We start from the raw sequence: 72,089 nt of genomic DNA on the forward strand, positions 1-72,089 counted from the left end.
TTTATCTGTTCCCTGCTAAGACCTTGTTAACATGTGCAAAGCTACTGCATTTTAGGAAAGGTTAGGGGTTATGTGTTTCTTGGAACTCTTTGTCGATTTCCTCTGTTGGAGTCTCTTCATGTTAGTGAAGAACGCTAGAGATTAAACATATGTAGTTATGGGTTTACTAAAAGCTTCACTGCCTTGTAATTTTTGTGGAAACCGGGCATGTTTACTTGTTACTGTGATTTCTTTTGATGTGACAGTTTTATGGGGTATGTTTGAGGTGATCTGCTCTGAGGAAGCAATTAGCCATCTTTTCCTCCTTTAGAAGTGGGAAGACGCCACTTGTCAACTTTTGAATTAATGACTTTGATGGGCACTTACGGGTTTCAGAATGGTATAGCATGTACAGCATGTTTGCAATATGCTCCCTTTTGTCGCCAAGCAATGTTGCATTATATACAGACAGAACATGCTTTTTCCTTTGCTGGTTGTCAAACAGACTGATAGATACAGGATCAGTGCGTTTTCCCTGGCATAATTTCATTTTTGCTCCTTCTCTTTTGCTTTGAAGTCTGAGATGAAGGGGAGAACAGCTGGGACGTCTGAAGCCAAAGCAAGAGTGTGGGAGGTGGTGTAAAGTGAAAGTTAAGCATTGTGGGTAAGTGTTTGTGTGTGTGACAGGTGTCCACTGTGTCTTGTTGGAAAGGGACAGCAGCTATATTTAGCACCTCTGACAAGTTTCCACCGCTCCTGTCAGGCAACAGCATACCCATAATTACAGCGTATATGTGTGTGTGTGTGTGTGTGTGTGTTTTCAGTTTTACTGTGTTTTAGTCTGGTGTTTAACGTCAGAGATCTGTAAGAAGTATAGTGGGAGTTCTTGTTATTTGTAATTCATCCACCCTCACATTATTTTGATCTATATCTTGATTAACATGCAAACCCTGCAATTCGACTGCTCTGACCTGATTCATTTCAATTTCAGCGTACTGTTTGCACATAATTACTAAAAACACAGTTTCTCCTCAATAACCTTCAGGTGGCTTAGTTCCATTCAGCAACAGAAGCAAATTTCCTGCTGTTTTACTTCCACCTAGTGGATGACTGCTACTAGGCTCCTCGGCATGTTTTGACCATTCTCAAATTTCAGTATTTGTAAGCATTAAACCATCTAATAAGTTTTGATTTATCTGTTCCCTGCTATGCACCTTGTTAACATGTGCAAAGCTACTGCATTTTAGGAAGTTAGTATTATGTGTTTCTTGGAACTCTTTGTTGATTTCCTCTGTTGGAGTCTCTTCATGTTAGTGAAGAACGCTAGAGATTAAACATATGTAGTTATGGGTTTACTAAAAGCTTCACTGCCTTGTAATTTTTATGGAAACCGGGCATGTTTACTTGTTACTGTGATTTCTTTTGATGTGACAGTTTTATGGGGTATGTTTGAGGTGATCTGCTCTGAGGAAGCAATTAGCCATCTTTTCCTCCTTTAGAAGTGGGAAGACGCCACTTGTCAACTTTTGAATTAATGACTTTGATGGGCACTTGGACGGGTTTCAGAATGGTATAGCATGTACAGCATGTTTGCAATATGCTCCTTTGTCGCCAAGCAATGTTGCATTATATACAGACAGAACATGCTTTTTCCTTTGCTGGTTGTCAAACAGACTGATAGATACAGGATCAGTGCGTTTTCCCTGGCATAATTTCATTTTTGCTCCTTCTCTTTTGCTTTGAAGTCTGAGATGAAGGGGAGAACAGCTGGGACGTCTGAAGCCAAAGCAAGAGTGTGGAGAGTGGTGTAGAGTGAAAGTTAAGCATTGTGGGTAAGTGTTTGTGTGTGTGACAGGTGTCCACTGTGTCTTGTTGGAAAGGGACAGCAGCTATATTTAGCACCTCTGACAAGTTTCCACCGCTCCTGTCAGGCAACAGCATACCCATAATTACAGCGTATGTGTGTGTGTGTGTGTGTGTGTGTGTGTTTCAGTTTTACTGTGTTTTAGTCTGGTGTTTAACGTCAGAGATCTGTAAGAAGTATAGTGGGAGTTCTTGTTATTTGTAATTCATCCACCCTCACATTATTTTGATCTATATCTTGATTAACATGCAAACCCTGCAATTCGACTGCTCTGACCTGATTCATTTCAATTTCAGCGTACTGTTTGCACATAATTACTAAAACACAGTTTCTCCTCAATAACCTTCAGGTGGCTTAGTTCCATTCAGCAACAGAAGCAAATGTCCTGCTGTACTTTACTTCCACCTAGTGGATGACTGCACAGCGCATAGGCAGCAGAAGCATATTTTGGCCATTCTCAAATAGAGAATATTTGTAATAGCAATGCATACACTTACTATTCCTACAGTATATACTGTGCACAGAGTGGCTAGTTTCAGTATGCACACAGTTCTGTGGAATACTTATGTTAATGCACACTGGCTCTACACTAAACTGTAGTATAGTGTATCCCACAATGCAATGCGTTGACATTCCTTTTAAAATAAATATATATATATATATATATATATATATATATATATATATATATATATATATATATATATATATATATATATATATTTAGATATATATATGTTACCTGATTGTCTTGACTGTCAAACAGATTAAATATTAATTGACAAAAAGATGTTAGAAAGGTTAAATTATTTCATAATCAATCCTAAGTATACAAATAAAGTAAAAATAATATTTAATGTCGAATTAAACTAAAAATGCTAAATATCCATACTTCCCAGATGATAGAAGTACACACATGTAGTGCAAATCATGTGACATTTATGTTTTGAAACGTACTTTTTTACTTACTGTTTTTTAGAGGACTGTGTAGTAATGAGTGAGCTAGTGTTAACATCAGACTAGGATCTTTGTTCTATGTCAGTTATGATTCTGTTACAGTCTGGCTTCTTTCTCTTGTTCCTGCGAAAAAATAAATAACAAAATTGGATGACAATTCAAATGAGAATGACATTACATAATACTGTTATGAAATATATAAACAAAAAACCTGAAATTTGAAAATGTGGTTATGCAATACCCCTCGAGACAGTGTTTGAAAGCAGCAGAAGTACCTCAGTGTAAAATGACTTACTGAATGTCACATGCTGTGCTTTAAAGTTGCATTATTACGCCACCGAATGCGGTCTAAGAGCTTTTTCAAAACCCGTGAATGCAAACAATGTCATTTCAAATTTGGTGGCAGTGAAATGACTGTGATACGTGTAGGGAAAGCGATTAACTGGCTCTTTGAAAGGAGAGGAGCGATGGGTTTCCCTGTCAACACCATCTTCTCAGTGGCAGATGAGGTCAGACAGGAGGGGGGTTGTTCTAAACTGCCAACAGGATGAAATTTAAGACACTCTCCAAGGCCCCCCTATCTGTGAGTCCTCCAATCCGACTTCACGTTGTTATTCTCGGTGCCCTTTAAGATTTATGCTGGTCACTTACGACTTTCCTTCGCTTTGCGACATTGTGATAGGTAAGACGTTTATGTGTTAGATTTGCATGGACAAATCTGTGCTGCACTTACACCGTAGCTGGATTTGAGATTGATTTGTGTTATCAGCTTCCCATAAAATGGACCATTCACACAATGAATTATAAGTTGCCTGCCTGTTATGCAACTTTTCATGACCTTTGGAAGTTAGATGCATGCGTGGACATGTGCAGTGTTGACAAATGGAAGGTAGTGCAGTAGCCTAACGTTATATGCTTAACTTAAACTAAACTTACTTAATACACACACACACACACACACACACACACACACACACACACACACACACATATACATACATACATATTATTTCATAAAAAATACACGAAATGTTATACATGTTAAACACCACCTAACTTAAAGTAGATCTGGGTTTGAATTAACTGCTAACAAGCAGTCTTTTTTGATCGAATCATGTAGGTGAATGAATCATATTGGTTCGAATAAATCCTTTTGAAGCACGTGACTTCCTACGGCGATTAGAGAATGGCTAGATTTAGCAATAAATACTGTTAAAATATATTTATTATTTCTGAATGATAAGCGTAGTATTTAATTTTCAATTCAGCCTAACTATGAACTTTTGAACATCGTTTTTTAAAGTTGGGAAGACGCTTAAATCCTACACGTGTCGTTTCAGTGTTTGAATCGGTTAAATGATTCGAATCACTCACCATTACAAAGTAAAACACACTCGTCGCTACCTGCTGGCATAAATATATGTAAATATTTGTAGTAAATGGAGCTCTAGGTACTTAATAAAAATATTCGCTGTTTACTGAGGAGAGAGGCACGCATGCGTAGATTTAATTAAAGCCGCTTTAAATAGTACAGTAGACGTTTCAAAGAAAACAGTGATAAAAATGCACCTCAAACTAATTTGTAAACATTAAAACCTTAACGTAAGTGAACAGTGTGTGAAAGTTTTAAAACAACAGGCAGTGATAGTTTTTTTTTTTTTTTTTTTTTTTTTAGTGCTACATTATGGCATACATACATTGAATGAATACATCATAGTTCGTCTTCTGTCGAATTACTGCACAAAATCACGAATCTGTTCGTGAATACTAATTTAGGCACGCAGGCGCTGCTTCTTAACCTACCAGGCGCGTCCCCTCACGTGACTAATAAATATTCATGAGCTAAGCGTTCTCCGTAGTACTATTGGTGAATTCGCGTCTTATCTAGGAAGTTAAACATTTCGAGTAGCGATTCAACGCGCTTAAGCATTTGCAGAGATCAATATCGTTATCGATAGCCAAGTCTCACATAATGTGATGAATATAAACACAAAAGAAGGGCTAATTTGAGACGGTAGGCTGTTCTTTACGTGACTTTCTATTGCTGATGTGGAGCACAAGCCATCATGATCCGTGTGTAACCCATCATTGTTTTCGGCGTCTGTCCTTCTCATCAGTAACATTTCGTTTCGATGCACAAACGTATGGACGTACATTTATTTGCTAGAGAAACGGTTGTTGTGAGATTTGTCAGAGATATCTATGGGAATGTGCGACTTGATATTGCTATGGCAACGTGTCATCAGCGCTATATGGACCAAAACATGAATATCCTCGATGTGATGAGAGATCGAAGTGAAACCTTTTAGAGCATATCGTTTAGATCATTATGTTTGTATATTTTTATCATTATGTTTCTATTTAAAAGTAGCTCGAAAGAGCCGACTTACAAAGTACAAATGCAAATATCTGTGTACTGATTATCATACCTCAATACATTAAGAGGGTTGCAGTAATACTGGTGCAGCTTCACTGTTTACAAATGCTTCATGTTCAAAATGTTGCAAGGAAGTATGCATGTTTACTTTATTTGTAGATTGCTGAAAAAAATGCTACCACACTGCAAGTTTGGAATCGGGAATGTAAATGAATTGTGCAATAAACAATGTAATTTTAATATCATTAATGGTTTGAATCAGTTTTTATTTTTCAATTTCAGTGTCATTTCTTTTTTAATCTTCATTTTAGAATAAAATGAGAAATGTAGCTGAATTAAAATTTAGTTTTTTTATATTTTATTTTATTAAATGTTGATGTTTAGTTAAAGTAATGGTAATGTGTGAGTTTGTTTTGAATGGCTTTTAGTTGCGGTTTTAGTGAGCTATAATAATCTTGGTAAATAAATAGGAAATTGTAGAATTTACAAAAAGCCAACCTAGTAGTACATGTGTTGATTTTTAACAGTTAAGATAAAGAAATTACATTTTTATTTTACTATGTATTTTTATATTAGTAGAATGTTGTATGTAGAATGTTATTGTAGCCATATATAATTTTTATAATTGTATTCAATATTTTTCTGGACTAAAATGCAAATAATAATAACAATAAAGAACATAGAACATAGAAAATAGTGTCATTTACTAGAATTATAAAACTAAATATTTGTGTTTGTTGTGTAGCTTGTCATTATTTATTATTAGAAAAAAGCAAAAAAGGAGCATCTGTGTCTCAGATTTATCAGCCCCAGCCCTATGTTTAAGCGTAAATTAAGTGTCTTTTGGTTTGTACCTGCATCGATGTTGAAGAGCTGTTATTAACTGACTTTCTGTTGCTCAGAGGGAGCGGACCGGAGACTCCACCATGGCAGGAGATGAAGTTCGGCAAAGGAAAGGAGGTGGCCGAAAGAAGTCCAAAAAGGGGAAGGGGAAGGGGCAGGGTGGTTTGGATCGGACAGGCAGTCTAGATGGGCATAATGACTTGCTCTTACCGCCTCCCACCATACCACCCAAAAAGCCTGTGGAGGACAGGACCAAAACAGCCCAGGCTAAGATAGAGGATGAGTCGGCCGTTTCTATCTGCCTGCAGGTGCTGTTCCCCTACCTGCTGGCTGGGATGGGGATGGTGATGGCAGGCATGGTGCTGGACAGTGTACAGGTAAGAACTTTAAAGAACTTTCTGCAACTTTCTGAAACACTTCATAGCCTGACATGACTTTCCAACTGTTTGAGGTTGATGCTATAGCAGCTAATGTGCCCACTTTAATTATCCAGCATGTCAAGTGCTGATATTTATGGTCCTCACTTACAGGAAGCAGAGTGCGAGGGAAATTAATTTGATGATTAAAATTCACTCGGAAGACGAAGGACTGGAAAAACACTCCAATCATTAAGCATTAATGCAGTTGTTCGCCCCAAAAATGATGTAATTTTGAAGTCATTACAAACCTGTATGTTTTGTGGAACACAAATTGATTTGACCGGACTGTGAATGAATGATTTCTGAATAGGTTTTTAGGACAGCCAAGCTCCAGAAACGGACAAAATAAACATAATAAATAGAAACAACTATAGGGTAGCATATAGGACAACTCTTTAAAAATACATAAAAAAGCATCCCTTCTTTGGGCAGGAAAAGTCCAGATTCTACAAATAGAAACGTGGCAAAACATTTATTGAACGAAATATACATTTCATGCTGCAGACGGACCCTTATGTCCACCAGGAGATATAAAATCAGATCTGTCAGGAAATCAGTCAGAATTGTGAGATTAAACTTGGAATTCTAAGGAAAAAATTCAATAAAAAGTTGAGGTATAATACTAGAATTACTAGAAAGAATTTATAGAAAGTCATACAAGATAAACTTGAAACCTGAATCAGAATTGTTAAGAAAAAAAATCAGAATTATGAGATGTTAATTAACAATCGAATTATATAAATTTAAAATTGTGAGAAATAAGGTCAGAATTGCAAGATGTCAACTCGGAACTGCTAAAAGAAAAGTCTTCATTGTGAGATGGTAATGAACAATTACAAGAAATAAAGTCAGCATTCCGAGATGTAAACGTGAAATTGCATATTTGTAAGACAGAAGCTCAAAATTGTGAAAAATAAAACTGTCAGAATTGCGAGATGTTAATTCATAATTGTTATATATAAGTTACAAATTGTGAAAAGAATCATAATTGCGCGATATATACTCAGAATTGAAGAGAAACATCTCACAATTCTGACTTAAAATAGAATTAATATTCACAATTGTGAGAAATTAAGTCAGATTTGTGAGATAAAAAGTCGCAGCTAGCTTTTATATGTATTTTTTTATTCTGTGTCGGTAACAGGTTTCCATATGAGAGTAAATATTGCCAAAATATAAATATTACAGAGAAAAAAAATATTCCTTTAAATATTATATTCAGTCCTAAAATGTGTTGTTATAGAACCAGTTGTCATATAATAGTTGCTGTGTCCTGCCAGTGTTTAATGAATGAGATCAGAGATGCGGGTCTGCATTTGCTGCGTCACTCTGCCATGTTCACGACCGAGCAGTTGTTTTTTTTTTTTCGCTGAATCATGCCTCTCTTTCCGACGTGTCCTCTACGCTCTGGCAAGCGGTAGAGTGGTGAGTAATCGAACAACACTGCTTTTACAACCCCATGGGTTCTCAGTCTGTCTCTTTCTCTTTCGTGCACACAATCTCTATCTATCTTTTCCTCTCCTCTTTTCCTTTTCTTTCCCCCCCTCTCGTCTGTCTGCCAAGCACTCAGCCCATTCACAGCTGATAAGACAGGTTCAGTAATACGTCAGAGGAGACATTAGCAGGGAGCAGGACAGGGGGACAGACGCAGGACGCTGTGCAGATGAAACGCTTGATGGGAAGTAAAAAGGGTTAGACGAGTGACTGTTCGAGGGCCTGATGCACCGGCGAGGAGGGGGCCTGAAGGACTGCCCACAGGAACGAGTGGAAATAAAGCCTCAACATGTGTTTCTGTCACGTTCTGGACCTGTTAGACCAGGCCTGATGACGGAGAGGAGTTGAAATCGATGCTGATACGAACAGGACCGTTTGTCATGTGAGTCACGACTCCTGTGGCGGAGAGAAGCCACGCTCGGGAGAACGTAGCGTTCGCGTACATTGACGTTCCAGCGACCTTGCAAGTGAAAAAAAGAGGCAGCTTAGGAATTAATTGTCGGAGGGGCAGGGACATGGAGGACAACTAGACGCTTCATCTCATCCTCATCAGGCATAAGGCAAGTCGCGAAGTTTTTCGAGAAGTGGATTTCGCCGTTCAGAGAACCAGCTGAGGCTCTGCTTTTTTCAACGTGAAGCTTCCTGTTGGATTTTGGTCGAAAAGCCATGTGGCATTGATAGATGAGCGAAAAACATCTTCAAGAAGAACTGATATATATATACACGCTGCGTTCTTCAGACAACTTTTTGGGCCTTTGTTATCGTGGGACATTTTGAAGATACTAAATCGCCTCATCGTTTAATCTCAAGAACATCCTGTTTTCTGAGTCAGCGTATTATTTTTCTTCTTCCCAATCTGCTTGTCTTCAGCTTCTTATTTAGTTTTAGATATGTTATGAAAGGAACATTTGTCTACCTGGGAGGGTGTTAAAAGCTTCGATCTCAGCCGTGGCCCTCATCGTTGGGGAATGGGGTAACAGAGATGGTGGTCACTCAGTTAGAGCTGGAGCTCTGTTATCAGGGGAAGAAGCTCAGAGGTTTTACCTGCAAGCTCACTCGTTCGGCTCATGGTTTCTTGCCGGAGAGCTCATATATCATCGCTGCGCAGATCCTACTGCCTTATCTGCTGGGCGGACTGGGAATGGTGGCAGCTGGTATCATCATGGACATTGTCCAAGTATGAGCGATTTTATCTAGATTTGGTGTATTTCTTGGTTGTATCTGTTATTGAAACTGGAAATAAGTCTGTTTTTCAGTCGGTATTGATAACCTTAGGTGGTACCATGGTTCAGTGATGAGATCAAATGCTAATTAACGGTCATTTTTACATGTGCCATGATTTTCATTGAAGTACTGTACCTTGGAGTACTATGCAAACACCATTTGAGGACACGATACTATTATATTCATACACCATGGTATGCACACATCACAAAATATTATGGTATTTAAAAATATGGTATTATCTTTTTTTTTAAGTTTTTGTTAGTGTTATATCAGTATTGAATGTTAAAGACATAAACCAGGTTAATCAGAAAAAGAATAAGATGAAAAATACTAGGGAAATCATTGTGATGCACGGCTTTGAATGGTTTAACGCTTTAACTATTACTGTCAAACTATGAATCGCGATTAATATCATCCAAAACACAGTTTTTTGTTTACATCATATATGTGTATATTAAATGGAAAAACATGAATGTATATTTATATTTAAAAAGAAATGTTACATTTATATATTAATTGTCTTTATATAAAATATAAATATATACACGTAAGTATTTTTAAAATATATATACTGTGTGTGTATTTATATATACAAGCATAGTACACATGCATATATTAAGTAGACAAAAACAAAAAGCGATTGAATTAAATTAAATTGAATTGAATTCAACTTTTTCTAGAATATTTTTTAAAAAGTTTTAAAGTTTAAAAGTTCAAATGTGATATTGTTAACCACTCACAAGGCAGTGTTGTCATTTTTAAGTATTATTTTCTTTCATTAAAAAAGTGAACAAAGTAAAGCATGAAATATTAAAAGAGTGTACATTTAATTTTATGTAAAAATGAAATTAAAAATGATAAATGAAATGCACACACACGCATGCAAGCATATAATGTGGCAAAAACCACTACAAAATTACCGAGATTTTAATTAAAATGAAAATGTATAACAGTGCTTATGCTGTATATTACACCTTACGCTAAAATCTAGAATAATACAGATCTAAAGATATTACATTCTAGCACAAAATATTTGGATATTACAATCTGCAGTTAGCATACTCATTTTTCTACAGTTGTCTCAGCACACTTCACAATCACATGCTGGCTTCCAGCAACGGTTCCTTGTGTTCCTGTCCTCTAGATAGACGCGGCTGGCATGGACTGTGTTTTGTGTCTATTAATTGAATTCTCCTGGGGGTGGGTGAGAATGAAAGCTTGTTTCTAGAGAAGAAGTGGGCTAAATCCCAGGACGTGCCTGTGACGTGACACCCCTCAAAACAGCCTGGACTGTGCATGTGGTAAAAATACCGGCCCCCGGCTGGCTGGCTGGCACCGGTCTCTTATCTGTTCATTTAAACATTACGGCTATTTTTAACTTCATGAGTGGGTTTGCAAAGAGAGGAGCCTCTCGACTCGTATACTGACACGTACTAAATATAAATACACACTCGCACACAGCGCAAGAAGCCATTCGTATTTAGTGAGTCACCAACACTTTTGTCAGTTTGCCCGTTATGAGTTGATATTTATGACTTAGCTGATGACTAGTCTGTGTTTTGGCTGGACGTTTCAGGAAAAAAAGCCGAAACTGACACCCAGTTCGAATTAATCTGTACTCTTTCATTCGATTGAAAGCATCTCAGTTTATGGCCTGTACATTAAGACGTCGCTCAGTTTTAAAATATCGACCATGATGGTCACATTAGCAGTGATAGATGTGAAAGCCAATACGCTGTTCTGGAGGTGTGGGGCTTCTGTACCCAGCATGCAACACTGCTCAAATCGAAAATGTACTTTTTACTGTCGTATTATTATGTTTGTTGTCCCTTTGAGTTATGCAGTGTCAATTTTGAGTGCAATTTCACATGTAAATCATTGTGGTTTGCGCTACAAATTAATAGTGGTTATACTAATGTATTTTATTGAGTGGGTTCTTTCGAATGGATTGCGTCAGTGAATTAAATTTAGTTTAAATTAGTTTGCTGTGTTCATAACAAAATAGCATACTCCAAAGTATATATTAAATGGCTGAAAAAAAGGTGTATTTCAATTTTAAAATCAGAATCAGAAGAAACGTTTAGAAAATATATTCAAATATGAATATGTTTATTTATATATTTAAAAAAATTCCATTGTGATATTATTAAAATATTTTTTTAGTAAACATATTCCTTTATATTATTAATTTAATAAAAAAATCCTGTACTACTATAATACAATAACGCTGAATGATTTTTTATTTTAATGATTTATTTCAAATCTGCATAAATTACATTAATCTTAGTAAACACTACATATAGAAAGCATTTTATTTTCATGATGATATTATTATTTTAATAATATCATCATGAAAATAAAATGCTTTCTATATGTAGTGTTTACTAAGATTAATGTAATTAATCTAAAATTAAAATAAAATAATATTTTAATAAGCATATTCCTTAATATCATTAATTTAATTTAAAAATCATGTACTACTATAACAAAATAACCCTGAATGGTTTTAAAATTGATTTCAAATCTGCATAAATTACATGAATCTTAGTAAACACTACCTTGAATTTCTTATAATATTTTGACAATATTGTTGTGTAGTTATGTAATATACAAGTAATCTTTTAATTCTGAATGAGAGATTTTAAGAAGACTGTGTTCATGTCAAACTGTCATTTTAAAATGCCGTGTAAATCTGTTTTTGTTGTTTTCAATTGCTTACATGTTTCTCGTTTCATTTTATAAAAAGTGATTTAGCAGTTCCAGGTCAACCTCCTGCTGTTAACTGTTTCAGGCCGTTTGTCTAAATACACTCTGTATGTGTGTTTCAGCATTGGGATGTGTTTAAAGTGATCACAGAGGTGTTCATCCTGGTACCTGCTCTGGTCGGGCTCAAAGGAAACCTGGAGATGACTCTAGCATCTCGTCTTTCTACCGCCGTATGTAAAAATACTTATCTGGATAATATATGCATTACTGCACTGCATGCATATATTACTTATAATCTATCTCGAGCTGTAATCTTAGTGTTTAATGGGCTTGGGATGAGCAAGTGTGCCTCGTGATTAAATTAAATTGCTTCAAGCGGTTATCTGCTTCACTGCTTCATCTTCCTCAGGCTAACACCGGACAGATGGATGACCCCAAACAGCAGTGGCTGATGGTGACCTGTAATCTTGCTCTCATTCAGGTGGCTCAATCACAAACGTTTTATATTATTGATACTGTACCTAATCCACTGCAAACGGCCTTCGGTTCCCATCGGATATAAATTATTAGACAATAAAAACATGAATTAGCTGAACATACATTCATAAAAGGTTAAATGACTTTAAAAGAATATGAACAATTACTCCGAGACTTCATTCTGCAGGAGTCCTCAGTCTTGAATATCAATGAGTACTCATTATGAAAATACATTTTTAATCAGTTTAATAATGAATGAAGGCATGTGATCTCAGGCTCTGATGAGCAGCTGTGATTGTGGAGCCGCTCTGCTGTCTTCCTCAGGTTCAGGCCACTGTGGTGGGCTTCCTGGCAGCTCTTGCGGCTGTAGGTCTCGGTGCTCTGTCCAGAGGTGGTGTCGAGCTGGACCAGGCGGCTGTGCTGTGTGCTAGCAGCGTTACCACAGCATTTGTGGCAGCTCTGTCCTTAGGTACACTACTCCTTATTACTTCCGAATAACACAAAATCAAAATGTTTTTTCATAATAAATATCACTGCTTTTGATGATTATAGTTGATGGTTATAGCTAATAGTATGATTGATAGTATGATAGTATGATTTATAGAAATAACAGTCTATGTTATGGTAAATGAATATAATTCTTTCACTAGCTAGAAATATTTAGGTATTTATATGATTCAAAAATGATTTTAGTAACATGCTACCAAAACTGCACAGGGGGAAAATATCATCAAAAAACTTTTCAAAATCTACCAGTTTTTTTTTTTCTGTTCAGTATATGCAAAAATAAGTTTAAAAGCAATATATATATATATATATATATATATATATATATATATATATATATATATATATATATATATATATATATATATATATATACACACACACACACACACACATACATACATACAATATGTTATGCCTTATTCAGAATGACACAGTATTGTCATTCCAGTACATATAAACAACATGAATAGCACATGAATGAAAAAAAAAAAAATATGAGTAATTGTTCAAGTCTTATTTCACATGATCCTTTATAATTCATTCTAATAGGCTGATTCATGCTGCTCAATAAAACATTTGCATTCCAAAAAGCAGAAACTTTCTGAATGATGCGCCACAATCTTTTAGTCTTTTTCTTTGCATATTACATGAATCTAACACGATCCTGTCAGTTACTGACTCTTCTGCTTTCATCCGTGTCCAGGTCTGGTGATGATTGGTGTGATCATAGGCTCCAGGAAGGTGGGCATCAACCCTGATAATGTGGCCACACCGATAGCAGCCAGTCTGGGGGATCTCATCACTCTTTCTCTGTTGGCTGGAGTCAGCAGCACACTGTTTCAGTACAGAGGTGTGGGGCCTTTTAGTTATACATTTATTAATAATGGCTGGTCTTAAACCTAAAACCTGTATATTATATATTGTTAAAAAAGGCTGATATTTTTTAATGGCCTTAATTAATGACAATTAGAATAAAGCAGTTATGTGCAATAAAAAAAAAAAAAAAAAAAAAAAAAAAATATATATATATATATATATATATATATATATATATAGAGAGAGAGAGAGAGAGAGAGAGAGAGAGAGAGAGAGATAGAGAGTTTATTAAATATGTAATTCTTAAATTATTTAATTTTATATAGTAAAGTCTTATTATTATTTTTATTATGTATATTAAATAAATTTTATAAAAGTAAATTACAATTAAATCAGTTAAGTTAAGTTAACTTTTTTAGTAGTGCCTCTAAATATTTCTTACTTATTGAGTATGAAATGTTTAAAATGTACCAGAAGATGGCAGTAGAAATTCACTTGCATATTACTTTATTACAAAGATGTGCATTTTAAGGTGACATGGTTTCCATGGTTAAAGATGACATTAAAGATTAGGAATCATCTTTCTGTTTAGAAACACCACACTTGTACACTTTAGTTTTATTGTCCTTAAAATATACATAAAATAAATCCTTAAAAAAGAGAGTACAAATCATAGCACATTATATTAAATATGTATTATGTAACAATTGTCTAACAAGTGTCATCTAAAATGTTTGTGTGTGTCCAGATGTGTGGTACTTGTCCCCGTTGGTGTGCGTCTTCTTCCTGCTGCTCATTCCTCTCTGGGTGCTCATCGCTAGACGGAGTCCACAGATTAAAGAAGTCCTGAAGTCCGGCTGGCAGCCTGTCATAGTGGCCATGTCCATCAGCAGGTGCAGACATGTCTTCTATGAGTTACAATAACATTAAAATGGTTATATACTCATTAATAATGCCTGAGAGGAAGCAATTTATTAATATCAAGACATTTTAAAACTGCTATTTTTTTAAAAGATCAATCAATATTTTCTATAGAAAATGACTCAAAAATGATTAAGCTTTATTGGCAAAAATTGGACAACTACTGAAAAAATAAGTTGACCTTTGACCTTTTGAAAGTATGTCGATTAGCTGTTACATAAATTTAACATTTGAGATTTCGTGAAGTGATTTGGACATTAATTTTCAACATAATATTTGTATTTTTTTAAAGTTTTTTTATGATCTGACTAAACATTCAAAGTTCATGAAACTCTTTCCAATTTAAGTTTCGGAGGCCTTATCCTTGATAAGACTGTGAGCGATCCTAACTTCGAGGGCATGGCGGTCTTCACACCAGTCATAAACGGTGAGTAGTTTGTCAATGACCAATCACACTTTGACCAAAGACACCTACACACTCAAAACCGCACTGAACGCCCAGTATGCGGTACAAAGTAACCTCAAACCTGAAAAACAAGTTCAGGAACTTTCATTTGAGACCCTTTCCCTCTTCAGCTTCTCATTACAATTAAATTGATCGCATCTCTTTCTGCGTTTGGAAGCGGATTCGTGATTTCACGGAGGCAGATCGGACAGCGCTGCCAAAATAAAACATTTCTCATTCCAAAATCGTCACAATAAATCAGAGCGCTGGCTTTTGGCTCGCGACATTTTATAGTACATGAAAGAAATCAAGTATTTTGATGGGAGTTGCTAATAGACTTAAAAACCCCAGCCGAGGCAGAGCTTGTTTGGTTTTACGTAAAATATCACTTGCGGTGGTTTGTCAACTCTAGCAATCTGGTTTAGATTTCCCCTCGCTGGTTCCGTTCCTACCCAGCTGCACATGTGCTCGACCCGTCCAGTCCCTTACGAATGATGACTCAGCGCTGTATTTTGGCGGAAACGACATGCTTCCCAATGGGAATAGAGCATGTTGTAGTAGTAAAAGTGGCCTCACCCGGTAATGGCTGCGATTTTTAAGCCTACCTCTTCTCTAGTTGTTTATCTAGATCTGGCAACCTATTTTTCCAGCTCAATCCTTGGACATACCGCCCCTTAATGAGGAACACAAGACGGCTGTGATTCAGGAAGGCTAATTTGATACTTCATTACCTATTTTGATATGCCCTCCTGCTGTAATATTCCCCATAGAGTGTCGTTTGCCAGTTTTACAATCATGGAAAAGCTATTACTTGTGAACGAAATACTCCGAAAATACGTTTATTTGACGAACGTCAGCGTACGCACTCCCCTAGCTTTGCTGCTTTCCAACACACGTTTCATTTGCGACTGAAATGAGGAGAATATGAGAATCGTAATGGTGTAATGATTGGAAAGCTCTCGCATTCTTTCCTTTTTGAACTTTTCAGGTGTGGGGGGGAATCTGGTGGCCATCCAGGCCAGTCGCATCTCCACCTACCTTCATTTCTGGAGCGTACCTGGAGTCCTGCCGTATAAGATGAGACAGCACTGGCCCAACCCCTGTGCCACATTCTTCTCCTCAGGTGAGGTCACTTTCAGGCTATTTGTGCACCTCAGATGAATCGACTCCTTCAGATCCTTGAGATAAAGTGGGTGATTAGTCGTGTTTGCTGAACAAAGCATGAACTCTGAAATTTACACTTCGGCACATTAATCATCTGCACCATTTTATTATACGTCAGTGATATCTTAAACCGTGCTGTTTTTTGAGGAGGGGTGTGCTATTCATTTTCTTAAGTGTTAGACTATGATTTCACAACAACAATACTAAAGATTTACATTGAAGGAGAGGCCTTTTGAAGAAGACTAGTAAGGAAGCGTATTTTTGTCCTCAGGTGTGAACTCGAAGTCGGCGCGGGTGCTGTTTCTCCTGGTGGTTCCAGGTCACCTGTTGTTTCTTTTTGCCATTAATATGCTCCAAGGAGGTCACACTGCCATCACGCCAGCGTTTATCTGCTGCTACCTGTGTGCTGCTCTGCTTCAGGTGAGCATTGGTGCTCAAAGATTAAGTGTTTAAATTCTGCACCAAATTACTTTTCGGCAAGTTAAGTTTACACTGACTCTTAATTAGTTGTTCATAGTGGTACGAAACAAGCGGTGAAATAAATCATGAGATCACTTTATTTTTATACTATATTAATATTTTCTCTCTTAAGATTTTCATTGTCTGAAAAAAAAAGTACTTTTATTGTTTCAGGTCAAATGTGGAAATTGGCGTGACTGTATCCATCCTCCTCCAGACTTCCTAATTGAATGTGGCTAAAAATACAATTTATTAGAATTATAAAATAGGGTGTTTTTAAATGTGACTAATCCCCAATTTTTTCCTGAAGTCTTAAAGAAATCTCTTAGAACTGAAATACTAATAAAGGACAGCGAAAGGAAGTAAATACATTGGTCAGTTTTACAACTATATGAAGAATGATACAATTATACAATAAATAATAAATTATATATATATATATATATATATATATATATATATATATATATATATATATATGCTGTTATTTTGAGCTTTATATTTAAAATATAAAAATTATAAAATTATATATAATAAAAAGCAGCATTGCTTTAACACAGATAAACACTGATATTTATACAGCATCAAATCAGAATATGAAATTGATTTCTGAAGGATCTTGCAAAGGATGTATATATTTCACATATACAGTCAAGACTGTATTTTTTGTAAAATATATGTCCTTTTGATACATTTTGTGCCTCTTTGCTGACCAAAAGTATTAATAAAAATAATGAATTCATTTATGGGAATATGTAATATGGGAAATAATTTAATGTTTATTCTTGTTTTTCTTCACAGGTTGGGATCCTAATTTATACAGCAGACCTGATTGTGCGTTTGATGTGGAGGAAAGGTCTTGACCCAGATAACTTCTCCATCCCATACCTGACTGCGCTGGGAGACTTGTTGGGCACAGGGTTCCTGGCCCTGTGTTTCCGTTTGGTCATGGTAGTGGAGGGGCTCGGCTTGTAAAATGCTAGACCTCCTCCTTCCCTTCAGCTCCCTGTTCACCGGACCTTTGCTGCTCAGGTTGGCTGCGGTGGCTTTGGAGATTTGAACATGACACTAAAAGACAGAATATCAGCCACATTGTTTTTGTGCTTACAGGATAGGTTGACTAGAAAAATGAAAAACGCCGGCAGGTATGGACTTATTACCTGACAGTCTGTTATATGATATATCTTGGTGTGTTGTCCTGTTGCCTCAGTGATGCTGCTTTCATACACACTAGTCACCTGATTACTGTATATTAAGGTATAACTTTAGGTGCAAGTGTTACAAATTTTTATGTGCCATGTATAAATTGAATTTGAAGTTTACAAGATTTAAGACCTTGAAGGATTCTGGGATGTTGTTTTTTTTTTAATATTGTCTTTGAATATATGATTTTAAAGAAAACAGGAAAGTCTCAAACATTGAAGGTCATTTCTTTGCTGTTTTAGTAACTACATACAATGTCATAATTGCTGCTGGATATTTTTACTGGCTACTATATCTCAAATACAGAAGGTCTAAAGCACCTTCTCAGTTTGTAATTTTTTTTTTGCACCTGAATTTTTTTTCCCTCAAAATACCACACATGGCTAAATCTTATAATGAATGTAATTGTTTTTGTTCACTTGAATTAATTAATGACAATTATATTGTTCATGTGGCAGTTTTATTCAACACATTTGTAATATCTTCACTCTGAATTATAATTAACCTTAATCACAATTTTCTACAGTTGAGTGTTGTGGTCCCTAAAACAGTAAAAAAAACAAACAAACAAACAAAAAAAAAAAAAACAACAAAAGAAAACATCTGTCCAGAGGCAGTTCAACTTTATAATTAAATGTTAACAAAAAAAAAAACATGAAATATTCACTGTTGGTTGATGTATTCCCTGTTTTTTTTTTTTTCATACTGCCTAGTGCACAATGGCATTCACAGTTTTGCACCACATGTATGTCCACAAGCTTTCAAAACAGGTGCAAACTGTTAGTTACATCATAAATGGCACGTATTGTTGCCACACTCTCAACAGCTCAGCTCAGCTCATACAGTGAAAGGCTTTCCCACACTCACATTTCTCATATAAATCATCCACTAAACATTCAGAATTTTACCTAAGAATAATGACAGAACAAAAACACTCCTGTAACTTTAAAATCAAGACATGACGTCCCTCTTCAAATTATTAAATATATTGCCCATTGAAATCTATTATAAACTGACTCCTTTTGTCCTTGTGAAAGGCTGCAAGATTCCAGCTCAACACTGAAATAGAGCCTAACTAGTTAGATAAAAAATATTTTCCAACAAAACATTTCCAAGAGTAATTTGGGAAGGTTCGTTATGCAATGTGGCACACAAGGTACCCACTGTGCACCAGGACATGTCTGCCTGTCAGCCAGATATTAATCAGACTCCTTCTTTCTCTAAATATTTCATCATTTCAACCATAAAAACGAGTCATTAGCCTTTTTCGCAGACAAGAAGAAATACCTAAATTATTAAGGGTCATTTCAACCATATGTTAATGACCCAAAAGAAAAGTCGTGAAAACTAATAAGACGTTAAACTGTACTGTCAGGGATTGATTTTTTTTTCTCACCTTAACAGTTCTAAGGGATAGATAATCCTCAAAGCACACACTGGTACCTCTTTAAAAACCTTTATTGCACTTCAACCCTTATTATAAATTCATAAGACGAGTGTTTCCTCCCAGGATCATGCTGATGTTTGACCTGCAATGCCCAGTGAGTAGTTTGCACTTCTCCCTGCATCTATAGCTTAACAAGAGCTGCACTGATGAGGGTCCACCTTTCTCCAGCCACAGCTATGCACTGTTTACCCAGCCCGTTGCATGATAAATAAAGGGGTGACTCTGTGAGAACACCATTTCTTTCCAGAGTAGCTGAACCGGCCAAGGTAGACAGCCTTGTCAAGTTTGCAAAGGCAGGAGAAGTCGAAAATTCACCTCTTACCCTCGACACCTTCCAACATGGTACCAGCTATCTGCTTGAAACAGCTGAAAGTTTGTGACTTGGAAACTACTTTTGTGATTGGGAGTAAGGTTAAGGTCTGAAATCATATCCAGGGAATGTTAAAAAGGAGGCTTTGAGATCAGCTTCAAGGAATCTCTCCGAGATTAAAGTCAAGGCTTTGCTGGTTCCAGTTCAAGAGCAAAATCCTCAATAAATATGCTACGTAAACAATACCATAAATATCCTTTTGGGTGGTGAAGATTAAAAGAGATGAAACATTCATAGCATTTATCTGATGATGAAGAATCCCGCTTCACTTATCAACATTCAGAAGGACAAAGGCACATACTTGGAGCTCGGTCGCAAGTTATTAAAGCCAGAGGAATTACAGACATTATTTAGTGGACTTTTGAGATGGGATGCAACACCCCAGCCAGCACTTATCTGTTTAGAATGCTGAATTTAACCTCGAGGGAGCGAGGGTGATGCCATATCCAAGCCGCATCCTCTATAGGTTCCCTCAGGAAATTCACTCGAATCCAGACACAAGAACGAAAGTTTAAGCAACAGTGCCCGCAAGACCTACGATATGGAGGAGTTGAAACTTGCTGAAACCTTCATCTCAACTTCAAGTATGCTGGCACAGAGTAGTTAAAAAGCAAGAAGTCCATTCGGTAAAGGTTGAAGAGTTTTTTCTGGTAAAACGGACTGATATTGTCGAATAATTTGGCAGCCATGTCACCGGTGGTCCTGGTGCTTTTGGACGTGGTCGGGAATTTGACCTCTCCTTCGGCACCTGCCAACTTCAGGATGTAGCGGGAATCTTGCGCAAGAGTCTCATACTTACCCACCACGTCATAATGAATCAAGCAAGGGTGGCAAAGCGAGTGAACCCTTTCCCAGTGCTCATTGAATGGTTCCTCTCTCTGAGTCTGGGGGTCTACTAAATAATACACAAATTCCTCGAAGGAGACGTCGTTGCCTTTTTCCAGCGCTTCAGGCTGGGGGTCCGCACGATGCCTCCGGATGATTTTGGTCCCGTAGCGTTTATGGAAGGCTGTGTTGTAGCTGCGGGTAAACTTGTTGCGATATGCCGAGACAAGTCTCTCGAAGGGTTCGCGCACAAAGACGAACTTCAGATATGTGCGTAAGCGCTTGTTGATCTCAGCTGTGGAGTACTCTGAGAGCGAACGCAGGTTGCCCGCTACGTGAGCCTCATTTGCCGGAATAGCCAGTGGTTCGCGATAGCGTCCATCTCCTGTTAGCACCATCAACACACGTTTCCAGTTTGTACACGCCACTTTGGGGACATAGCAATACAATAACTTGTGTTTATCGTCCACTATGAGGTGGCGGAGGTCCTCTGGGCCGAGTACCCGTCTTTTGCGGGTGTGGGTGTGACAGGTTTCCTCCAGGAGTTCCCTTCGACCCTGCAGAGTGGCCTGCACTGCAGACTGCTCCAGCTGGAGGACAGGAAGAAAGAGTGTAAGAGGAAATTTGAATGAAAAAAACAAAAAAACAAAAGTCAAATGGGTTCACAATCTCATTTTTGGGACAACTATTGCTTTAGTCTTTTCTTCTAAAACCAAATATGGGATTTCTTAACAGTGCATATATGGTAACCACAGATTGCACTACATGCAAATACACGTATTTGCGTGACTTTATGTGATATGACAGTTGCTCTTTAAAGGAAGTTCTTGTGAAACCATGAGACACATAGCTGCTATGGGAGGGTAACGGTTTTGCCTGGGGGATGAGCCACAGATGGGTTTGATAAGGGCAAGAATATAATAGGATTTGATGAGCTGGTAGTGTTTCAACTGGAAGGATTTTATCTAGATGTTCCTCTCAGACCTTTAAAGGGATAGTTCACCCAAAAGTGAAAAGTCTGCCATCATTCACATTTTATCTTTCTAAACCCATACAACTTTTGTCTGTAAAACACAAAAGCACCCTTGTTGTTTTCTTTAAAAAAATTTATTATGGTGCACAAGTTATGCAGAATTATCTTAATATACTATGTTTGCCAATTTTGACAGACCCAGTTATCTTTTACTTTTATTATATAAAAAGAGCAGCCAGGATTTTTTCTTTTCTCACCAGAAGAAAGTCAGTCATGCAAATTTGGAAAAGCATGAGTGGACTAAAACATTTTAAATTAAATTATGTACTACACTGGCACAGTTGTGATGCACATAATTTCGTTTTGTCAGATGGTTTGCATGTGTCTCTATGAGATGATGATTTTGTAAAAATAAGGTGTTGGGGGTGACTGTATCGAGCCACTCCAGGAATGTTAAGTTGTTATTTTAGTAATTCAACTTCCACTGCTGTTAAAATCTGTCCCTTCATCACCAGTGGCCTAAAAAAAAACGCATCTCGTTAATCAGAACTATCCTTCACCCCAAATTGCTTTTAAATGTATCAAGTTTACTTTGTCTTATTTAATAATCTCTAACTTATTTACTAACTGTTGATCAACAACATTTTAATGATGTCATTGCTGAAATACATACCTGGTCATTTTCTTGTAGTGTCTGCAATGGACTTCTTCCCGATTTAATTGAGAAACTGTTCGGGCCCGAAATCTGTTCAGAAGCTACAAGCACAAAACAAATGCAAAAGATGAGAAATTGCAACAGAAAGATAATGGCTTTAAAAGAAAAACATTTAGACATTCATTAAAACATTTGTTACTTAAACATTGCTTAATTTTATTGTTATTACATATGGTCTTTGAAGGTTAGAACCCCTACCCCTATCCCCTATTCTTTAAACTTCGGCGTGCATCTCGGATTGAGAACTGTAATTTATTCAGCAAGTGCATTAGCTTATATTAAAGGAACTTATATTCACCAGAAAATCATAGATACTCAAAGGTGGGTTTTTGATGCCGGTTAAAGAAACCACATAGCAACCACTGTGAAGGCCTTAACGACCACATAGCACTCTCTTGGCAACCACTCACAACATCCCAGCACTGTGTCAGTAAGTTCTACATGTTCAAGCAGCACTCAGATTTCCTCAGAAAGAGATTCTTTGGGGTTAAGAGACTCGTGACCTTGTGTGGAGAGAGCAGAGATCAAAGCGCTTTGTCTGAATGATCACGTTATTGAGCTATAAAAGATTAGAGCTGTTAATTCTCAGCATATGGGTACCAGCGGGGTTCAGGCTGGTCCACAATTACTGCCTTCTCTGACTCCTGCACCTAGCTGATCGGCCATAAAATTCCTCCTTCACATTTGCATTCTCTATAGGAACAGTCTGTTCTCTTCAGTCCAAGCCACTTCCCCCATTTCTCCCCTTCTCACCCACTCACACACACACTCCTTCAGTCTGTGTTGGGGCCCTTGCTGCTAACGTAAGTGATTGGTTTTGCACATGTGCCAGCTAAGTCAAAGGGATACTTTAAATGCTCAGAAGAGAGCACAAGCTAGTAAGTCACTGAGTACACTGAGAGAGTGGAGTAAGCAATCATGGCAATAAGAGAAAAAGGCACTTTCAGTTAATAGCTTCTAAAAAGTGTTATTTTTCAGTAAATGGTCACTAAAATAAGGTGCTTAACCCCCAAAAATGCTGATCGACAATCTCAGAAGGACAAACTAAAAACATTTAAGATTTGAGGGAACTTTCTTGCCTTTTTTAATATCAATAAACACAATGAGTATCATAATTTAATTTAAAATGTTTGCTTAAATCAGATAATTTATTTAAAAAAAAAAAATGCTTAAAAAAATTGTGGTAGACTAATTTTTACCATATCTGTGGAAAGTGTTGAAAGACTATGGATTATATGAGGATCAAATGGAAAATGGAAGGAAAGAGGAACATGAAATAACATGGAAGGGGCAGAAAGAAGGAAACGGGAAGGGGGTTGAGTACATATACAGACCTAAATCTGTGCTATGGAGGCAGGCACTGATGGCTTTCCCAGCCTTTACATGCACTTATTATTCAACTGGACAGATGGATAAATTAAATGAATTTAAAACTATAAATAAACAAAACATTTACATTTGATGACGTCTACAGTGAATGTTAAGTCTAAACATGCTTATATTTGGGCTTATTACTGTATTACAGTTACAGTAAAAAGCGAAAATGCTTAAGGATGAACATACATATAAGTTTTCAAAATCAGCCAGAACATGAAAGCAAGTACTCTCTAAACAACTAGTAGAATCTGAACAGCTAGTTCACTTATTAGCTTTGTATAATAATTAGGCTGCAAAATTAAAGCATGTGAATATTAATTAATTCAATCATGAAGATGTTGCTTGGTAACCTTCGGGGAGCATCTAGTCATAAAACGTAATTAATATTCATGACTGCTTAATTCGCCAGATGATTAGCACCCACTCAACAACGTCTGCCTTTCAGCCAATACTTTAGACCTGCAGTGAATACATAAATAAATAAATAGCATAATGTCTTACACATAAGTGAAATATTTGAAGTAAAATATGCCCCTATTTGTTTAAAAAAAAAAAAATCATATTTATGACCCACTGAAGTTGGTCTCCTCACAACAGATAAATGTTAAGTGTGCAAAAAAAGGAAGTATATAGTGCTACCAAAAACTATAATCTGTTATCTTTGCCATATCAAAGCTGCCATTGTTAAATTACGTCTTTTCACAATATACTCCTAATAATAATCAACAGATGAGAATCTTCTTTAAAAAGGAAGTCTCAAAATGTCTGCAAGAGGTGTCTGATTCACAACCACAGAATGACGTGCAAGCTAACTTCCTCTTGTGACTTGTTTTTTTTAACAGGAACATGTAACCTGTAGAGAATTGCTAAAACAAAACGAAAAAAAATAAGGTTGAATGATGACTAGAAACATGCAGTATCACCCAAAGAAATACTAAATGATTTACTAAACATGCCCAAGCTACTTGCTAGATAAAAAGCACTAAGTGGCTTCCAAAGGTGGGCAACAATGAGGTCTCTTTTTAACCTTGTTAGTATGCACTATGAGTGAGGTTCCACAAGTCAACCGAGGCCAGGCGGCGACAACAAAGGTTGTTTGCTGGAATGCTACACAAGCTTGTGGCCATTTATGTTGGCCTGTGAGGGTTTATAGAGGACAACACACAAATCAGCAGGCTTTTATCAAAAGTTCGCAAGGTAATGGGCAGGAAGCCCTCCTGCGGCGCTGCAACTGCTCCCTTACTAATCGAATTCTGCTCGGCCTCGTGTGGAGAGAGTCTTTTGTTCTATGCAATGACTCTTGAGTTTTTGTTTTACTCCTGAAAATCAAATGATTTATCTTCTCAATTGTCTTCTCAGCTGGTGATCTCGCCCCTATAGTCTAAATATAATTAGCCTGCGGTACATGGAAACACATTCAAATGACTTTGAGGATCACGTTACTCTGGATGAAACAACAGTGGAAACATAAAAGCTTGTGCTTCCTGGACGCTCAGGAAGCATCATATATGCGTGTCACGAAACCCATCAGAATTAGAAGTGAAACTAGTCTGATGATGAAATCAGAACGTTTCACAAGTTGTTCTTGTTCATGCAAAATGTGCATTAAAACCATTTGCCACAAGTCTTGACTCATACACATTTTCCCAGAAATTGCTTCAAAAAACAATTTCCCTCAACACAAGAAATATTTCTTGTTATTGAAATCATGTTATTCATATTTTTGCATTTTTACAATCACTAGATCAATTTAATGCATCCTTGCTGAACAAAAAAAAATCATATCAACATCAAAATTTTATATTATAAAGATTTATGTATAATGTAGACCAGAACATTTCTTTACATTTCTGTGAAACATTGATTTTCAAATCATGGTGGATGTTCCATACATAAGCATCATATAATTCTATGAACTGCCTAAAATTGAGGCAGTAATGAAATGTTAAGCTACGAAACAAAAACAAACATGACTGAGAATTACTGATTTGATCAAATTACAGTGCAAAATTATTCAAACGCTTGGGCTGAAATTCTAATGAATACCTACTGAGACCTGTTTCGGTAAAAAGGGGTTTTACGTAGGGGAATCGTTTTCTAACTAAAAAAATCATTTTCCTTTCTGCCCCAAGCACACTGGGAAGTAGATCTCCAATGGGTGCCTTAATATGCCATAAAGCAAAATCCATTACCAAGGGAGGAATGTGCTTAATCAGAGATTTGGATAAAGTTACGTCCACTCAAAGTGGCACAGTGCATCCTGCTGTACAGTATTCCATTCATAGCATGAGCTTTACTCTCATAACTATAGATGAAATTGAGAAGAGGGTAAGAGATGCATATGATATGAAAAGGTGAAGAAAGACTGTGCTTCTCTTTGTCTCTTCAGAGCCTCAGCGTGAGGGTGTCACTCAATCCCTGACCAACTTAGAGTCGTAACTGTTCATCCCAAATTCCAAAATTCCATTTTAGGCTAGAAATTTCCCCTTATATATGAAAAGGACACTGCTCTTTTCTCTTTCCCAGTCCTGAAGCGTGAACAAATTAAGAGAAGATACAACAAACTTGCGTCCCTCAAGCTGTTCTACATCAAGAAACTCCTTCTCTCCGAAACCAGTGCCAGTGTTTGGCAATCAAACAATCAGTTCGTGTCCTTTGCGTGATTGGTTTATTCTGTCTAAATCTCTGACAGCTTGAAATCCGTCTCCAATCTCAGCTGTCTGAAAGGAAGAGCCAAGGATCAGGAGGGCTGGCGGGATGCTGACCAATGCCCTGGCAGCATGTTAAATCAAAAGCATCTTGTGCGCAGTTCCTCATAAAATATAAAACAGGTCTATTGGGAAACTTGGCCTCGTAGAACAGAATGACTCCCAGAGTTATGTCATTTTATGGGTAATGCAATGCTTAGATAAACCAGCGATGGCTGATGACGCTATACCAAACGCATGTGCCTGAAGGATCCTGTCAGAAAGTGGTTTATAAACCGTTGAAAATGTATTTATCTGTACAAGAGAGCAACAGAACCATGCTTTTCAAATCAAACATTTAAAAGGATACATCAACAAAAAAATTAACTTCTCACCTTTATGTCATTCCAAACATGAATGACTGACTTTCTTCTGCAGAACGCACACACAAGCATGTGTAAAAGTCTTTTCAGTTTTGGCTAAACTGTTCACTCAAATCTGTTTTATAGGATTACTCTAAATTCAAAATTATAATAATTACTTAATAATAATAATTACCCACATGTCATTTCGAACTCGTAAAAGCTCTGTTCATCCTCGAAATACAACATATATTTTGGTTAAAAAGCCATTGTTTCCCAAAATGAATACCATTATTTTTATTTTCTTTTTGCATATTCTCGCTGCTTCATAACATTACAATTGAACCAATGATGGCAAATGGACTATTCTGATGATGTCTTTCATACTTTTTAATGGACCTTGACAGCGTTCATTACTTGATGATTACTACATCACAAACCTTCCTAACATATCTTAAATTGTGTTCTGAGGAAGAACTACGCTTTTACAGGTTAGAGCGACATAGGGGTAATTGATTGCTGACAAAATGTTCATTTTGAGGAGTGACCCTTTAAGTCGAAATTCTCAGATTGTAGTGTCCCAAGTGGTTTATCAAAAAAATACACAAAGCTGATGCCAACATGTGCAGGCATAATCACTTCAATTTACTACAACTAGAGCTTAAAATGTGTAAAAGGCACATAAACAATTTAGGAAACAATTTAGGTTGCATTAATGGAAAAAATCCAAAATCCAATTTGACCTTCAATCACTTCATAAAGTGCCTCAATTTTCAAGGATAAAAGAGAGTTCTGCTTCAAGGCCTCTAAAGTAATGAACTTCATAAACTTTTCCGACAGGCTCACATATGAAGGTTTGCTTGATAGTAAAGAGTGAGCTCATGTTTTACAGCCATGCGGTGTAAATGCTTTGGAACAAATTATCCATGAAGAAATGAACACTGTATCCCTAATAATTAGTTGACTAGTTGCACAACTAGTTGACTATTTCTTATCACTTTCACTTATTGTGAAAATCTGCATTAAGAATACCTAAAACCACTTTAAAATTACTCTTGAATATGAAGTTTTACAAGAATGAATTGTGAGGGAGCTGAGTAAAATGCTCAACTGAGAGTAATCAGACTGTGTATGTCAAACTAAACAAGCGAAAAAAGAACGCAACGTGTGGCAAATTCAGCAATGTTGCTTCTGTAAACACGGACAGCAGAAAGTGATGGTGGTCAGATAAGCAATGAAACTGCTGCACAGTGTTAGTATTATCAGAGCAGAACAAGAAGTGTACTCCCGTACTTTAAAAAGGACAGACACTTCGTCTTATTTTCAAATTGCCCACAGTGGGTATGGTGGAGCCAAGGTCAAAAATATGACCCTCAGTTACTGGAAATGTTCAAAGGTCTTTTAACAAAAGTTCACCCACAATCCAGCTGAGTTTTCGATCTGTGCTCTGACTCACAGTCACTTACTGCACAGAATGGGAAGCGGCTTCATATGTTTCTCATGGACAAACCGCTAAACTTTCATTAGTTGTACCTCACTGGTTGCCTTTTGGCTGGACAAGATTTCTTGATGTTGGCTTCAGGTAAAAAGAAGCATATCAGTGAAAGAATGAGGGGAAATTCAATATTTGATAATTAAAAAAACGTTCCTATTGCGAACTTGATCACAGGATAAATGCGCCAACACATGAGGATGGTTATCAAGTGGTTTTGTGAAGAAACATACATAAACAAAAAAGCCATTTTAAGGTAATTACTGATAGCTGCTCCAAGTATTAGGCCAAGACACCTACAGCGCATTACTTTTAAGATCACTTTACTGGAACTACTTTTTAAATGCAAAGAGGACACAGTGGTATACAGCAGAGCCAAACTTCCTGTAAAGTGTTGAAGGGGTGTGGCTCAGCAAATAACCGTCTATGTGCCAAAAAAGAAAAGCTTTAAGCAAATAATGCACAGTATGGAAATGTGAGCCTACAATGAGTTTAATCACGTTTAAGTCTATTTAAAAGTTTCCCAGTTGACTCGTTAGAATGAGATGAAAGGAATAGTTCACCCGAAAATGAAAATTCTTTAATCATTTACTATATAATCTAGTTGTTCTAAAACTACGCTAAAAATGCTAGGTTAAATACAACCCAGCACTGGGTAAAATATAGATACAGCCAGTGATTGGGTTGTTTTGACTCAGCGGTTGGATACTGCCCAGGAGGTTGGGTAAAACGTATAACTCAACTGTTGGTTGAAAACATCCCAATCACTTTGATTACCTCTATTCATCAAAATATCTCCAGAAGAAAGATACTTGTGCAAGTTTGGAACTAGGGAAGGGTGAATAATGACAAAAAAAATCTTTTGTATGTGTAATCCAGTGACTAATTTGTATTACTGAATAAGTCCCACTGAGAGCAGCGTCTTCAAAAATGCAGGTGTGGTCTAAAAACACCTGTTAAGGAGAGACAAATGAAGGATCACATGATGTTCTTTTACCATAGATGAGCTATTTGCCTCTGGCAGGAGGACTTTCTAAGGTCAGCTCCTGAACTATTATTGAGCAGCATGTACCATAAAGTTGTTATACTCCTTACTAACAAGCCTAGGCAAGAACAGTTCAATGAGGCCAAATCTAGTCAGGGGAAGTGGATTATTCATTTAATTTGGGGAAAAAAAAACAAAACACCTTCCCTCATTGACGCCAGCTTTGCAATCTTGGCTGTATAATAAAATTTTTAACCAAAAATCTTGGCTTTTGTCGAGGTCTCTTGGGCGAAGAGAAAGAACTAAGGTTTTGTTTACAACATGAAAAAAATAAGAATAAGCATTAGCTATTACTACCAGGTTACCTCCGTTTGTTTCCAAGCATCTCCTCTATAATTCACAGGAAACTAACCATAATCTACATACCTTTTGTGGTTATATACTACACTACCCCATGCTGCTTCTGTTCTTGTCCAAGTGGTTTACATACTCATATATTAGTGTCAAAGCACAGGTTTACCTCCATAAACTGTCACGAATCGAAGTAATCTCTTGTTGAAAAATCTTTCATGGTCATATGAAGCCTTTCCCAAAACTCTGGGGAAAGTCAAAGCCACTGACCTTTAATTCCCCCTTCTTCTCTAATCTCACGCTATCCTTCTTCAAGGTGATCCGTTCCTCTCTGAGGCATCAGGGGAAAGGTTTAAAAGGTTTTGGAATGCCCCAGAGTCTCCCAGTGGGGGCTTTCCAAACATTCCAGGGGCAGTTTTTCTCTCGGTCTGCTTTGTTTCCAGCGGGTTTCAACAGCCGTTTTTTGTTCGCTGTTCTAAACAGGCTGAAGTCCACACGTGTGCACTCTAAAGACAGCTTGATGTCCTTTTTAGAATGATAGAGGAACTGCTTTAATGCTGCATGCATGTCTGTGTCATCTAAACTTTAACTACCTAAGCTTGTCATTTGGAACAGATGACAATGCACTAAATCATTCCCAGTGGGAATTGATGTAGAAAAGACGTGGGTTTGTCTTTAAAAAAAAAAAAGAAATTATGTAAATGAAACTTTAAACATAGAGGCATTCATTAGAACATTTTCAGTGTGGGATTAACTTTCTATTTTCACCCAATTATGACTGGCAGAAATTGCTGTCTTAACTGAATTTAAAATGATGTTACAGCATCTTGATCAAGTCTTGACTAATATTTGCCCACTGGGCTTTTCAGGGGATTTCAGTTAGACAGCCATTGCTTCATTTGTTTGCACCTATTATCAAGAAACTTTTCGTCGACCACAAGTGGACAACAAAAAATATAGGCATAAATGTTTTGAGCTTGTCCACTTTCAACCACTTCCAGAGGTAGTTCGAAAAGGCATTCGATCTTTTGTAGTGTAGACCTAAAATGTGAGCATTAAGGAACATGCTTTGAGTAACCACACCAAAACAATCGATTTAATCCAAACTATGTTGTGTCGCACACAGATTATGATTTAAATTGCTCTTACTATTACCATCCTTTCCATTTGCTTAACTTCCTGCTTACTCATAAACAGCGTAATGGTTTCAGTCATATCCATATTCCTTACTGGCAAGTGTGCCCAAAATACGATGTGAGGAAATCTGAATACAAGTGGTCACAGGAAATGCATTTAAAATGCATGCTTAGACCAATTGTAATCGTTAATGCGTTGCAGCTCATAATGTTACAAGACCACTGAAAACGCATCTTAAAACCAGATGCAAACAAGAGCAAAGATCTCACAGGGTTCAACACAGGTTACAACAGTAATTGCTAACAACTGAAAAATGGGAAAGGGTTACAGTTAAGGGCTGTCGCAATAATCAATATATCGACTTATAGCACAAAATATGTACATGACCTCAATATTTTTTGTTGATGCAATACATTACCCATTATGTTTACATAAGAAAAACATCATAAAAAAACACAATAAACTAAAAAATGTTTTAGCATCCCACTTGTCTTATGCATCTTTTCGTACATAACGTGGTGTAGTCACCAGGTGAATTTTCTTATCTAATTTTCAACAACAAAAAAAAGTTTAATCTGCAGATATGGCATTGTTTAGGGTTTGTGCATACAGAGATCTGACTGCTAAATAGGATTGTGTTTTTCAGCAATAGTGTGCATGCATACTTTTCAGAGAAAAAAAAAAAGAACACAAGAATACATTATTTGTGTATTTGTTTTTTCTCCTTGTAAGAAAATTATGTATTCAAGTTTTTAAGGTAGTAATATTTATATACGTTTTACATTATTTGATCATTTCCATGTTAAAAATGTTAAGAATGAAATGTTGTCAAATGAAAGTGTGCAGGCCTTCTTGCATTCTTATGCTGTTGAACTATGCTCTTAAAGTGACAGTAATATTGCTTATCGCAATTTTTATGGGGCTTTATATTGCGCAACAAAAAGTCGTTAACGTGACAGGCTTAAGAAAGGTTAATTAATTGGCCCGTTTGAGAATAAAACCAACAAACTTTTGGCTATCAATTTAGTCTTTTAACCATCACAATGTGACCCAAGACATTTAGGATGTCCAGACCTGGGAGGAGTTATGGGTCAAAATGCACTTGCATCATCATTGCCCACAGTTAACGTTTAAAAAGGTGAATGTCATCAATCCAAGAGCGAATTTAGGATGCGGTCATGACCTGTTGCAAGAAGTCTGATTTGTAACCTACATTTGGCTGGTGCAACATGTTATCTAACTTCTCTTTTCCACCGATTTCCAACTTTTATAGCAGATATGGATGTGGCCAACACAATCAATTTGTAACTATATCACACACCAGCAAACTAGTGACTGAAATTTATGATTTGTATGTTCTTGCCCCAATCACATACATAATCGCCTCCTTGTCTCATAGTTATGTTTTCTCAGTCAATTGGGTTAGATGTTGCATATTACAATACTTTGAAAAACTCACATGTAGGCTAAATATAACATGATCATTTTATTAGCCTAAGCTTTTCTATACATTTTTATTGTAACTAATGCATCCAGTTCATTCGTTGACTGGACCCAGAAATAAAAACATGCCCAGCTGGCATATGACCGACCTTCAATCTTGAAAAGTAGTTGAAATAAGGTCACTTCTTTTTCAACGTTGATACAAAGTTTAATGTATTTAGCATTTACAGTGAACAATGCTACTAAAATGGATGTCTGCAGTAAATATTTCTGCATATGTAAACTGAAACTTTTTGTGTGTGTGTGTGTGTGTGTGTGTGTGTGTGTGTGTGTGTGTGTGTGTGTGTGTGTGTGTGTGTGTGTGTGTGTGTGTGTGTGTGTGTGTCAAAACCGAAATAGTACAAGCTATTACGAGTCAAACAACTGACATCCGATCATACGAATCGAACACGTCCAATTTTGCGAAAACGATCTAGTTCATTTAAAAGATCCGACTCAAAAGAACAAATCATTAACGAATCAAACATCGCTACTTTAAAACTCACCTGATCTTGAGATGTTCTGGAAGTATAATATAAGAATGAAAAACGAGCCGACGCATGTCGCCAGAAACATCCGACCCACTTTGGGCTTTATCATTCTGATACTCCTCTAACGGACGATGCCTGACTCTCGCCCGGCGACGGAGGTCCGAGAAGGGCTGTTGTCGCCGAAGAACAATCCTAAAAGCGTCTGTCCAACGGGTTCCTCATTTTACAAAGAAACACAAAAAGAGTGCAGAAAACAAGTCGGCGTGAACTAATTCCGATACACGCTTTAGCCGCAGCAGTCCGTTTGTCTAACGCTACCCTGGAACAGACCGCTTTATAGTCGGGTGTTACAGGAACCATTCACCCAAAAAAACCTCACGGGTCCGACTCAGCGAGCCTTCGCTTTCCAAGCGGTCGCGTAAATTACGAAAAGAAACCCAGTCCATTGATCACCTACATGTCTTCGGTACGTCACATGTTGTCAGTTGAACACTCGACTTCCCCTAAGATGGAAGGCATTGTATCAAACTTTGTATGACGTCACGCCCACCAGCATCTAGCTGAATGCCCAGGGGCCCCTGGATGTGACGCAACAACTGGAACCCCTCTAGAGTGCGAACGTAAAACGTTTTCGAACGTTACCGAATAAAAGTAAAGAGACTTACGCAGACTTAAAGTACATTAATAATTTGCTTTCGCGTAGTTAAATAAGACATATCTCATCTAAACTATTTTTTTTTTTTTTTATTCTGTTTAAACGTTGCCGCGTGTTAACAATATACGCTTTTATAAACGTGTGCATATACCATACTATGCTATGTGATACTGTACAAAACTATACATGTGTCAAAAGCGGTATTTGTACAAACGTTGTGTTTAGCGACATCTCGTGGATAATACAGGAACATTCTGGCTGACTGCTTTTAAACTAGGAATTTCCAAACTTTAAGACCTCTTTCATAAATAATGAGACAGATGCTGTGCACTGCACAAATCGGAGCGTTGCATTTTAATCCTATTAATGCAATGATATACTTTATGTTTACATTATTAACGTTGGCTAAGTCAAACTTGCGGATTAATTTTTAATTAAAACTTTAGGAGGGACAATAAATAATAGCTAAACTTGAGTCAGTGTAATATTGCGTTTTAACACTTGTGCGTGCTTGCTCTAGACCGAAGTGTATACTGTTTTTAGGTTCATTTGAGGTCTACAGCAATGTGGTATGTGAATTCTCTTGAGGTCGTGGTGAATTGGCCTTGCACAGCCTAAGCACAGCTCCCAATACTTAACTGTACAGTCAGCAGAGAATTGTTTCAATGATAAGTTATCACTGTCATCCAGCCACAACTTCTGTTCACCTCACAAAGAAAAGCATGTAATATAATTTAGTGTGACGTAAATAAACAATGGATGCAAAACTGCTAGGCTGCTACAAGCTTCCTGTATTAAATCAAGACCTCAGTTTAAATGGGATGCAGGTTTTTAAACAATGGAAGTTATAGTGATAAGTCCAATACGAAAGGGGTCATGTTGTTTCAGGTCAGAGTCAAAGTCCAATAACGACTGACCTGGTTCATGTTGACTCTGAGTCAAAATGACCTAGACCCAGAAGAAATGCAGTTGCATTATTTATCTACATCAATCAATCACTTTTTTATATAGCGCTTTTAACAATACATAACGTGTCAAAGCACGGAACAGTATCAAATAGAAGAACAGAGCGATAGATTGCTATCAAACAGCACACATGGGTTCCTAACTGATGTAGAAGAATTAACAGAGCAGCCCTCATGTGTTAGACAGTGTTCTAGGTTATTACACGTGGGGGTTTTAGGTCTGATAATTAGCATTTTGCATTAATAAGTTACTCGTCATCAAGTTTTTTTTATATTAACTATGGATTCTGTTGGTTTCTCAATTTGGTGTGTTTCACTGGGCCATGAAGAAATATAGAGCTGAATATCATCAGCATAGCAGTGAAAGCTAACACCATGCCTCCTGATAATATCTCCCAGAGGTAACATGTAAAGGCCCTAATACCGAGCCTTGAGGTACTCCATATTTCATTTGTGAACGATATGATACATGGCAGACAGATAAAAAAATATGATTTGAACCAAGGCACTTCCACTAACGCCAATATAGTTTTCTAGTCTATTCAAGACTACAATATACATGCAAAATATAATATTTACAAATGTCTTACATTAAGCCAGATTCAAGGAAAATAATATATAATAGCTCATTCATAATAAATACTTGTGGAAACTGATATAAAACCGTAAAATGACCTATTCTGAAGTGTTGGATATGGAGATACATGGAGATGCCATATATGATAGTTACAGACATACATATATATTGAAAGGCCACATAGATAGGAATATGAACAGACTCTGTATGGACAGATGGCCATTGACTAATGCGTGTATAAGAGTGATGCATGGATCATATGCATCTAATGTTTGGTGCACTGAAAGCACATCAACACATAACAGATAATCAGATTCAGATAGAGACACTTAGTGCTCCAAACTTTTCCTACAATCCAGAAGGTCGAGCTGATTTGCATTAATACTGGAAGAAGAACCAGAACACACAGAGAGGTTGTGCCTTCTTCTTATGGGGTTTAATGGTAGATGGCAAATCATATTTTCCTCATTTTATCTCCCCGAGCAAATCCCTGGAGATCAGTCAGTGTCTGAAAGCGAGAAAGAACCAGGTGTGTACGTGTGTTAAAGTTCACAGGATTCAGTTACTGCTTTTATTGAGTGACATTAAGGCACTTCATAGGAGTGTTTGAAATAAAATATGTTTGATATTTGATATGTAGCCTGACCATATCTTTCCTGTTGGATTCCAACAGGAATCCTGTTGATATATATATATATATATATATATATATATATATATATATATATATATATATATATATATATATATATATATATATATATATATATACACATTTAAACCAATGATTACAAACTTAAAGAAATTGATTTACTTTTGATTGTACTTTTTGAAGTACACTACAAGTGCACATTAAATAAATCTTTTTTTTTTTTTTTTTTTGCGCATCTCTGCAAACCTCAATTATCAGACACTTTTGCTTTAATAATTGATTGAATTTTACTGAATTAATCACTAGTCAAAACATACAGAAAAAGACTTCATGCAACTTTAAAGCTCAAAACATCAATAAACCAAATAATTAATTCATATGTTTATATTTTTTAGATGAAACTTTCTTTAAAAATGATAGTTAAAGTCATATCTTTGAAGATATCACTGAGCAAATAACCCAGTCCAGCCTCCCTCTGCATTAGAACTATAGCTCTTTAATGTTATGTTTTCTCTGGCCTTTGTTGTACTTGTTTTGGCAGATGGCTCAGTGTCTCTGTGAGTCAGCATGAACGTGCTTCCACTGAGATCAGCCAGAGCTGCTCTCAAAAAGACCTTTATCTGAACCCTTTTTATTCAGGACGCGCATAGCACAAGGCTTCCCAAACAAGGCACTTTCTTGACCACCTGACCTCTGCTGACCTCTGCACGGGGGTCATTTATCTCTCTGCTTTTTTTATTTGTTATTTATTTATTAGCAGCAGGATGAGTCAATGACTGTTATCTGACCACGTCAACAGATATCAAAATGATATTTTCGTATGATGAATTTATTTATCGTACAAACCAAACTTAAAGTCAATAATGTAACAAAATATATGAATTTGCTCTGAATTGCTGGGTAAGGAGACGGACGGGTCAGGTGGTTAGATTTTTGTCTATGTATTGAAATCTGAGAGGCGTTAGGGTACAACTCACACATTTCTACACTATATATATTTTTTTAAACAATTAAATAAAAAAAAAATGGAAATGCACTTCCTGAGGACCCTCTCCTCTTGTAAAAGAAAAAAAGGAACAACACGCAATTAATTCACATGAACTAAATATTACACAGTTTTCTTTTAGTAATTTTCCATCTGAAATTTTAAGCATATTTGCTTTGTGAGGCATTTACAGAAAAAGGACCGACACCATTGATCCATAATTCATCACTTAATCAGTGAGTGAAATCTCAATGTAAAAAAAAAAAGTCAGATGAGACTTTATTCATGTTAATACATTCACAGAGTGGCAGTTTTGCTTGGTTTATTTAAAAATGATAGATTCATTAATTCCAGCATGTGCACTGAGCTCCTCCGCATAAAGAGTCATATTGCTACCTCAGGGCCAACTACATAATGCCTGATTCAAGTGTACAAGAAAATGCCAAACATGAGTTTATGAAATCTGTAAAACGATAAGCAAGGTTGTGTGCAAGTATATTAAACTCTACAGCACATCTTTTTTTATTATTATAAACGTTATTAATTCCTGTAATGGCAAAGCTACATTTTCAACATTCATAATTATTTGTTGAAAATATATTGTTTTTACAAAATATTTTGTAACATTCTTTGTTGTCAATTTTGATTAATTTAATGCATCCTTGCTAAATAAATGTCTTAATTTAAACAATTAAACAATTAATATAACAAAACAATAACCAAATTAAAGATAAATGAGATGCTTTAATAAATAAGTTTAATATTTTAATAAATACGTTATTTTACATGCACATTTTTTAAGCCGCGGACCACGTCAAATAAAAAAGAAAAAAAAGTAGATGAGAGGACCCCAAGAGCTCTGACACAATTCAAAGCTGATGTGGACTTTAATTAAGTTCTGTTAATCACAGTGGCACTGGACTGTGAAAACAAACTCAAGGTATGCCAGCCTCCGTCTCTCAGCCTCCTCCGGTCTTGCCTTTAAACGTGGCTCTTAATTCAGAAGCTTAAACATTTAATCCGCAAGTTAAAGTTCCTTCATATATGCATCCCGTTATTCAGATGCATTAGTAAACCTCCTTTTCCTATGAGAAGGTGACAGACTGGTCAAGCGTGAGGAAATGAGAGGTGCCAGATGGTTGGAAGGAAGAGAAGACAGCAGGCTTAGCAGAGACTGATAGGTGAGAGATGGTATAAGAGAGATTTCTTTGGATCGTCAGAACTGAACTGCAGTTCTTGAAAGCGATCGATAATGACAAGGATTTCAAAAGGCATTACATCCCTTTAGTGTTTGATTCTGTGCGCGTTTTGCACACGCAGGCTAAAACTGTACAGAACAGTTACACTTTCATAAGGTCATCCGCTGCAGTAAATTAAACTAAGGTACGACTTTATAATCTCGCACCTCTAGAATAAATGTCACACTACAGGATCGATCGTTTGTGTGATCTTTCTGAATATGCTCTTCAGCGCAGATAAACATGTTGAGCTCACGAGGTCCTGCATTGCGCGAGCTGTGATTATGGCGGCTCGAGCAGGAGGCGAGAAGAGCTCAGGCCGGGTTTGTCAGGCTCTCAGGCTCGGCCGGCAGGCGGCGCTACAGACACGCGCTAACTGCAAGAGACGACAGGAGGAAATCATTCGGGGAACGCGGGAAGAATTTTAACACTTTTTCACATTGGGATCTTTGTTACGTTTAGATGCGAATTAAGCACACCTCATTACGTTCTTCAGAAATATATGACAGTATTCCTCAGCTGCATGTTTCCTGATTTTACACACAAGCCCCAGGGCACCGAGTACTTGAATATGAACAAACTGTAGAAAACTCCGGCTTCAACAAACACTTAGCCTTTGCTTTTGGCGACCGCTTTTAATAAATAAATAAACACATGAAACCTTGTATAAATATAGTTCGGGTTTTCTGCCTTGTCCTCGTCGTTGTTGAGAAAAACTAATTCAATGATCAAGTCTATTTTACGTTGATTTGAGAATTATATGCATCAAGGAATCACTAAGAAAAAAAAAAGTATAATGATAATCAGACAACATTTTACTAAGTGAGTTAGGACTGCCACGGACAGCTGAATCCTTAATAACCACGCAGAATAAGTAGAATATATATATATATATATATATATATATATATATATATATATATATATATATATATATATATATATATATATATATATATATATATATATATATATATATATTCTACTTATTCTGCGTGGTCAGTTCACAGCAGTGCTAGAAATTTTCCAACAAGTTTAAAGTGATATTTACCATTTATAGGATTTTTTTACCCTTTATGGCCTCTTTTCTAAAAACCTTCATTATCAAATAAATCGTTTTTGCAACGCAGAGGAAACACAGAAGCTGCATCTGAAGCGGCATTCAGATGTATTTATACATAGTTTAACGTAAGACAAGAATGCACTTAATCTGCAAATGCATAAATGTTATTTGTATTTTAATACTTAAGCACTGAATGCTGATATTTTAAAACTGCAGTTCGTAGGTTTCATCTCTTTGTCGCCATCTATGTTTGAAAACTAAGCAGTACCTTGCCGTCCCGATTAAGCTTGTTTAGTCACACAAATCTAACACACCCGTGATCGGTTTGTTTGTTGTAGTGTTGCCTACTTCATATTATTGTTTGCCTGGCATGTTTTTATTGTAACAGTTGCAAACTTACGAGTGTGGTCAGGTTTTGATTCGCACAACATTCAAAGTCTTAACGTATTAAATGGCATATTAAATGTGGTGTACTGAAATGTAGCCAAATAAACCAGTAGACAATGCATTTACAGAACATACGTATTAAAGTTGTAATTTTAGGTTTTTTTTTTAAATCATCCTGCGGATGCTCAATTTAACGGGCTTTTATTCAACTGGATTAGTACATATACGTAACCGGAAGAATCGTTACACTGCTTCGACGGGCACTTCCGGCAAACAGATTCGCCGCGAAAAAAGCCCATAAAATATTAGAACTCAATTCAGTATTTCGAGTACAATTGTTAAATTCATCATGTCATCCTATAGCGGACTCCCTCTCTGGTTTCGTACAAACGCAGCTGCTGACTGTAATGGATAACTAACAACTTTGTGGCACGAAGCCATGTGGCTACTGACCAATCAGGTCCGAGTATTCCTGAAGACGGGAAATATGCTAATGTTTCATGTTGACGTCAACGTGAAACGGCTTGGGATTTGTTTTAAAAAGGACTTGTTTCAGTGATTCAAAGTGACTCTGTCTTTTGAGAAGCAATATCTTTACATACTCTTAGATATATAACTTTGCAGGATGTTTTCATTTATTTAGAGCTGTGTTACACAATGCATAAAAAATATATATATATATATATATATAAAATGCAGTGATGCATTTATTTAATTGATGATTTAATGTGCATTCTACTGTAGATATCTGCCACAATATCTTGGTATACAAAACATAGATATTTTGGTCTGCAAAACGTTGCCTATAGCGCGAACAGTTTAGTCCAAATACAAAATTTATTTATCTTATTTGATCAGTTTTACACAGCATAGTCTGATTATTTTCTTATTACATTTACTTGTAGTGAATCACAAGCCCATCACAAACAGTGTAGAATGACTCCCGAACAAATTAGTAGGTTACTCTTTGGAATCTTTTCTTTTCGTGGATCAGAAACTCCTCTTGTACTCTGACTCTTGAACAAATCACTCGTTTGAGCTTTCTTTGTAGCGAATCAAAATCAAACAGTGCGACCAGTAGACTCCTGAACGAATCTTGATTCTATTCTTTTTAGTGGACCACAAACAAAGGGCAGCCTAAAAAAACAAATAAAACACACTGAACAGCTTGGCTCTGGATCGAGACGGTGTTTTGTAGTGAATCAAATAAGCAGTTCGACTCCCGAATGTTGTTTTTAGTGAATAAAAAAAAAAAAACGACTTTTGAACGAATCACGCTTTTGAGCTGGTTTCTTTATACTCATTCAAGACGCAGCAAGAAGTTTGCTTTTTTCCCTAAATATTTCACTATTAAAAGCTATAAAAATAATCATTTTTGGAACCTTTAAGGAATCTGGAATTTTTAAGGGGAATGGAAACCTAAAAACACAACCGCTCAAATGTGCCAAAGAAAGAAAATAATCATTTGATGAACAATTTATTTACTTGACTTCAAAACAATTCTGCTCATAAAACATATCACTCCCTGCTTCGAATTTCAACCAGATGTTACTTTTTAATCTAGATGTTACATTTTTCAGAAATCATATTCCACATCCATGTATCGCCTGCAGTGGGCAACACATCAAAGGCGTCTTGATCTTCTCCTCTGTCCTCTGCTGCCAGAGAAAAACTGAAGAGATGTAAGAACTCTGATAGGACCAAAAACAGCAGGTCATCCCAAAGACACAAGGCAAGAAAGATCCTCAAACCGGGTTATGCACTGAGAGCTTTTTTTTATCACAGCCAGGTCAAAGCTGTCACATAAGTTGGGGTGAAATCTGAGATTACTAGTGAGAATGCTTCAAACTTGCATTTCTAAATACAACATTAGTTTATGATACAAATCATATAATCAGCATAACAATTCATGTTTATGCCTTGCTTCAGTGGAAGCTAGACCATCTTACAGTGAGTACAAATGAGCAACTGTACTACAGTATAGTCTGCAAAAAGAGGTAGTGTAAAATGTAGGCCTAATTAAGTCTCGCAAGTGTTAATGTAATACATTTTCATCCCTTATCTGAAAACTTGCCCACAACTTACCTAACCCTACAGCAGCATTAATATAGCAAATGTTTGTCAGGAATGTCCTTTTAAAGTCTCTCAAATAGAACATGAAAGTGCGACTTTTTAAGAGGTGCTCCGGCTGTTCTTCTATTCTCTGCTGGGCGTCTCTCATATACGGCACAGCTTCTTTCTGAACACAGCAGAATAAAACTTGCATGGATTTTTGTATCAATTCCGCCATTCGATGGAAGTGTTAAAGTATTTAGACCGTTAGAAAGAAAGAAAAGCACTTTGCCAAGAAACAATACCGCTCAAAGTCAACTATAGTTATACACTATTTATTTTTTTTGTATTAAAGAAATCCTGTCATCATTTTCTCATTCTCATCCAAAATGCATATGATCCTTTTCTTATGTGCAGTTAAAGAATATTCAGAAAAAAGGGAAGAATATTACATCTGAAATGTTACATTCTCACACGGCAACGTGGAAACGTATATATTTATTTTTCTGTTTTATGCTGCTATTTTAGCCCTGTTTTGTTTTTAATTTATTTTTAAACTATATATAAGGGAGCGGTGCTTGCCCACACAAAACCCCCAATCACCACAAAGCTGATGGTGTTGCTGTGTGATTGCTAAGATGTACTGAATGTTTTTTTTTTAGCGTGTTGCAATGTGGTTGCTTACTGATGCAAAAAAAAATCAAAAGAGCCCAACCCAAAGTCTCTATGATATTCTAGTCTCTAGATGCAGTTGACGTAACTTCATGAATGTCTACGGCGGTTTTCACCAAGAGATTACTGCAGTCACACTAATCAGCAGGGCAGAGCACAGCTCAGGTCTTCTGACAGTCACACGCCGATGCCCGCTAGTCGCACATGATTTGTGAGGGAATTCAGGTATCAGACACAGATAGTTACACCCAGAGAGCCAGAGATAAAGACAGAGAGAGGTGAAGGGTTGGTGACAGGCTGTTTGTGACGTAAAACTGACGACTACTATCAAAAAGACCATGTATTGTTTTTTTTTAGACATTCATTTGTGCTCAAGCCTGCTGGCGTCAATGGTTTCGTGAAGAACTGTTAATATCCATGGAATCGTTACATTTCACAAAACGATATGTTGAACACACTTGGTCCATTAGAGGGCACTAGTGCTTCGTGCATCAAAACTGAAGCGCCTTATTTTTCTCATTGAGTATTTCCTTCACCGAGAGGTTAAATGTTCTGACAAACTGTATTATAACCATATGGATGCAAAGATGACATTTAATGGTGACACCAAGCACTTGATTTTGACATTGTAGCAGGGGCCTAAAATGTCGGCACACTAAAGTACTTCAAACGTGGGTTTAAAAATACCAGAGTCTAATAACTGTGCCTTCAGCATAGGAGGAGCTGATCAATATTCTGATGTTGTAAGCAAGTCTGAGAAGCGCAGAAAGAACCAAATTGCCCCACGCTGAGCGAAAATGTTGAGTGTTTCATGTCATTCAAACTTGAGCGTCGCTCCTCTTACCGTGATTGGTTTGTCAGATCATCATTTGATGGAGGATAAACACACACTCGTAGACTTTGGAAATCATTGAGGTTTTTAATTTCCAAATCACCTCTCATCTTATATGGAGAGATGCCCAGAGTGCCCTTACTTACTGGCTTTTCATTGGCAAATTACCACACTTTTCATTCAAACACGGTTCTTTAGCAGCTGTATCTGAATCGGTCAGACGTATACTGAGAACTGCAAAATGGTGGATGTCAAAAGCAAAAGAGGACTTCAACATGAAAAATTGCAGGGCGGCGCATAATTGAACACATGCATGGCACATCAGAGCAGGTCAAAGATTTTCTAAATCGCTCCTACGCCAAGGTGGTTACGGAGGATTACAGTCAGCGGCTGATACAGAAAGTGAAGGGACCTTGTGTAGTTCTCAAGAGCTTTGCGGTTTGAGCGACGTCGCATTACATTATTTATTTACATCCTCATTCTATAATAAAACAAACCCTGACTGAATGTGCTAAGGCCATTTGAAATTCCTTCTTTTTTCCCCTTCTGTGAATTATCATAAGAAGATTACGAAAGTTCCATGATGACAGAGCAGAAGTCTATCAAACGCCTTTGATCTGCGGCTCCAGTCCCAGGTACTGCACAAAGCTTTTGACAGGGATTTGCTCTGGGCTGACTCTTTTTCAAATGATAATTACTGTTTTGTTGCTGCGCTCGCACTGAACACGCAGCGACTTTAACAAGCTAAAGAAGCTTGAAAATCCACCCAAATAACCAAAGTGCATCTATGGATAGCCCTGATTATTTGTGTCCTTCGTTCATGCCTGTGATTGGTCTTTTCATTGGAGAGGACACTTAGATAACATAAACAGACTTATTTTCTTTCGAATCTGTTATTCGTATCTTCAATTCATTGCTTCTAAAAGCAACAGTATCTATAAGAAAACTCATTAAACATTATTTACTCCCCTCGGAACACAAAAATAGACATTTTGAAGAAACTGAAAATTCTTTTTAAAGAAAGAATGAGTTAAGCGATTAAGTGCGACTCAATTTTGAACAAAATTGTTGACTGAATGATTCAAATGACTCACTGATCATAAGTTAACACACCCAGTTGTCATCACCACCTGATTCCATATTTTACGTGCAGCAAAGGTCACTGGACAAATCAATACACGAATACAAGTAAAATATTCAACTGATTCATTTGCGAAGCTCCAAAAATCACCATATTAATGCGTCATAAGCTATCATTGACACCAAAACACCACTGGTTCATGCCAAAATTGTCCTTATGAAAAGCACTGTTTAAAAACAACACAAATATTGACGTAATTACATTTTTAGCGTGAACTGTTTGTTTAGGGGATGGAAAGAAAAGATTTTGGAATGTTGCTTATTAAAATGGAAAGTATTTGATTTGTTCAAATAATTCTCCAGCACTGAAGGCCACCGGTCACACTAAAATCAAGCAAGAGCAGCTTGATTTTAGTAATCTGTGCAATCAAACACAAACCTACCCTTCACCTGTATATATGAGAAAAAACGATGAGACACAAAAAATGTGCATGTCTGTATTTCTTCTACATGCCACGGATGACTAAGCAGAGAAATGGCAGCATTTCCAAATTAAAATTTAAGCACTAAAATTGCTTAATTGTGCGGTTATTTCACCGGCTTTATTAACATAAGCAATTCCTGGGACATAGCACTACTATAGCAGAAAATTGGCATTCTGGCCAGAGGGAATTAAAAAGCTCAGCTTGTAAACGGTAGACTGAGATTTCTAAGCTAGCGGAACTGACATTTTCAGTTTCTCACCAATTATGATCCCAGCCCCTGTTCCTCCCTCGCCTCTTGAACACACTTTTAAACATTACAGATTACCATGCACATAGGGAGATATAAGTCTATGGACTGGCGTGATACTGGCCTGGTGATAAAGTCCAAACACTCAGCATATGATTATTTTTAATATCCGTGTGACTATGTGTCACTAAATATAATAAAGAGGCCGTCTTAGACTATTATAATATATAAAATAAATATGCTAAAATGTATTTTAAATGAATATATTTCATGCTAAGTACACTGCAAATATATATACAGTACATATGTACATACTTAAGAATTCAAAGCAATTGAACTTTTAGTATACTAAACTGTTCTACTTACACTGTTGGTGCTGTATGTAAGTTAACTGTCCTAAACATAAAAATACAGGATGTTTACAGAAACATGCTAAGTTAACATACTTGTTTATCTGAAAAACAATACTACAGTCGGTTAAACTCCTTATAAAATGTGTGTTCCGGGAAGGAATGTCTGTGTTTGTTTTGGCCTGTGTAACCTGTGTGCCTGTCAGTTTACCTACTTGTATTTCTGAACCCCGGGTTGCTAGTTGGAGGGAAATACATTGAATTTTATATCATTCATCTTCATGTGCGCTTGTTTCTGTTGGTGTCGTTAATCTGGCAACCTGTGTGTGTGTCAAGTCTGAGGAGGAGGGGCTTGGAGAAAAAAATATTTTCAATTTGGATTTCAATACCTGGTTCAACCACTAGGTCAATTCTAACATCTTTTAAAATGTGCTAAATTAGAACTAATTTAATGCACTTTGTGCAGAAGTAGAGCTGAGGTCCATTTGATTGTGCTAAAGTATTGTTAGTATACTTCGGTTTCACTTTAAATATCTTGCAATATTAGTCAAAAAATCATACAGTCTTCATTAGTAGTGACATTTAAATCATGTGAATATATACACACTGGTGTCAGAAGCAAAATAAATGTGGGCGGGACCTCCCGAAAAAAGATTACTCAGGGATATATGCCATTTTCTGTAGTCTGCCTTTCAATGAACAGAATAAGTAACTATTTAAATAACTGCAATTGACCCGAGTTTGCATCCACCTCACGATTTATTTGAATTCAGTCCCTTAAAATTAAAAAAATGCAGGTTTTCACGATCAGAAATTTCTTAAACCGGTGAACTCCTGTCATTCCAAGAGTCTATTCATTAAACGTATACCCATTTCTCCAGGCACCGTTGAACCAGTGTTTAAATGGACTCGGAATGAGCCAAGTGGAATAGATTTGAGGATGCAGCTAAAATGAGTTTAATTTATTAGCATTCGTCATGTGGAATGAATTTGACTGACGGCACTCTTGAGTTGCTGAAAAGTGCACAGAAATTTTCGCTGAATTAGAGATGGTAAAAGTGGGTGGGTCTAATATCATTGATCTTCAAAAGTGGGTGGGTCCTGTCCTACCCACATACAATGGTTCTGCATGTGTGTGTGTGTATATATGTATATATAAGCAATATTACAGCAATTCACCCCATTAATTAAGGCTTGAAATCACCTGAAATAAGTTCATGCCACATATCATAGCATGAAAAAACAGCCCATTGAAGCACTGAAGCCTTCACGCTTTTGATTCCAACACCCAAAAATATGCAAATCTCAAAAACTTTGCTTGTTCTGTTGTAACATTCTCCCCATTTTTCTTGCTCATCTCCCTTCAGTCGAGCTCATCCATCCACGGCGAACGAGTAAATAAAACATTTTTGAACGAGATCCATACACCATGTAATCTCGCTAAATAACTGCAAGACACCCGCTGGTTTTTGTGGGGAATGAAAATGATTTGCGTGCTCTCAGACTAAATGCATCACGCAGATGCGGAAATGAAGATGGGACGGGCACGTCTGGAGCCTGTTGAAATATCTGAATCGATTTTAAAACTCAGTGAGTTTGAAGACAGAAGCCATTCGCACCTGAAGAGCAAAGAGGGGTGGCGGATATATATTTAAAGAGTGAAAATGACTTGTTTTTTAATGCTTTAGGGTGGAATTGCCTGGGTATATGGAAAAATGACAGTTTGAGTCGCATTGTCTAGGGAAACTGAGTGATTTTGGCTATTATAAAAAACAAAAACAATTACAAAACAGACTCTATTTGTAGTATAGTGCAGCCCTATGTACTTTATTGCTTAACTCACTTAAAGCACTGTCGGTTAGAAAATAGTTCTAGATGAAGTATGATTGCTCTCCTACCTTACAGTACCTAAAGGAACCAGTTTTTGTAAAGGAGCAGCATATGAGAGTCATTATTTGCTATCTAGAGGAATACAAGTGTGCAGTTAAATAAAAAGCCAAAGAACAGAAGTTGAAAGGAAAGGATACAAGACTCGTACTTATGCAGCAGACCAACCAGCTGTGTGATGTTAATTTGGGCAAAGATCCATGACGCATTAAATCAAATAATGAATTTTTGAAGAATATTAAAATATATGGACACGCTGCAGCTTTTTTGCTTTAACAACAAAGGAACTAGTGATTGACAAATTGCAGTGGCCTGTTGAGTCAGAGTTATGTTTGTAATGCCCAATAAATCGCATGCTCCATTAGAAACACGCCTAGAATATTTTTATTAATTGCAAGGTTATGACACATGACTGCTTTAATTAGATTTTTTTTTCATGCTACACACTTAAGCCCTTTCATCTGTGCATTGTGTGCTAACCCTCATTTAGGGTGACAAGACAACTATGATAAAAAAAAACAGGACAGGTCAATGTGGGTTTTGGGGACTTTTCATGAATATAGTACGAACAGGACCAAAAAATGGTCCGTGAACAAAAATTGTTAACCTCTGGAGGTCAAATGAAGTATTATTTTTATTTATTTCATTAATTATTTTACTTCATGATAGTGTAGTGTTAGTTAGGGTAGTGTTTATAAGATGTTATATGAGTTCATATAACTATAGGATGTTCAGTACAATTGATTTTAAATAAAATTGCAAAATAAATAATAAAAAATAAAAGTTTTTATGCATAAAAAAACTATGCTTCATTTGAAGCAGTCACTGTATGCATTTGTTTCATTTACTTTTTTCCTCTTCAAAAAAATAGGCTTAAAATTTAACAGTGCTGGTTTCTCAGGGTTGAAAAAGCACAGAAAAAAGCAACCAAAGTTAATGTTAAAAATACTATGTAATAAATAAAATGTGTCTTCTCATTTTCATACTTCACACTTATTTCACTTGACAAGCAATGCAATAACATAAAGGATAATTTGTCCCAAAAAATATTCTGTCATTTACTTACTTTCATAGTCCAAATATGTATGGCTTTCTTTCTTCTGTGGAACTTAAAATTAAGAATACTATTCACATCTTGTTTTGAGCATACAATAAAAGTCAGTCAAATCTAAAGCAGAATACTGGTGACATTCATTGTATGGATTCTCCTTTTTTGTTTCACCGATAAAAGAAAGATAGGTTTGAATTAACTTTTTTTGGGTTTTAGTTTGTGTCCCCAAACAACTTAAAATCTTAAATCTTTACCCACACCATCTGATCAAGCGATACAGAGCAGGAGCTGTCCATGGTGCTGAACACCGACAAACCAATCCTGTGAGTGAGAAGATAAAATAAAACACAGATGTTTCAGAAACTTCTCATATAGCAGGAAGACTTTTGCATTCGATAATGATGGTCTTCACAGTCCTCCTGGGAGGTTCCCACTTATCATAATTATAACGTGATGTGCATTCAACTGCATTTAGGAAAAAAGAAATAGATGTGATCACATATAGTGGCTTTACTTCATGAGAAAATGAATGCTTTATTTACACTCTTGAAAGGTATGTTATTGATGTTAGTAGTCAAAGTATTTTATCATTCCCATGGTTTCACAAAGCAGCACTAGGCTCACGCAACAACTAAATACAGAGTGTTTTCTGTAAACTGCATTGCTATTCTACATCAGTAGCACATTTAATGGCTTTTCACACTTGAAATAGTTAACCCTGGGTCATTCTAAACCAGGAGAAAATAAATCCTGATATTGATTCACGTTTCACGCTGCTTCTAATTTACCTTGGGTTAAGAATAATCCTGGGTATTTATTGCACACCGCACATTTCTAAACCCAGGGTTAGTGTTCTAACTTGCATATTTGCGGTGTCACTGTCACCGATTGGGTGAAAGCAGCAGGCGAACATAGCATTAGCATCGTGCATCCTCATATTTTTCCTGAATGGTCTTTCAAACTATAAAGGTATTTAAAAAAAACTTGCTCTTCTTTATTACAGTGCACCTTATTACGGCTTATTTTTACGCTTTAAAGTTCAGCTCCCTCTAGCAGGCGTAAAAATAATGACAGTGTCATGTTGTGTAACGTAATGAAGTATGACCGTCATTACCAATCAAAATGGTATTTATAGCGTTTTACCCAAGTGGCAAAAATGCTATTCATCGACCGGCCGCTAGTGGCTGGCTCCAAAACTGAGCCAGTCCCATAGACTCCACATGTTAAAATTCCCCTACTTTACGGCAGAAAAAAATATGCTTACATCCTGTAACAAAAAGTGGTTTTGGTTTATACTGCTAATTATGTCCTTGAGTGACAGGTGAATTGGCGCTGCTGTCGCCACCGTCCCTCCTATTTGCAGTGAAGCAATTCCAAGATGTCGATGGCCGGCTCCGCCCACTTTGAGCTTAAAAAATGCTTATCAGAAACCTACAGTTTTTACAGTCTCCCAGCGTGAAAAGGGTGCCATGCTCCTGGTGTTTTAAAAAACGACTGAAAAATATGCACCGGCTGTGGGGGAAAAACCCTTTGGTGGACACGCGGCCTTACTTCCTCATTGAAGAAAAAAGTGGAAACAACACGCCGTATTTCCCAAAGCTAGTAAATATGAAGCACATAATTGGATGTTTGTTGTTTGTTTGTTTGATGTTTATTGGGGTGTAATAACCCCCGGGAAAAAGCTATGCTAAATCCGCTCCTAAAGTACCTTCACCCAGGATTAAAAGCAGATTTAGAACGGCCATAACCCAGGGTTAGGCTCAGTGTAAAAACGTGTGGTCAGTACTTGATTAGTTTGTACAGTCAATATTCATATTTGCCCCTCACTCATGACCAAACCCAACCAGCTTTCGTCTCGAACGCGCTCCGCCAAACCGCAAAGTTGTGGCTCAGTGCAAATCCTCCTGATTGTGCTTCTTGTTTCTAAAACTTTTATTTCACAGTGCAACAGTCAGCAGAAAACAGAATGACCTATTATTTCCCTGACAGGCTTTCTCTTCTTGACCCTTAAAGTCTTATTTAGCGTGCTGGCACCCACATTGGCCGCTGTTGGAACGTTTCAGGCTGTAATCCCACCTCTTAATGCTTTAGTGCTTTCCTTGGCTATAAAGCCTGTAATTACGCTTCCTCCTGGATTTCCATACACAAACAGCCTGCCTATGATGGATTTGCATGCATTCATCCCAGCTTCAGTAGTCAGAATGATTGTTTTATGGTCATGTAAGGATCCCGACCCCCGTTTTCCCCAGATTAATCACTTTATTCTTTAACGAGTATGCAGACACACACAGGAATACTTGATCGGGGTGCAATTAGAACAACCGACCATGCAACGCTTCTCAGATTGAATACCCGTTCACAATCATTTTACTTTCATAATGTCTTTCTGAGTGAAATAGAATATCAGACCCATCAGGAATCTGAGTAATTGATAAAACACACCAATTAAAATGTTATTCGGGGGTGTCCAAAATAGAAAACAAAGGCTAAAATGTTGTTACATTTTATTATGGACTGACATTTAAAGTGTTATTTCACCCCAAAATTAAAATTCTGTCATCAATTACTCAACCTCATGTCGTTCCAAATGCATAAGACCTTCGGCACGTCCTGATTTAGATGTGTTCATAACATATTTTGTTGACCCAGGAACGTTTCAATCTAAATATTTTTATCTTGACCTTATCTCTGCACCTAAACCTAACCTTACCCATGAACAACCTTTAAAATCAGAGAAATGATAGATGAATGACACCGATGAACAAACGCTATACACTGATTATAAGCCTAAACTTGACAAAAACTATAAACGCGTTCTTCAAATCTGATTGGTTTATCACAATGTCGTTCTAGGGTCAACAAAGATGTTGATCCAGGAACGTCACGCTAAGCAAAATCAGGATGTGCAACACCTTCGATCATTTTCGGAACACAAATTAAGATATATTTTTTATATATTTTTATAAGAAATCAGAGAACCATCTGACCCTTCAGAGATAGCAATACTGAAATGATCCCAGATCCAGAAACCTAGTAAAAACATTGGGAAAACAGTTCAAGTCGCTCAACTTCAGTTTTGCCACGAGTACTTTTTTTTTGCACAAAGAAAACAAAAATAACAATTTACTCATTCATTCTTCTCTGACTTGTGTCTTCTGCTATTTAAGAGCATCACAACGCAACGCATACACGCATCTGATGTAACATAACTGATGTAATCGGCTTTGTTCACATCTGGGGGAAAGCACGCGCATGAGCATAATGTGCATTTGTTTATGCCCAGGGGAAAGAGTACGCATGCGTTGTGATACTCTCTACCAATGGGTTCATCTGGGATCATTTCAGTTGTATTGCTGTTTTAAGGGTGGATGGCTCTCAAATTTGAACAAAAATATCTTTAATTTGTGCTCTTATGGGTTTGGAAACACATGAGGGTGAGTAATTAATGACTGAATTTTCTTTTGAAAAGGTGAACTAACCCTTTAAGCTGGAAGCGAGGGTTAGAGATGGTTAAAACACATTGGAAGTGATTTTCACTTCATAAGCTATTAATTGATGGAGTCGAGTGGTGTGGATTACCTGTGAATTATTCTGACGTCTTATCAGCTGTTTTGACTTTCATTCTGACTGCAACCATTCAATTGCAGAGGATCCGATGAGGAGCAAATGACGTAATGCAAAATTTCTCCAAATTGGTTGCGATGAAGAAAACAAACTCATTTACATCCCGGATGGCCTGAGGGTGAGTCATTTTCAGCATTTTAATCAAGTTGCAATTAGAACAACCAACCATGCAATGCTTCTCAGATTGAAACACATATCCATTTTACATTCGTCATTTTTTTTTTTTTTTTCAGATTGAAACAGGATTTCAGACCATGATTTTATCCATCAGGAATTGATCGGAAAATAAACAGCATTTAATGAAACACACTAACTAAAAAGTTTATTCAGAAGTACAAAACGGAAAAAAAAAATGCATGTGATTGTTGCACAGGCCAAAATTGTTGTTACATTTTTCGTAGTTCAACAAAAAAAACCTATCAATTTTTAATAAGGGCGGCCGACACACCTCAATAACGGTGGAATTTGTTTGGCTACTTTCATAATCAGACAGTGGTAAATATAAAATTAATTATGCATGAATCTGATGCATAAATTACAGACAGGAAGTACAATTTTGGAGAGAAAATGTTAGTCACGGAAGCTATCAAAGGACAGTGTCAGAAAACCTTCGAAGTGTGCAGAAGATGGGAAAATAAATGTTTATTCTCGGGTCAGTGGGAATGTTAATTAGAATGTGTTTTTTCCTTCGCTTTGAATATGCGTGCGTGTTCGGATACGGGAAGGGGGGCCGAGTGAAATTGCTATCGTGTTTTGTCGTCTCCAAAGCATTGTAAATGACAGCTTGTCAGCCGAGAGGACGTTTTCAATGACAAGTGGCCCCGCACCAGGATACAGCAGCCTTTTACTACACAGCAGTTTACAACACAACCTTGTGAGAAACCCCTAATATTCATTATTATTTCTCAAAGCGATATATCTGAGAGGGCCGATGATGTTGGACTTGATGAAACTCATCTTCATACATGCTAACAAAACTCCATTCAGCGCTGGTTTATCTTCCACCCACGTGCACAGAAAGCTTTCATCGTAACCATAGATTACACATACTTTCCATTAAGCCGAGCAACATGTTCCAAAGCAAAATAAATTATATTCTGAAAAGATCCTCTAACAAGCTGGAGAAATAAACCTTTCAGTTGAAGCAGACAATATGTAAGCAACAGAAAATATGATGATTGGCAGTACTGTAAATATAGTAAGTGTTTATTCAACTTTCGGCCCCCTCGATCTTTAAAAACTAAAACCTCTTAAAACATTTTTCACTCATAAACATTTACTTTTAAAAAAGCAAAGTACTTTGTCTTGCTAATTTCATAGCATTTTATTTTACCCTTTAATGTACCCTATTTATATATTTAAAAAAAAATATATAAATACACACACACACATATATATATATATATATATATATATATATATATATATATATATATATATATATATATATATATATATATATACTTTTTAAATGACTTATGATTTATTTTTAAAGCTCATTATAATATATATGGTGCATTTACATTGAAAATCTGGGTCTAGGATAAAAGTAAAATATATTATTTTAACAAAAGCGTGGTAAAAGTTTTATAGGCTGAATCTGGCACAACACACAGTGGATCAATACAAGATCTGAACTGGTTTAGAACTTGCTTTTACCCATCTAGCAATTATATACATGAGGCCAAGTATATAAAAAAAAATTAAGTTCTTAATGCCAGCACAAAGCCTAAGCCTAAAGCAATCTCTCTCAAATGAAAGCTTTTATTTTACTAGATGGGCTAAACGTAGAATTGGGCCCTTTAATGAAGAGTCCTTGTTAAGATTCACAGCGAATAACCTGTAAACACCTCTATTCTAGACACAAGAGAAGAAACAGACTGCCTGATAAGGGCACTTATTGCTGTTCTGGAACTGGAGTGTTTCATGAGGCAGAGGTAGAACGGCTTAATAACCACATCTTACCGGGGCTGCGGCTCTTAAATATTACTGACTGCAGGAGACTGCTGTGTGTTTACAGAGCTCACTGGACTGAGACAGCCATCAGCAGACAGTGGACGCTCCAAACACCGCCAAAATCATCCACTAGATAGGAAACCATGTCTTTGGGAGCGAATAAATGCATTTCCATAGATCCTTTCTCTTGCCTGCGCATACATTTTTCTGCATCCACATTGATTTAGACTCTAGATGGACCGGAGCAGTCAAATTCTTACAGAAAAGTACTAAAATATACCTTCATGTTGGCCCAAACCCATATGACATTTTTGTTTACCAGAGAAAAAGGTCCATGCATTTATTTTATAGTTCACGCTTCACAATGACCACAAGTCAAACTCCAAAAGGGCTAAAACAAAATAAAAGTAATTCATATAAAGGGTTTTAAATTTTACCCAAGAGGATGATGATCTTTTTGGAACCCCTTCTTGATTTGAAAAGGCGGATATATATTTTAAGATTATGAGAGAAAAATTGTGTGATACAAAAACAATAATTAAATAACTTCCATATTATAATCCACACTTATATTGCACATGAATGAAAATAATCAAATAAAAAGTGATAAATAAATAAAATCTACATCTATTCTTTATTATATACAATTTATTTTAACATAATACATTGCATATATTATTTAAAATTACATTATATTATGTAAATTATTTTATTTTTATCCATATCTATGTATTATTTATATTCAAAACATAGTCATGTAATGAAACATAATTCTATGTAGATTTAACAATATAATTATATATATATATATATATATATATATATATATATATATATATATATATATATATTTTAGTAACACTTAACCACAACTTTATAATTTTTTTATACATTTTTAATTTGATGTAGCATGTAGAATAAAGCAAAAAAATGAGCCTAATTAGCACTAAATCAATTTCCTATAATTTAAATGTATTTGTATCATGATTTTCTTTTTAAATCCTTGTTTTTCTTTTTTGTTTTGTTTTGACATGGCTCCCCTATGACCTCTTTTTTGCCCCAGACCCCAGTTTGGAAACGCCGGTCATACTGAAATAGCTCGAAATTCAAGTCAATACTCAATGAAAATCTTCCCCTCTGTTGCTGCTCTCACATCTCATTTTCTTTGAACCCGGGACATATTTTCATTCGTAAAACACATTTTCTCCTTTTGAATGTTTTAACGGCAAGCCAGAACATTCCATCAGCAGGGATAAAGGATGCTGCAGCTGCATGCTGGGTATTTTAAATACAGATATTACCCACACGCGCATGCGAACAGCCACATACACAACACTAAAGGTTTTGGGGCGAGATGTGGATTTAGAACCCACCATCTGTTCTTTTGTGTACTCTTTGTGAATGCATTAAAACCGGCATTAAAGGCTTATTAGGCTTCATTATCTTTAAGTGCCACCCATTGTGAAAACAGATGCGAATGTTTAAATAATGAGGAAACATTTTTTAAAATTTGAATTTCCTGTGCATACAAAAGAGTTTGATGAAGGCCGCGGCTGGTAGCTCTTAGTTGTGCGCCGTTACTCTGTACCTATCCAAACATCCTGCATGACGCCATTTAAAAAGAAAACCAAAAGCAAATTATCTACGAGCATCCAGTCGCAGCCAAGGTGCCAAATTAGAATCAAGAGGACGGAGATGAAAGCTCACTGTCTGCTCTTTCTTAAGGATTCTAACATTCGCTCTTTGAGCAAACAATTAATGGATTTTTGCCTGGGTTTGGACATTCACTCATAATAGCAGCTTCTCCACACATGTCGCACACACACTAATGAGAAGAGATTCTTCTAGGAAATGCTCAAGTATTTTCACTTGGCAAATAAACTTTTGCTTATTCTCAATTTACCATTGCTTTTTCATAGAGCCTTGGGACTTTTTGACTCGGACCAGTTAGCAGTCACCAAGAACACCCTAATTAATACACACATACATGTACTGACAGACAGATGGATGGATGGACAGATGATAGATAGATAGATAGATAATAGATAGATAGAAGGGCCAATGGACCAATGGATGGATAATGATAGATAGATAGACAAATAGTCAGACCAATGGATGGATAAACGATAGATAGACAGTCAGATGGACAGATGAACCGACAGATAGATAGATAGATAGATAGATAGATAGATAGATAGATAGATAGATGGATAGATAGATAGATAGATAGATGGATAGACAGACAGATAGATGGATAGATGGATGGACAGACGATAGATAGATAGATAGATAGAGAAGGACTGGATGGACAAACGATAGATGGATAGATAGATGGATGAATGGATAAATGGACGATGAATGGATAAATAGATAAACAAATGGATGGACAGGCGGATGGAAAAATGATATATATATATATATATATATATATATATATATATATATATATATGTATGTACATATATAGATAGATGGATGGACAGACAATAGATAGATAGATAGATAGATAGATAGATAGATAGATAGATAGATAGATAGATAGATAGATAAATAGATCCATCTGTCCATCTGTTGGTTCATCCTTCCGTCTATTTATCTATCTGTCGGTCAATCTATCTATCATCTGGCCATCCGTCCGTCCATCTATCTTTTAAAATCTAAGCAAACATAAAAAATAAGCTATATGCTGTTATTTGGATTTCAATTATTCTGAGTTTTAACAAATACAGGTTCCACTCAAAGTTTCTTCAAAATAGGTCCAAACATTAAATAAAAGCAGAAAAAGAATGCAGTACACTAAACACATGCTTTTCAAAGCTGTTTTCAATTATCAGGGTGTGTTCTTATAAAACAAGTTAACAAGCATATCTGTCAATTATTCCATTCTAATACACTGTGAGCGGTGCCCTTTACACCAGAGCCGCTGACCTTTTCTTTTATGTCCCACAATTCATCTCTCTACACTGTCCTGGAGCTTTTAGCCTGCATCACAACACTCTCGCTGAAATCCTGCAATCAATTGAACGAAAGCGCAAACCAATTAAACAATTCCACAAAGCACTCAAGGCTGACAGGGTGCTGCTTTCTGTTTGGAAAATGCCATTTCAGAAGAGAAACCCATGAATACATAATTTCACAAATGAATCAGAAGAGTGCTACCTCCATCTCGCGAATTCGCTGCGGATGTGTTAGGCTGGCTTGTGCTGTGGTTACTGTTCAGGCATCCGGGTTAGCAAGCAGATTCGTGGAAAACACAAAGACAAAATTAAATCAAATTAAATATCCCTTTCTCAGATGAGTCAGTAAGTAACATTATTCTTTAATAAAATAAAACTAAACTAAATTGAATTAAGATACCATTTTGATTGGCGCAAAACCTAGCATCATAATAAAAGTGTTATATTACTTCCCCGTTTCTTGCACTTGTGAATGAGTTATGTCCTGAGCTGTTGTAATAAAACTGAAAATTATATGAAATATTTCTGAAATGTTTTAATAAAATAAAATATTAAATTGTTTATCTGTGCAAAACTACTTATTCCTCTTATACTTGTGAATAATATTATATAAATAATAAATAAATTTGTTTTTACGTATTATAAAAATATAAACTATTTTTGCCGTCAAATGATTAATCGCATACAAAATAAAAGTGTTTGTTTACATAATATGAGTGTGTCCTGTGTATATGTTTTACTGTATATATAAATACACACACATGCATGTATATATTTAAGAAAAATTTTACATTTCTATAATAAATTATATATTTCTATATTAATTTAAATACATGTAAATATTTTTAAAATATATGCTTTATATATAAATAATAAATATACACAGTTCACACACATATAATATGTACATTAACATTTTAGATGCAATTAATTGTTTGACAGCACTATTAAAAATCTAATATGATATAAATGTATAGATAGATAGGTATATACAGGTCTCTCCTTCAATATTCTTGACAAGTCATTCATGTCTAGAGCACAAACAATGCAAGACAAGTTATTACACCGAAGTTGAATACTTTCGCAACCTTCTCTGAAGATTCATTAGAGAAATAATTGATCTTCTCCGAATGAAACATTAATCCCGAAGATGAAGATATAATTAAATCAAAGTGTTAATTGTTCAAGCTTTCACGCTGGGCATCAATTTAACTTCAGATTTTAAGAAAAGCAGTCTAACATTTGACTTTGATGTCTGTTCTTCCTCAATTTCCAAAGTTTCAGGACAACATTAATTGATTTTGAAGGCAGATGCATGAATCTAATTTGAGCTCTGGCAACGACACACAATCAACTATGACCAACGCATGTGAAAAATATAGAAATGTGTAATTACGCACACACACACACACACACACACACACACACACACACACACACACACACACACACACACAGAGCAGAGTTAGGAACTGATGAGACCATTATAAAAGATGCAAACAGTAATTGCTGTTGTTGGTTTATGAGTCTCATATTTGGATGTGGTTCTCTCCTGCACCCTTGGTCCTGCTCTTTACCCATGATGCCTAAAAAAGAGGTTTCATTTTGCTTGAGCGAGATAATTGAGCCCAAATTAGATGTGTCAAATGAAGAGATATGCTAGCGCTTCCTCACAGTGGTGGTCTCTAAAAGCTTTGGCTCTGGATGAAAATCACAAACATTTCTCCAGAACAAATGTGACATCCTTAACAGTTACCCTGTGATGTTTTAACTAGGGAGCCATGGAGATTTCCAGCGGATGAGAAGTCTTGCACATTCAAAACAGATGGCGGCTATGGTTTTACTCTCATTAGAGCCATCCGCAAAAACTCAAGCAAAACGCTGAGGTAAAACACGAAAACCGCTGCAGCGTTTCCAACGTACGCGGAAGTAGAGCTTGAATATTTCCCCTCAGACACCTGTTGAGTCGACTCTGAACGCGTTTTAATTCTCCTAACGAGTAAAGAGTTTCTGGCAGGCTCTGAAATAGAAACTCCTACTCATCAATTAAAGTGTTTAGCATTAAATGAATTGTAGCGGTAGCTTGCAAAGAGCCAGCAGCTGCTGTCTTATCCTCCTGTAATGCATCAATATGCCGGTTTAAGCCCTCTATGTGCTTTTAAACGACATGTTGCATTCCTCATCGTGCTTATCTGGCTCCATAGAAAAACGGATTGGTCTCTCTAACTGTAAACACTAAACACCTTTCCAGCTCTCGGCCCTGACAAGATTAGAGTTTCAAAAGATTTCCTCAGTCGAAGGCACTTCGCTGACCGTCGCGAATCACTCGAGCGGAAATTTACGAGATTACATGTTGATTCGTTAATCGCGGGCCGGCTTAATGCACCAAGGAAGAGGCTTTTAATTGGTCCCTTTGTGGAGGTGGCGGGTTTGATTATGATGTCGCGATCAAGAGGGAATGTTTTGGGAAAACTTTCCCGCCGCTGTTAAGTAATTGATAACCAAAGGCTCCCGCGGCACAAATCTGAGCGCGGCTGATCCAGCGAAATCCTAAGAAGAAATGCTGATTCATTGCATGCTACACCGAAATGCAATCTTATCTCCGGCTAAAATGTGTGTCTGTGCTCTCTGGGTGTTTTTTTTTTCCCAGAGCATCAGATTTTTTGTTGAGTTTTTCATTCACCGTGCGGGGGTCGAGGTGGAACGCTGTTACGAACACCAGGGGGCAGTGTTAACTTCAGGAAAAACCTGAGCTGGGAAGCGGACAGAACTGAGGTGGATCTTCTCCACCAATGTGGAAATATGCCAAGAACGCGGAGATCTTCATTGCACCGCGCTGAATGTGTTATAAAAACAGCCCTGGAGTCATCCCATGTGAACGCAATCATGACTACTTCCTGTTTCACCTGTCTCTCTTACTAAATCTGAAGTAGCGCTTCATATTTTCATTCAGCACAATACCAGCACTTCTCCAGTCAGCTCAGTCGACGCTTAGATAAATATTACATGAGGAACGGTAATAGCTGACACAGCCATTGAAATTTAATAGGTTACTTATTATGGACAAGATCCTTGAATGATGTCTCTGTTCTGGTCCTTCAGCTAAACATATCCTTATTCAGGATGTTCGATGTTGTATAAAGTAAAAACTTGGCGTAATTGGTACTAAAAGCCTATAAATATTCACTTTTTTCATTTCACGTCACATGTAGAGGGATTTTACCACTGAAACACATGGAAAGGGCCTTACTGCATTAGTGCAGCAACAGTAAAATAGGGTTTAATAAATAGTAGTAGTAGTAGTAGAAGTAAAGATATGCATATTTATCCTAATTAATAAAGTATATACATTTTTTGGTGAATAATAAAGTAGGGTTCTGCAAAATGATTATGATTGTGCTTAATATAACACAGTGTTTATACTACTTCTACTGCTGTTGCTAAATAATTAATAATACAAATGACTGTCTGTAATATAATATAAAAAATGATGTACAATAATGATATATAACAAAATATCTTATATTTAGAACATTAAATTATTATTATTATCATTGATTACAACAATAAAATAATTGCTAATAATAAATAATCAACAACAAAATTGATTGTCATTTATTAATTATTTTAATATTTTGTCATAAATCATAAAATCATATCATAAAAATATGATTGCTTGTTCTTAATATAATAATAAAAGAACATTTATGTGTATAGTAATAATACTCTATAATTATTATTGTATTGTGACTGATATTCTTTAAAATGATAATAATAACAATAAAAATATAATACACTATAATAATAAAAACAATACCAACAATAATAATAGTAATAATAATATACAAAAATAAATGTCCTTTAAAATGTGGATTATAATAATAACAATCATAAATTATTATTATTATTGATTAAAAAATGATCACAATAAGTAATTAATAATAGTAATAAATATAATAACAAATAATAACATAAATATAAATAACAATAAATAAAAATAAATGCTTCATTGTCATTAATAAAATAACAATATTAATATTATTTGCCAATTAATTAATTAACTTATCGCATACAAGCAATGTAGCAACTTAACAACTCATAACTAGAACAAATACTGATTGGACGGCATGTAAAAGATTATTTGTGCATTTTCAGCTTGCCATTTCATATATTTGCATTTGTGAAATTGTAGCTTAATGCAGTTATGTCTCTGAAAATATTTGTGCTGCGCCGATTACTAAGACTATGATTTAAAGATGCACTCTGCAGTGTTTCAAAGAGAAACTGAATGTTTTGAAATTGAATGCAGTCGAGTGGGAGCGAAAGTCTGAATGCTTTATAGTTTGATATGCCGAATGAGCTTCTATAGGTGCTGTAATTACTGTATGTTTCAGCATCGAGTCCTCTAGAGCAGAACTTTCCACCGGATCAATAACTCCAGCAGTTCAGGAATATAAAAAAACGTCAATAGTTACAAGTTCACAGGGTAAAAAAAGCATCTCTGCCCCAAAATCAGCCAGGCACCCCATTAAAGAGATCAGAGAGATGTGTGTCTATCCCTCTGTAGGACCTGTGTCACCTTGAAGAGCTCTTACCGATGCCAGGGTAATTACTTAGAGAACATGCGTGTAAAGGAGAAAGAGCTATTAATATGAAGCGCGTTCCCCCCCCGCACCCCTCGCTAAACCTTCAAAGAGCAGTTCAGTCAACGGGGCTCTAGTCTCTGAACGTTTGGGATGTTTATTTATTTTCTAAATAATTTTGCGGTGAATCATTGCAAAATGGCTACAGCTGTAATCACTAGATAAGTAGGAACCAACATGGCAGGTGTTTGGGCAGAGATAAGCAGGAACCATTGTGAGGAAAGACGATGCTTCCAGGAGGGAATGTTTTGGGGCTCGGATTCCTGTTTGATTTGTTACCTACAGCCCTCCTCGAGGGTAGGGAGAAGATAGGGCGAACGTCTCCTTAATATATTTTCAGCAAAGTGTGTTTATACATCCTCCAGACGTATTCAGAGAGAGAGGCGCGTTTTTTTTTTTTTTTTTTTTTCAACCCGACTGCCACGCTTGTCTTCTTGTGTCAAAGTGATGAACTGTAGGGGGTCTGGAAAACTGTACACTACTGTAAAATATCTCTGTTTGTCATCATCTAGTTAAACTCGTAGTCCAGTCAGAATGTTACAATTTTTTATTTTACCGTTGGCCTAATTACTAAATTTACCATAGGCCTCATGACTGAAAATACAGTAAAAACTGTAATATTACATAAAAAAAGTGATTATAGTGTAAAAGTTCTATTTGAATATTTAATATATATTTTGGTATATTTTTGATAAGAAATATTTCTTAACAAATAAGAAAGCATTTTATTTTATTTTAAAAATCATGTTTTTATGTTTCTGATTACCAAGACCAAAATATACAGTAAAAATTGTAAAATATGATTACAGATTTACATTTTATTTTTAAAATATATATCATTTTTGCTAATGAGAAATGTTTCTAATAAGAAGAGAAAATGTCTGTCTCGGTACAATCCTTATTAACAAATTTATATTAAAACAATAAAAATACTTGAAAAGTGTAAAAATATATAATTAGTTCAAACTAAAAAAGTTAAAAATTTAAAATAAAAAATTTAAAATAAAAATTTAAAATAAAAATTTTATAAATAAAATGTACATTAATTGTATTTATATGTATAAAATGTAAAAATAATATAAAAGCATAATATACAAATATAACTAATAATTTTTCAATAAAATAAACAGTTTGAATAACTGAAGCTTTAAGATAAAGTGTACAATTCTGTTAAAAAAAATTCTGACTTAAAATTTTTAAATCTCTAAAACCAAGTTGATACCGCAGTTATTGCACATGAAACTTTTGCCTTTTATTTTGTGTTGACTTTGAAAATAAGAACACAAGCCAGACAACATCTTCAAAACATGAATGCTGGACTGTGCACTGGAGCAGACAGAGCTGGCTGGATCTTTTATCTGCTGTAGAGCTATGTGATGCTTCTCTTCATCGACTTGCCTTTACAGGGAGTCACAGAGGGATTCCTGCAGCACTAACCCCAAAAAGTCAACTTTACTGAGAGTTACAGCACTGATGAAGGCTGGAGAGGCATCTACACAAGCAGCGATAAATACTTTATGGTTAATACACTCGTTTGCTCTTGTTCTCCTTGGGATATAAAAAGCATAGATACTTTTTGATTGCCTTCATGTAAATATGTAAAGTCTTATGCCTTGAGGTGGCATGCTCATTCAGATTTTACAGCCAAGTGGTTTTTCAACCTTCAGATATATATATATATATATATATATATATATATATATATATATATATATATATATATATATATAGGGGTGGCACGATACACTGATGTCATGGTGCGGTACGATTTTGGTAAAACAGGGAAAAAAACTACAAATACTATGCTCTGTTTATTTTTCTTTAATAGATAAAAAGGGGGGAAAACTCTTTTCTTAAAAAACTTCTTAAAAAACACAATGTATCAAACAAATAAAAGCAGACCTTTACACAGTGATGCATTACTATTAAGACAATAAGTGTTTAAAGTTGATTCTGCTTGTAAGAATACAGCTGAGGTGATCGCGTCAGCGCACCTCACACACACACACACACACACACACACACACACACACACACACACACACACACACACACACACACAGCATTGCTAACTTGAGAACCCAGTTGTTACTTTATCAGAATAAAATACAGTGAAGCATACACCAGTGCGCCACCTTTGTGTCACCGTTGAAACGTGGCTAATATATAAAATATTATGGAATATTTGAATTTGTGCCAAATTGGAGAGGTAGGATACACAAGCACAAAGCTCCCTTTGTCACATTGTTGAGTTCATAAGTCTTTAAAGTACACTCCTTTATCAGTCTGTGTGAGAGGCGCTTTCAGAATCAGTGCATGGTCACTTTTTAAGGGGCTTTGCTTTCAAGGGTTTTCAACCGAGATGGTACAAGATTCGGTGCAAATACATGTATCGTGTCAAGCCTAATATAGATAGATAGATAGATAGATAGATAGATAGATAGATAGATAGATAGATACGCACAGTTGAATGCTCGAGAATAAATTTACATTATAATTCATATTAAATATGTTTACATTCAAATATATAATGTAGTATTTACATTTATGTATAACATAATATTTTATAATATTAAATATTAATGAAAACAAATATTATATATATAAAATATATATATATATATATATATATATATATATATTTTTTTTATATATATATATATTTTTTTTTTTTATGTTTTATGTCTTAAATATTGGTAATACCACCTGACACTTGTCATTTACCCTGATACTACAATATATTTTATAAAAGACTTCTGTCTTCTGCCAGACTCTTCTTTTTTTTCAAAATAAAAATGTCTGCCTGAAAAATATTAAACAAATGTCTGCATGAATTATGCTCTTTTCCGAATCTTACTGACTTCTTGCAGCATTCCAGAGTTTGTGGGTTATTATTATGATCAGTGAAAAAAATAAATAAAAAAATCTTGCATACTTGAAACAACACCAACACGCAAGAATACAATAACAATGAGTGGTTTAGCCTTGGTTACCATAGAAACGCGAGCAAGGTTTTCAGAGGTATGATGAAAATAAGACCTGAGGTCCAGATTTATCAAGTGTCGCTATTAAACAAATGTTGCCGTTGCCATTAGCCACCAAGTGAAGAGCCACGATACACCTACCTTCTGTGTTAAAAACATGCATTTTAAAATGTCGAAAAATTGCCAAGTACATTTTTTTTTTGCAAATTTAGCCCTTGAGCTCAGCTGTTATACTGGTTACTTAAAGGAATATTTTACTCAAAAATCTCAGGTTGCATTGTTCCAAACCCATACAATTCTCTTTCTTGTGTCAAACACAAAAGGATTTTTCTTTGCAACTACAAATAAAAGGAACTTTCAAAGTTTTAAAAACAGCATATTAGTCCATTTGACTTACGTGCTTTATATATAAGTCTTTTGAAGCAACATCCTTGAAAAGTTTTTGTAAGTTTCGTAAGATTTTTTTTTTTTTTATAAAGTAGGTTGCTCTGATTCACTAAACTTCATTCTGCCTGATCTGTTCGCCTCTCTGACTGATCTCATTCTTTAGTTGATTCACTGATGCTTTACTTACTGACTCAGTATTGAACTGATTCCATGTCACAGCAGCTAACAGCTCAATGGAAACAAACATTAGCTGTAAATAATGAGTTCAGGTTTGGTTTTTCCATCAGACAAACCTTCCATATTTCTGCTTTCGAGTCACTCAAGCTTTTCTCAAGTCCCCATTCTTAGAAGTTGAATCATAAATATAACCAGCATATTCAAAATGTACTTGTTCCATTGAGAAAACATGCAGGTCAGAAAATTCATCGTTGGGTGAACTATTCCTGTATTAATTATAGTATAAATCATCATATAAGCTAAGCACTAAGACTTTTTCCCTACATAGGTATTTGTGTGCACTGCAAAAAAAAAAAAAAAAAGCATGGTCAAAATGACAAAGGCACACACTTTCCAGTCACATAATGACCCCCTTTCTGTTTAAGTCGATATACCACAGAGTATCATAACACTGTGATATTGTGCACCTAAAGAGGCCGGGAATTAATCTGAGGCAGCACTTCAGCCAAATTGATCAATTTCAAACAAGCACTCGAGTTTCTGCGAGGACTGAGACGTGGTCTACAGTACATCAGTGGGGGGCACATAATGACTCTCGGAAACAGGTGAGGAGAAATGTTTCCACAGGAGACTCTTTGCTTCTCACTAAGAAACTGTGAGTGGTTGCCACTGCAGTAATGCTCTGAAATCCTCTCTGTTGGCAAAATAAAAAGGGAACCAGCTGAATAACATTAAATCTGAGGTTCACTGGCTGCCAGACAGCCTTTCTGTCTTGCTCTCTGCAAGTTCTGGATTTAATTTACAACGGCCTCTACCGCCGGTGAAAGGTTCACTTGACACACGGACCTGGAGGTGGATGTGTCTGTTAATTGTGCCTTTTAATCGTGATGTTTTTGCACCTTAAAGGACAGTTCTTCTAAAAAGAAAGAGTAACCTCGTGTTATTCCATCTCTGAAATCATACAGTATTTGAAGGGTTCATGCGTGAGAACCAGTGCAGTCGATGCGTAGAGTCACCTTTTTCCTTTCTTTTTTTGCAATCCTAATACAATTATAAGTAAGTTCTGAGTGAGATTATCGGTAAATCATTAATGTGACTTTAATTTATTGTAATTATATGTTCTCTTAAGAAAATCTGGAATATGGCCCTGTTTACACTAGTGCATTTTTGGTATAAAAACGTCATTTTAAAATGACAACGATCCTCATCTACACTTCACAACCTAAAACGCATGTCATATGATCATATGACCATTAAAGTGGGTACAACCATAGATATTTATTGGTAGATTCCCTTTTATGTAGATGGCGGATGCGTCTGTGTGCTTGGAGCGGTCGAGTCATTTAATAAATATATAAATATCCATACATATCTATGGGTACAACAATGTGCATGATAGTGTTGTTTACACGGTCGTCATGGTTACGCAATAAGAATGTGGGCAGCCATGACATCGTTTTCAAAAAGTCTACATTTTGCTCTGTTTACAGTGAAAAGCAGCACCCGAGTTTTTCAAACTGCACCGTTTTCAAAAGGACAGGCATAAACGTAGCAATATATGTTTTAAGATGACAATGCACTAGTCTAAACGGGGCCTAAAAGACTCTTAAGAAGAAAAGAAATTGTACAGATTTAATATTTTATCAGGTTTGTGTTCCAATCCTGAATCATGAATCATTGAGAATGCCATGTTATTGCCAGGTATGTTTGTTCATACGAATCCTGAATCTGAACTGAAACAAGACAAGACAGATATAAAGTGCAGATTTCTACAGCAAATCTTAATTAGAAATGCAAAAACAGTCAATTTCTAGAATGTTGGAAATCTGGAATGTTGACAAAGCATTTGAAAATTTTGAAAAGATACAGACAGATTAATAGATGATGGAAAACAGATGGACAAATAAAAAGAAAGACAGGTAGACAGACAAATGGATGTATGGATAGGGCAACAGATGGATGGATAGGCTGACAGACTGAAAGACAGACAGACAGATAGATAGATAGACAGACAGACAGAATGGCAGACAAAGATATGACAGATAATAGAATGACAGAGAGTGAAAGAAAGACAGACAGTCACAGACAACAATAAAATGACAGATGGATAGACTGTTAGACAGACAGAAAGAACGATAGATAAATTAGATGGATAGAATGACAGACATATATAAAAAAAAAAAAACAGATAGATGGAGGTGGATGTGTATTAATTGTGCCTTTTAATCAGGTCATTTCTGCACATTATGTCAAGCGGGGCGTCTCAGCGTTGAAGAGATCTGCCTGGACGCTTCATCTCCCATGATAAAGAAATCTATTTATCCCGCCTTTCATCTCCAACTCCAGCCTCTCCAATAAAGTTGTGGTGTATTTTTTTGTGTGCGTTTGATAGCTTCATACGCCACTGCTTTGAAGCTCCCTAAACATCATTTTTCCACACGAGAAGCTCACCCCTGTCTAGCTCCACTCAGAGCTGCATTGGTGTTGAGCCAACCTGTCTACTCCTTAGCGCAAGAAAGCCATGTTTTCCACTAATTGGGAGGTCTGTGCTTGGCATATTAATGGCTGACAGCTTCTAAGGTTTGTGTTAATATTCTGGACATCCCCGCAGCATCACCCAAATAAGACCAGCTCCGTTCTGAGAGAGAAAGAGAGGGAGTACAGCAAGCGCAAAACCAGATCAGAATTATAAGTAGCGTTACAAAACTCTGCCGTGACTCGTCCAGGATAGCGTTTTCCAAGGTTAAGTCCACGCCGAGACAGATTTCAATATTGGAGGAACAGTAGCGACCTAAATGCCAAACGGGCAGATAAAACCCTGAAAATAGCACGTCTCTGATAAAGCGCCTGGAGCCCACAAAGACTCAAGATGGCCGCCGCAGTGACCATGTGCAAGTGCAATGTGTGTGGGCTTGTCTTTCTTGTCATCTCCTGGTCCCTTTGAGTGGATTTGGCAAGGCAAGAAGGAGTTACAGATGGCAAGGAAGGCAAGGATGATGAATGCACACACACACACACACACACACACACACACACACACAGACTGCTATGGTGATACGTGCATTCGTCTATGTTTGCGGTCCCTCGTTCAAGCCCAACATACAGGCAGAGGAACTCACACGCGTGATGCGTCTTTTGTCAACGCCCACGCCGGCAGAACGCGCGCAGGATGCCATGCCTCCACACATGCTGCGTGATCGCTCTTTGTTTTAAGTAATTATCTTTCTTTCACTGCCGCTGCTTCGTTTCTTTACTTTGATTATGTGTGTGTGCATGACAAGAGCCCTGCTTCTCTGAGCTAGAAAATTGATGTTGCTTTTCTCAGAGATAAATAAACTCTATTTATTCAATTTTGCCAGTTCCTATTCCAAAAAGCAGTTAAACAGTTTAAAAATGTGAAAGGGAAAAAAAAGCCAGGTCATAGTTTGTTTCTCATGGCTATAGCATGTGTGTATATATATATAGTATATATATATATATATATATATATATATATGTGTGTGTGTGTGTGTGTGTGAAAGGAGTGTTACTATATGTGGTTACTGTTTTGGAAATGATTGCTTGGTGGTTTTGAACTGACCCCAAATTATCAGTCTTAAAGTATTATATTCACATACAGTATCTAAGTATTTAGAAATTAATACCATACCAGTGACATAGTATGCATATCAATAGAAAATATTATTAATAATTGTTGTTACTGTTGTTGTTATTATTATTATTACAAATTTACTTATTATTGCAAATTTAAAATATGCTATAGTATGTTAAATGTAAATAAAGAAACAAAAACGCTGTGGTATGTTAAATAAAATAAAATAAATGAATAGAGAGAGCGAGAGACCAGAGCACTGGCTGTTGTCAGACTCCTTGTATGAACAAAAATCACTGAATTATTATAATTAATGACAAATGAATGTTGTTCTTACAGACACAGTACACTAACCCCCGGTTTCACAGACACAGGCTTAAGCCTAAAATGTAAGTCTTAGCTGTTTCAGTTGAAATAAACTTGCTCTGACTAATCTTAAAAAAATATCAGTGCTTTTGTTTTGTCTCAAGACGTACCACAGGAGCCTCAAAAAATGCTCTTTTTATCCAATTTCAAATGGAATTTGTATATATACCACAAAAGCCTAGAAAACACCGACCAAACACTCTCTAGCAACTGCATACCAATGTCCTGGGAAGCATTACATCAATTTAGCAAAACAGCAGATATGATGCTAATTATCATTCTAATCCAATCAGCTAAAACAAAAAAATATATATTTAAATAGCATTTGCATGCAGGGTGGCAAACCGGGCAGAAGAGCCCACTTCCTGTGAAAGTATGGTGGCCTGGCGAGCCCACAAAGCAGGAGTGTGTGGATTAGACAGGATAAATCGGAGTCCCTCGGAGACAAGCTGACTGCTGCTTGTCGAACACACACTGAGGGGGAACGTCTGGAGCTCATCCAGGCTTTTGTGCTTGGATGATTTCCAGGAATTCCTCCCTACGCCATATTTCAGTACGTGGAGCAGTGTTTAGTGTAAACTGATGACAGAGTCTTATCATGTTCATTAATTATTAAGACGACTTCAACATTGGACTGAGTGGATGTATAAAGGACAGTGGGGAAAATTGTTCTGCTTGAATGACCACATTTTTAAGAGCTGAAATCATATTAGTTTCTCATTTCGAGGAAGAAATGATTGCTCTTTTTTATACTTTAGAGACTTCAAGGAATACTCAAATGTTTGATTTCAAAGATCAACTTCGCCTCAGATTTTCTTCTAAAAATAAAAAAAAAACATGAATGGAAATGAGACAGTAAATAACAGATATTAAGAGTATGGAACTATAAAATCAATGTGCAGAGCATAATATTTGGAAGAAAATGATGAAATTAAAATGTTGATATTGAAATCCCTTACCTTTGACTGCATATCTTGAAAAACACAGCTTGAAATATTAAATAGTCTTTGAAGCTTTTGAAACTTTTTTCATTTTATTACATTAAAGACAATTCATATTTTTCATAATAATAATAATACTAATAAACATGAAAATAAAATATTTAAATATTTAAAATAAATAAAATAATTTTTCTTTATACAATACTAACAATATTCATATGTATTTGTATTTTATATAATGATAATTATACATTATTATTATTATTATTATTATACAATTATTAATGTAAATATTGTTTCACATAGTTTATATTTTGATCATAATAATTATTATATATATATGTTTTTGATCTTATAGTAAGTACATATTTATTCATATAACCACTTCATCAAATAAGGCTTTTGTCTTAAAATCAAGCTCGAGACCATTCTGCACTGTGTAGTGTCTAACAGGTGTTCACAAATCCTGTTTGTTGCTATTTAGTGTTTTGGGGGAGCAAGCAAAAAGAACATAGTATTTTCCTCTCGAGGGGCTTTTGCCCCGTAGTACAGTACCTGTTCAACAGTCAACAATAGCATTAGGCTTCCTGTCGTGTTCAGCTTCTGTTTTAAGTGATTTTGCTCAGTCACTATATAGTATACTGAAGTCTTAACTGATGTTGTCTGAGCACACTTCACAAAGCACTGTCAACATTATAATCCATGCTCTTTTATCAAGCATTAAGAGTGCAGTGAAAATGATATTTAGTCTCCCAACACATCACTCCGGCACTTTTTTTCCCAGTGTAATTTGTGTGCAGACAGAGAGAGAGAGAGAGAGAGAGAGAGAGAGAGAGAGAGAGAGAGGGAGAACTGAAAGAGTGAAGCCATCACTCAGATGCTAGCAGCATGGTGATGCTCGAATGTAAGAGTGAAAAGAGGTGTGAGAGAGAAAGATAGAGTGTGTGTTGGGAGTGCATGGACAGAATGGTAAATAAGCAAAGTCTGTGAGGCAGACACACACACACACACACACACACACACAAACACACACACACACACAAAGGCACAGATGGCTTGGGTAGTCCCTCTGAAAGAGCTCTCAAAACCAGTGCTGGAGGTCCACAACAATAAAAAATCCCCAGCACTGTGGAAGTGTACAGACTGACAGAAACAATAGCCTCAAAATACTGAATGCTAATTACATATTCATCTCCTTTTTTGGCCTGTTTGTAAGAAAACCGATAAAAATCTCAAGCAGGTGTGGGTATGATATTCTTTTCATTTCACTGCACTCTGAGGACATCTAATATTATCATTTACACGAATATGAACAGACACTGGGGTAATTGTTTCGATTTTGTCCTCAACATGTCTTTGAAAAGAACCGTAGAACATTATTACATCCCAACCATTTCGGACTAGTCTTAGGACAGAAGTCTAATTATACCTACTATACACAGAGACCTCATACATCAACATGTAAAAATACAAAAAAAAAGCCCTTTTCACATTATGTACTGTTTTAAAGCAGCTTTACAGAAAATCTTATAAGTCCTAATATGTATATGTAGTGCATATATAGTTTACATTATGTGACTGAGATTGAGATTTGCCATATGGAACTACTATATTGATTTATACTATATTTGGATTTACTTTATATAAATTGTAGGTACAACCATTGTAATTGTAATATTGAGTCGTGCATATAACTGCCCCCATAAGAATTTGTTCCCACGATTTAATTAGTGCCTTCATTTTGTTTTTGTACTAATTCGTTCTTACGATTTATTAATTAATTCCCATGTTTTAGTTAAATTGTGACCAGTACAGCATTTCAGTCAAATGAAGAAATATTTTAACAAGTTGAAAGAATGAATTCATAAATTGCGGCCACATTACCTTTTATTTTTCTCATGAAAATAATGCGAGCCCAAGGCACTCAAGGATAAGTAAATATTGTATAGATATAGATTTGACTTACGCATGAGTGCCTTGGCCTTGAATGGTTTTTATGAGCTGAACTGTCTCTTATCCAATGAGCACCAAGATTTGAAAATGTTTTGATTGATTGATTGAGTGATTTATTGATTAACTGTCTTATTTTCCTCAATATAATATAGCTCACATTTACCATGCAATCATTTTACAATTCCACTAGGTAAAAATATAAAGTCTGACAAGTACACACACACCATTGCTTTATGAGTCATAAACCGAGCATGATGCACAGCTAAAAAAAAATAAAATATGTGATGAAATATTCATAATTTTGGCAACTATTATCACGTCAAAAGTCCCTGAACATCTAAAAGGCATCACGAGAAAAAGCAGAAACGTCATTCAAAATGACATCTGTCACATGAGCATGGTTGAAGCTGGATGAAGCTGTTTCTCAGCGTCTTCAAAAGGTATTTGCTCACTTCTTAGTGGTTCCTTCTACACGTACGCTGAGAAGAAAATAAGTTTCCACAAGACGAGGCCATGAAATGAAACTTTGAGGTATAATATGCTTTAATTTGAAGTATTTTCGAGCGTTATTAGGAATAATTGCCAGATCAATTAGGCTGATGTTGAGGTGTGAGGTGTTGAGGTGATGTGTGGGCACCGCAATTATTTAAACCAGCGTGACCTTCAATTGAAAGGTGTGTGTTTTTTGAGCCCATTTCTTTTTTTTCGAGTGCAGAAGAGCAGGAGTTTACTCCTTCGGCATGCTAGCTCGCTATGCTCCGACGCCCACTCGCGTG

The 72,089-nt window shown here is 36.2% G+C and overlaps 2 protein-coding genes across 5 annotated transcripts; one reads left to right on the forward strand and one right to left on the reverse strand.

Annotated features, from left to right (window-relative positions):
* The first annotated feature begins 3,355 nt into the window (after nt 1–3,355).
* On the forward strand, nt 3,356–18,437 carry LOC122328754 (solute carrier family 41 member 3). 4 transcript variants are annotated; one of them, XR_006247830.1, is made up of 12 exons: nt 4,668–4,814; nt 6,080–6,397; nt 11,989–12,096; nt 12,276–12,347; nt 12,668–12,812; nt 13,557–13,703; nt 14,418–14,562; nt 14,938–15,017; nt 16,024–16,158; nt 16,471–16,619; nt 17,460–17,690; nt 17,769–18,437. XR_006247830.1 is itself a non-coding variant. In XM_043224663.1 (11 exons), exons 2-11 carry the CDS (start codon nt 6,104–6,106, stop codon nt 17,631–17,633), a joined length of 1,449 nt encoding a protein of 482 aa, XP_043080598.1. In that variant the 5' UTR covers nt 3,356–3,482; nt 6,080–6,103; the 3' UTR covers nt 17,634–18,437. The 4 variants fall into 4 exon arrangements, 3 of the variants coding, with proteins under 3 accessions (XP_043080598.1, XP_043080597.1, XP_043080599.1); XM_043224663.1 differs by lacking the exon at nt 4,668–4,814 and adding an exon at nt 3,356–3,482 and having other exon boundaries at nt 17,460–18,437; XM_043224662.1 differs by having other exon boundaries at nt 17,460–18,437.
* Nucleotides 18,438–18,540: 103 nt separating this feature from the next.
* si:ch211-236h17.3 (carbohydrate sulfotransferase 11) lies at nt 18,541–33,077 on the reverse strand. Its single transcript, XM_043224665.1, has 3 exons — nt 32,571–33,077; nt 22,150–22,232; nt 18,541–21,093 (listed from the first exon to the last, which is right to left on the reverse strand). The coding sequence occupies exons 1-3, from the start codon at nt 32,662–32,664 to the stop codon at nt 20,248–20,250; spliced, it is 1,023 nt and encodes a 340-aa protein (XP_043080600.1). The 5' UTR covers nt 32,665–33,077; the 3' UTR covers nt 18,541–20,247.
* Nucleotides 33,078–72,089: the final 39,012 nt, after the last annotated feature.

The sequence above is a fragment of the Puntigrus tetrazona genome, chromosome 23 (assembly GCF_018831695.1).
Source record: "Puntigrus tetrazona isolate hp1 chromosome 23, ASM1883169v1, whole genome shotgun sequence".
NCBI lineage: Eukaryota > Metazoa > Chordata > Actinopteri > Cypriniformes > Cyprinidae > Puntigrus > Puntigrus tetrazona.

Coding starts and splice junctions, on each gene's coding strand:
- LOC122328754 (XM_043224663.1), top strand. CDS start 6,104: ATGGCAGGAGATGAAGTTCGGCAAAGGAAAGGAGGTGGCCGAAAGAAG. Junction 12,348..12,667: donor GTAATCTTGCTCTCATTCAG/GTGGCTCAATCA, acceptor TGTCTTCCTCAG/GTTCAGGCCACTGTGGTGGG. Junction 12,813..13,556: donor TGTGGCAGCTCTGTCCTTAG/GTACACTACTCC, acceptor ATCCGTGTCCAG/GTCTGGTGATGATTGGTGTG.
- si:ch211-236h17.3 (XM_043224665.1), bottom strand. CDS start 32,664: ATGATAAAGCCCAAAGTGGGTCGGATGTTTCTGGCGACATGCGTCGGC. Junction 22,233..32,570: donor CCAGAACATCTCAAGATCAG/GTGAGTTTTAAA, acceptor TTGTGCTTGTAG/CTTCTGAACAGATTTCGGGC. Junction 21,094..22,149: donor CACTACAAGAAAATGACCAG/GTATGTATTTCA, acceptor CCTGTCCTCCAG/CTGGAGCAGTCTGCAGTGCA.